This window comes from Bos indicus, chromosome 16 (genome assembly GCF_029378745.1).
Source record: "Bos indicus isolate NIAB-ARS_2022 breed Sahiwal x Tharparkar chromosome 16, NIAB-ARS_B.indTharparkar_mat_pri_1.0, whole genome shotgun sequence".
NCBI lineage: Eukaryota > Metazoa > Chordata > Mammalia > Artiodactyla > Bovidae > Bos > Bos indicus.
The window spans coordinates 5450606-5511553 of NC_091775.1; the positions used below are offsets into that span (position 1 = coordinate 5450606).

Below are 60948 nucleotides of genomic sequence, written 5' to 3' on the forward strand. Positions count from 1 at the left end.
TGATCATTGAGGAAGGTTTTTTTTATCTGTTTTTGCTTTTCTGAACTCTGCATTCAGATGGGTATATCTTTCCTTTTCTTTTTTTGCCTTTCACTTCTCTTCTTTTCTTAACTATTTGTAAGGCCTCCTCAGACAACCATTTTGACTTTTTTCATTTCTTTTTCTTGCAGATGGTCTTAATCACTGCCTCCTATACAATGTCATGAACCTCCATCCATAGTTCTTCAGGCACTGTCTATCATATCCCTTGAATCTCTCTGTCACTTCCACTATATAATTGTAAGGGATTTGATTTAGGCCATACCTGAATGATCTAGTGGTTTTCCCTACTTTATTCAATTTAAATATGAATTTGTCAGCTCCTGGTCTTGTGGATATCATAAGAGAATACTACAAAGTTATAGTATTGGCAACAAATTGGACAACCTAGAAGAAACTGACAAATTTCTGGAAATATATAGCCTTTCAAAATTGAATCAGAAACAGACAATGTGAACATACCAATCACTAGTGGTAAAATTGAATTTTTTAATTTAAAAAATTTCCAGCAGATAACAGTCCAGAATCAGACAGATTCACAGGGAAATGCTCTCAAAGATATAAATATCTACACTCCTATTCCAAAAAATTTCAGAGGACTCCTAAGTTCATTCTATGAAGACACTATGATCCTGATACCAAAACTAGACAAAGATACCACAAAAAGAAAATTGCAGGCAATATCTTTGATGAATATGGATGCAAAAATCTTAGCAAACAAAATTTAACAATATATAAAAAAATGATCATATACAAAAATCAAGTGGAATTTATTTCAGAGATGCAAATCAGTCAGTATGATACATTACATTAACAGAAGAAAGAATAAAAATCACACTATCATCTCAATAGATGCAGAAAAAGCATTTGACAAAATTTAACATCTCTTCATGATAAAAAGTCTTATCAAAGCTGATATAGAGGTAAATATCCTGTATATGTTGGCATATATTCTAACATAATAAAGGCCACTTATGGCAAACCCACAACCAGCATCATACTCAGTGGTGAAATTGAAAGCCTTTCTTCTAAAACCAGAGACAAGAAAAGGGTGCCCACTTTTGCTACTTTTTAACATAGTATATGAAGTCCTAGCTATAGTAATCAGACAAGAGAAAATTAAAAGGCATCCAAATTGGAAGGGGAAAAAGTAAAGCTTCCACTGTTTGCTTTGCAGATGGCATGATACTTTATATAGAATGCTTTAGCATCTCTACCAAAACTATTAGCACTAATAAATTAATTTGGTTAAGATGTAGAATATAATATTTATATATAGAAACTTGTTACTTGTCTATATACTAATAATGAATTACCAGAAAAAGTAAGGAAATAACCCCATTTACAATTGCATCAAAAAGAATAAAATACCTAGGAATAAACTCAACCAAGGAGGAGGAATATCCATACTCTAAGAAATATAAAACATTAATTAAGGAATCTGAAAATGATACAAAGAGGTGGAAGGATGTTCCATGTTCTTTGATTAAAGGATTTAACATTGTTAAAATGTCCATACTATCCGAAATAATTTACATATTGAATGCAATCCCTATCAAAATACCCATAATATTTTTCACAGAACTAGAAAAAATCTTTAAAAATTATATGGAATCACCCTGAATTGCCAAGTTGAGAAAAAAGAACAAAACTGGAGGTATCAATTCTCTGAATTCAAACTATAATAAAAAGCTACAGTGATCAAAACTGCACTGTTTGACATTAAAATGGACACATAAGTCAGTGGAACTGAATACAGAGGCCAGAACCCAAGGCAAAACATTCAATACACAGTAATCCAAGTCTATGCCCCAAACACTAATGCTGAAGAAGCTGAAGTTGAATAGTTCTCTGAAAACCTACATGACATTCTAGAACTAACACCGAAGAAAAGGATGTGACTTTCATCATAGGGGACTGGAATGCAAAAGTAGGAAGTCAAGAGATTACTGGAGTAAAAGGCAAATTTGGCCTTGGAGTACAAAATGAAGCAGGGCTAAAGGCTAACAGAGTTTTGTCAAGAGAACGATTGATCATAGCAAACACTCTCTTCCAACAACACAAGACTCTACACATGGACATCACCAGATGGTCAATAGTGAAATCAGATTGATAATATTCTCTGTAGCTGAAGATGGACAAACCCTAAACAGTCAGCAAAAACAACACCAGGGGCTGACTGTGGCTCAGATCATGAACCCCTTATTGCAAAATTCAGACTTAAATTGAAGAATGTAGGGAAAACCACTAGGCCATTAAGGTATGACCTAAATCAAATCCCTTATGATTACACAGTGGAAATGACAAATAGATTCAAGGGTCTGGATCTGATAGGCAGTGTGCCTGAAGAACTATGTTGGAGGTTTGTAACAGTGTACAGGAGACTATGATCAAAACCATTCCCAAGACAAAGAAATGCGAAAAGGCAAAATGGTTGCCTGAGGAGGCCTTACAAATAGTTGAGAAAAGAAAAACAGTTAATGAGGTGGATGAAACTGGAGCCTATTATACAGAGTGAAGTAAGCCAGAAAGAAAAATACCAATACAGTATGCTACTGCTGCTGAGTCACTTCAGTCGTGTCCGACTCTGTGTGACCCCATAGATGGCAGCCCACCAGGATGCCCCATCCCTGGGATTCTCCAGGCAAGAACACTGGAGTGGGTTGCCATTTCCTTCTCCAGTGCATGAAAGTGAAAAGTGAAAGTGAAGTCGCTCAGTCATGTCCGACCGTCAGCGACCCCATGGACTGCAGCCTTCCAGGCTCCTGCATCCATGGGATTTTCCAGGTAAGAGTACTGGAGTGGGATGCCATTATACTAATGCATATATATGGAATTTAGAAAGATGGTAACAATAACCCTGTATACGAGACAGCAAAAGAGACACTGATGTATAGAACAGTCTTTTGGACTCTGTAGGAGAGGGAGAGGGTGGGATGATTTGGGAGAATGGCATTGAAACATGTATAATATCATATATGAAATGAGTCACCAGTCCAGGTTCAATGCACGATATTGGATGGTTGGGGCTGGTGCACTGGGACGACCCAGAGGGATGGTATGGGGAGGGAGGAGGGAGGAGGGTTCAGGATGGGGAACACGTGTATACCTGTGGCAGATTCATGTTGGTATATGGTAAAACCAATACAATATTGTAAAGTTAAAAAATAAAAATAAAAAAAAAGAAAAAAGTTAAAAGCAAGGGAGAAAAGGAAAAACATATTCATCTGAATGCAGAGTTCCAAAGAATAGCAAGGAGAGATAAGAAAGCTTCCTTAAGTGATTAATGCAAAGAAATAGAGGAAAACAATAGAATGGGAAGAACCTAGAGATCTCTTCAAGAAAAGTAGAGATACCAAGGGAACATTTCATGCAAAGATGGGCTCAGTAAAGGACAGAGACGGTATGAACCTAACAGAAGCAGAAGATATTAAGAAGAGGTGACAAGAATACCCAGAACTATACAAAAGACATCTTAACGACCCAGCTGACCATTATGATGTGATCACTCACCTCGAGCCAGACATCCTAGGGTGTGAAGTCAAGTGAGCCTTAGGAAACATCACTATGAACAAAGCTAGTGGAGGTGAAGGGATCCCAGCTGAGCTTTTTCAAATCCCAAAAGATGGTTCTGTGAAAGTGCTGCACTCAATACACCAGAAAATTTGGAAAACTTAGCAGTGGCCACAGGACTGGAAAAGGTTAGTTTTCATTCCAATCTCAAAGAAAGGCAAAGCCAAGAATGTTCAAACCTACAAACATATAGTCAATTAATCTACAACAAAGAAGCAAAAATATACAATGGAGGAAAGACATGCCTTTCAATAAATATGCTGGGAAAATCAGACAGCTATCTATAAAACAATGAGAGTAGAACATTTCCTGTATCCATATGCAAAATAAACTAAAAATTGATTAAAGAGCTAAAAGTAAAACCTGTAACCATAATACCAGAAGAAATCATACGTAGAACACTCTTTGACATGTATAGTAGCAATATTTTTCTTTGATCTGACTCTTAAGGCAAAGGAAATAAAAGCAAAAATAAACAAATGGGACCAAATTAAAGTAAAAAAAAACTTTTCAACAGTAAAAGAAACCGTCAACAAAATGAGAGGACAGTCAAATAAATGGAATAAAATATTTGCAATTGATATGACCAGTAAGAGTTTAATATCCAAAATATATAAACAGCTTATACAACACAATATCAAAAAGAAGAAATCAAAAAATGGGCAGATAACTCCAAAAGACATTTTTTCCGAAGAAGATACACAAATGGCCAATAAGCCCATGGTAAGAGGCTCACCACAGGTAATCATCGGAGAAATGCACATCAAAACCTCAGTGAGAAATCACTTCATACTCGTGGCTATCATCAAAAAGTCTACAAATAACAAAAGTTGACAATGATGTGGACAAAATGGAACCACAGTACATAGTTGAGATAAATTAGTGTATCCACTGTGGAAAATAATATATAGATACCTCAAAACAGTAAAAATAGAATTATCATATGATCCAGCAATTTCACTGTTGAATACATATCTGAAGTAAACAAAAAGACACATGCACTCCAATGTTAATAGCAGCATTATTTACAATAGCTATGATATGAAAGTATCCATCAACAGATTCAGTTCAGTTCAGTTCAGTCACTCAGTCGTGTCTGACGCTCTGCGACCCCATGAACTGAAGCACACCAGGCCTCCCTGTCCATCATCAACTTCCGGAGTTCACCCAAACTCTAATCTATTGGGTTGGTGATGCCATCCAACCATCTCATTCTCTGTCATCCCCCTCTCCTTCTGCTCTCAATCTTTCCCAGAATTAGAGTCTTTTCAAATGTCAGCTGTTTGCATCAGGTGGCCAAAGCATTGGAGTTTCAGCTTCAATATCAGTCCTGGATGTCATTTCAAACTTGTAATGCCATACATTTCTATCTATATGTTGTTCTAGTTCCATCCCAGCATTTTTTGTGTACTGTGTCTTTATTATCATTCAGTTTCAAAAAATTTTAATCCCTCAGGATTTTTTTCTTAAGGAGATGGGTTATTTAGAAGTATCATTTATAAGCATTTAAACATTTGGGATTTTCTAAGTATCTAATGTTTATTGATTTCCAATTTAATTTCACTATGACCAGAGAATATATTTCATAAGGTACCAAATATTTGACTTTTTTGAAACCTACTTTGTGGATCACTATGTGGTTTACCTTGGCAAGTGATACATGTGTGCTGAAAAAAATAAAATAGATTCATTGTAGTTGGGTATTTTAGCAGTTGTTTGGTGTTGTGTTCTTTGTTTTTGCCTCTTTAATTTTTGTGATTTTTCATTAAATGTATGTACATTTAGGATTTTTTTTTCCTGGTGATTGTTTCTTTTAATATTATATATTGTCCCTCTTATGCTTTTGTAAAATTCTTTGCCTTCAAATCTTTGTCTGATACTAGCTTAGGCATGCCAGTTTTCTTGTGGTTACTCTTTGCATGTTATAACTTTTCAGTCATTTACTTTTAACCTATCTTTGTCTTTATGATACATTTTTTTGTAGAAAGCATATGGATTGCCAATAAACTGATTTTCTAAGAATAAACAGATGAGTGGATAAAGAAGATATGGCATACACACACGCATGTATACATGAAATATTATTCAACCATAAAAAGAATGAAATTCTGCCATTAGCAGCAATGTGGATAAACCTAGAGGGTGAATAAAGTCAGACAGAGAAACACAATTGTTCAATGGTATCACTTATATGTGGGATCTAAAAAATGAAACAAAAGTATGCAACAAAAATAGAAACAGACTCATACAGAAAAAACCAATGGTTACCAATGGGAAGAGAGTAATGGTCACAATAGGGGTATAGAATTAAGAGACACAAACTATCACATACAAAAATAAATAACCTACAAGGATATGTTATGTAGCACAGGAAAATGTAGCCATTATTTTGTAATAAGCTTAAATGGAATATAATCTATAAAAATATTTAATCTGTATGCCATATATCTGAAACTAATATAATATTGTAAATCAACTATATGTCAATAAAGTAAAATAGAAAAAATAATATGAAAAATGCCTACAAAAGACATAAATACAGTTTAGTCAGTCACGTCTGACTCTTTGCGACTGCATGGACTGCAGCATGCCAGGCTTCCCTGACCATCACCGACTCCCAGAGTTTGCTCAAACTCATGTCCATCCAGTCAGTGATGCCATCCAACCATCTCATCCTCTGTCGTTCCCTTCTCCTGCCTTCAATCTTTCCCAGAATCAGGGTCTTTTCCAGAGTCAGTTCTTTGCATCACGTGGGCAAAGTATTGGAGGTTCAGCCTCAGCATCAGTCCTTCTGATGAATATTCAGGACTGATTTCCTTCAGGATTGACTGGTTTGATGCCCTTGCAGTCCAAGGGACTCTCAAGAGTCTTCTCCAACACCATAGTTCAAAAGCATCAGTTCTTCAGCGCTCAGCTTTCTTTATAGCTCAACATTCATATCCATACATGACTACTGGAAAAAACCCTAATCTGACCCCACAAGAGACTGACCCAGACTTGCCTGTGAGTGTCCAGGAGTCTCTGGCAGAGGTGTGGGTTGGTGGTGGCCTGCTATGGGGTCGGGGACACTGAGTGCAGCAGTGGATGCATGGGACCTTTTGAAGGAGGTTGCCATTATCTTCTTTACCTCCACCACTGTTTAATCTCAGGTCAAACAACAGGGAGGGAACACAGCCCCACCCATCAACAGAAAATTGGATTAAAGATTTACTGAGCATGGCCCCACCCACAGAACAAGACCCAGTTTCCCCCACAGTCAGTCTCCCCCATCAGGAAGCTTCCCTAAACCTCTTATCCTTACCCCTCAGAGGGCAGACAGAATGAAAACCACAATCACAGAAAGCTAATCAAACTGATCACATGGACCACAGCCTTGTCTAACTCAATGAAACTATGAGCCATGCCATGTAGGGCCACCCAAGACAGCCAGGTCATGGTGGAGAGTTCTGACACAACATAGTCCACTGGAGAGGGAAATGACAAAAGGCATACATAAATGGAAAAATATTCTATGCTCATGAATTGAAAGAGTTCATATTGTTACAATACCCATATTACCCAAAATGATTCACAGATTCAATGCAATCCCAATTAAAATTTCAATGGTAGTTTCAACATAAACAGAAAAAAAAAATCCTAAAATTTGTGTGAAGCCACAAGATACCCCTAATAGCCAAAGCAATCTTGGGAAAGAAACAAAACTGGAGGCATCACACTTCCTAATTTCAAACTATAAAGAAAAAAAGAAAAAAACTCAGCTTTTTTTTTTTCCCCCTATGTAGGGAAAAACCCAATTGTTCCCCACTGTGTGTTTCTTTCTTGTGTGTCTCCTTTACCATTAGTAGAACATTCCTTTTTACACTTCTGGTGACCAAATGCCTGGAGAAATTTACCCACCTCAAGCAATTCTCTGCAACATCACCTGAGTGTCCTGAACTACAATTATGACACTTTATACCCAGAGATTGCATCACATCCCACATGTTAAGGGCTCAGCCCTACAAGACTACTCTCATCCCAACTCAGTTGCCGTTCAGAAACCCAGTTTATCTCCTGTGGCCATGACCAACTGGCTATAGATTGGAGGTTAAAAAAACCTCCTTCTTGAGTCTGATCAATTTGCTAGAGAAGCTCATAAAACTCAGGGCCACACTGTCTCACATTTATCAGTTTATTAAAGGATATAATAAAGGATGAACTTCCCTGGTGGCTCAGTGGTAAAGAATCTGCCTGCCATTGAAGGAGATGCTAAGAAAAGCATGCTCAATCCCTGGGTTGGGAAGATGCCCTAGAGAAGGAAATGGCAACCCACTCCACTAGTTCTAGCCTGGAAAATTCCATGGACAGAGGAGCCTCGTGGGCTACAACCCATGGGATCACAAAGAGTCAGACATGACTGAGCACACCTTCACCTCACCACCATAATAAAGGTTACAGATGGACAACCAGATGAAGAGATACTTAGGGCAAGCTCTAGGAGGGACCCAAATGTAGGAACTTCTGTACACGTGGACTGGGAGTATGTCACCTTCCTGGTGCGAATGTCTTCACCAGCCAGGAAGCTCTCTATGGCTGCACTATTGGGATTTTATAGAGGTTTCTTCATGTAGGGGTGGTCAATTATTAACTCCATGTCTAGCCTCTCCCCTCTCTGGAGGATGGGAAAGGGAGGGGGCAAAACTTGCAAGCTTCTAATGATGACTTTGTCTTTCTAGTGACAAGCCTCCATCCAGAAGTCCTGCAAGAGTCACCTCAACAGAACAAAAGATGTTCCTAGTGCTCATATCATGAAAATTTACTACGGTTTTATGAGCTGTGTTAGGGTAGAATCAAAGACATATGTTAGAACAAGATATTCTCCTGGTAAACACCTAGAAAATATCAAGGATTTTAGGAGCTCTGTGCCAGGAACAAGGAGCAGAGATCAACACATATATTTTACATTATCTCATGTAAACTATATTACAAAGCTATAAAAATCAAAAGAGTATGGTATTTGTATAAAAACAGACACACAGATCAATGGAAAACAATAGAGCACTCAAAAATTAACCCATATATATAAGATTAATTATTTTACAACAAAGGAGCCAAGAATAAACAATGAATAGAGGATGCTCTCTTCTGTAAATGGTTAGTAAAACTCTACAACCATAAGCAAAAGAAAGAAACTGAACCATCTCACACCATACACAAAAATCAACTGAAAATGCATTGAAGACTTGAATGTAAGGCCTGAAACATTAAATACCTGGAAGAACACATGGGGGTAAGCTCTTTGACATTGGTCTTGACAATTTTTTCTTTGATTTGACACCCAAAGACAACATATGCAAAAAACAAACAACTATTACTACATCAAACTAAAAAGCTTCTACATATCACACATAAAAAGATGCTCAACATGATCAATCATCAAGGAAATGCAAACCAAAACCAAAATGGGGTATCACTTCACACATGTTAGAATGGCTACCATGATAAGGGATAACAAGTGTTGAATAGGATGTGTATAAAAAGGATTCATATGAATTGATGGAGCTACTATGGAAAAAGAGTAGTTCCTCAAAAAAATAAAATACAGAACTGCTATATTATCCAGCAGTTCCACTTCTGTGTATACATCAGGAGAGGAAAATAAAAATGTGCATATATATATATATATTCAACCATAAAAAGAATGAATCTTGCCATTTTTTATAACATGGATGAACTTCGGAAGCATTATACTAAGTGAAACAAGTTGAACAGGGGAAGACAAATACTGTATGATCTTATTTACATGTGAAATCTAAAAAGAATGAACTTATAATTACAGAACAGATTGATGGCTGCCAGAGATAGGGGCAGGTGGGAAGTGGGGAAAATGAGTGAAGGTGGTCAGAAGACACAACCTTCCAGTTATAAGATAAATAAGTTCTGGGTATATAATGCATAGCAGGATGACTATAGTCAACAATACTGTACTGCATATTTGAAAGTTGCTGAGAGAGTAGATCTTAAAAATTATTATAAGAAAACTCTGTAACTATGTGAGGCGATGGATGTTAACTAAACTTACCATTCTAATCATTTTTCAATATGTACATATATCAAATCATTATGATGTACACCTTAAACTAATACAATATTATATATCAACAAAACTGGAAATAGTTAAAATAAATATATATTACCAAAAAAGTTAATATCATCTGAGAACACCCATACAGAAACTCTCAGAATAATTTTTGACCATATATCTGGGCATCTCATAGACCAGTCAAGCTGACCCATAAAATTAACCATCACAAGTATCCAACAGGATACTATGGAAGTAATATAGTATGAGTTCTGAGAATAAATTTTAAATGACATTGTGACTTCTGCTTTTTTCTCTTGTTCTATAAGAAGCCAGCTGGCATATCACAAGGACACTCAAATAGTCCTAGGGCACGGTCCTCCTCGTGAGGATTTCTGACCTCCAACCTACAGCCATGTGGTTGAGTCATCTTAGACTTAGATCCTCCAGTCTCAGTCCAACTTTCAGATGATTGCAGTTCTGGCCAATGTCTGGACTGCAACCTCATGAAAGTGCTCGAGCCAGAACCACCTTGCTTATCACGCTCTCAAATTCCTGACACACAGCAATTGTGTGAGATAATGTGTGTTTATTCTTGCTTTAAATTAATAAGGGTAATTTACTACTAGAAATAGGTAACTAATTTAAAAGTCATTAAACAAAAATAATTGCTGTGTGCTTTCAAAAATTTCAAGGTCAGGAAAACAGAAAAACAAAAAGACTTTATCGGAATAAATGAAAAAAAAAATAACAACAACAATCTAATGCAATGAATGATCCTAGAATGACTCAGCACCAGAAAAGAGTGGGTGTGTGTTCCTTTGTGCATGAATTGGCACTGGCCTTCCCCCACATTTTTTGCCATAATAACGACTATTAGATGATTGGAGAAATCTGTATGGTCTGTCCCTTAGGTAATACGTTAATTTCCTGTTTTTGCTCATTGTACTGAAATTATGTAAGACTATATTCTCGTTTTTAGGAAATACATATTGAAGTATTTAGAAGAGGGGCATCATGCCTGTAACTTATCTCAGAGAGTTCTAAAGTAAAAATTTATATAATTGTAATCATATACACTTATAAACCTATATGTGTATATATCTAAATCTCTATATAACTATATCATAGTTATTTATCTAGAAAGAGGGAGAGCTGGAGAATGAAAAAGAAAATATAGTGAAATGTTAACATTTGGGTAATCTGAGTGATGAATGTGTGGGGATCCTTTGTATTATTTTTGCAACTTTTCTGCCTTAGTTATTGCAAAATAAAAAGAAAAGGACATCAGAGGTGGTTGCTATTCCTTAGTTTCCTTTGTAAGTAAACGGTTTTCAAACGGAAGGTTGGAAACATGAATAACTTTTGAAATGAATTTAGCGGATCCAAACCAGAATTTTCAAGAGAGAGAAAGTGAGGGAAGCGGAAAGGGAAAGGGGAGAGGAGGGGAAGGGAGAGTGAGCAGAGGGAGGAAGGGTTGGACGGGGGAGGAGAGGAGATGATAGAATAGGACAGGACAGGAGAGCCTCATAGATCGGTCAGGGTAGTGCTATTTTGCTTCAGAGCCCCAGCGGCAAAAGTAGATGCCCTGGGCTGCGCGGTCCAAAAAGTTGGAAAGCGAGTGCACTAAAGATTGGCGTCTGGGCCAAACAGTGAATCAGAGTTTCTCCGCCCGCCGGCCCCGGGCCAACCCGCAGCTCCTTCTGCCACCCTCACGGTGCGGTCCCGCCCCCAGCAGCCTGCAGGTGTGCACTCAGGCTAGCACGTGGTGCCAGATACTACTTAAGGGCCCACCTTCCCCTGCTTGCAGCTGCCAGCTTCTCTAGCCCTGTCTTCTCGGAGCTGCTGGAGGCTCGCGGGTCTCAGAACGCATCCCGCCGCTGGGGCTGCAGCCGTGGCATGGGCGCCGCGGGCCCGATCTGGGTTTTCCTGACTCTTCTCGCGCCGGGGGTCCTCGGTGAGCTGGGAATGGGATCATGGAGGTAGGGAAGCTTCTGGGACCGGGATGGCCTCTGTGCCACGATGCAAAGGAAGCAGTCAAAAGTGAGAAGGTGGGACAACCTTGCCTGCTTCTCGCTCGTTTGGGGCACCTCTCTTGGTCCTGAAGGTCTTCGCTCGCTGCTCCCGTGCTGGGGCCACCAGTATCGCTGGATGCATGACGGAATGGCACTATGTGATCTGTCCAGTGTATCCTGTGGCGTGACGTGCCCGCCCCGTGCTCGCCGGGCTCCGAGCGGCCGGGACTCAGCATGTGCTCAGCGCTCTGGGTCCCTCAGGTCTGCGAGCGCTAATGCCGAGACCCTTATCCGAAACCTAGTTGTGCTGAGTGCAGTTGCATGCTCCGCTAGGCGCGGGAGTTTCTGCACACACTGAACGCCCCCCTGCCAATAAAAACAGCACAGCCTCCCGCTAGCTTCCCAAAAAGGAACAATGTCTGATTCCCAGGCGTGATTCTCATATATATATATATATTTTAAATTTTGATGTGATATTGGTAGAGAGATCCTAAATGCTAAACATCTGGAGCTACTTAGAAAAGCTGATATATGAATAAAATACTGCAGTTCTTTGTGTTATTTATTGTCAAGGGCACCAGAAAGTGTCATTCAACGTTTATTATAATTTTCTTCCTCCAGATTGGTTTAATTTTAAATTGTAATTTAAATTGTAAATTAAGATTGGAGTCTGTTGGTAATAGGCTAGGTATAACTGTCTAATAATTTTCAGAGGACAGTGGATAAGAAATTTACTGTATACAGACCTCAATACCTACGTGACTTTTAGCAAGTCATTTAGTTCCCAAGCCTCAGTTTCTTCACCTTTAAAAGGAAGCTATTGATAAGCAGCCCTACCCTTACTGGACTGCCCTGAATAGCAGATGAAATTAAGCAAATGAAAGCTGGATGTTTGGTGTTATTACTAAATGCCAGTAATAAGATGACTATCTGGATCTGTTTTGATGGAGTCAGCATTTAAGCTTGACCACTGCCAGCTTGCTAGGGGATATTGCATACTTCGGTTCTATTACAGTTTACTTTGTCAACTTCCTAACATTCAGCTTTTTCCTGACCCTTAATTGAACATTTCCCCAAACCACTATCTCTCTCTCCTACCTATTAACTCTCTTTGAACAAATGTACTTTCACAACTTTCTCTAACACATCTTTGTGGCATTGTTCCTGACCAGACTTCTTGCCAGCGTTCCATTCGTTTTTCTAAATTTCAGAGAGGATGTTATCAATTGAAAATCAACTTCTTTAGCAACCCTGCCAATTCATTGTTCCCCCAAGGATGCCAGAGCATCCCCTTCCAGTACCAGAGCAGAACTATCCTCTCAGTCACTTAACTCCAGACACACGAAAGAGCAGGTTTACTGAACTGCCAGCTGTCATAACTAGTGTGCTTCTGTTGTTTGTCTTATCATTCTCACACCAGTATTCTGATCATTCTCATTATGATTACCTTTGTAACAACCTCCTCTCTTACAGGTTATTCTGATACTTGTCCAACCTTTCCAATCATGAAAACTAAAAATATCTTTTTCATTATTTCACTCCCTTGCTCAAAAATCTAAAAGGGCTTCCTACTGACTGTGGAATTAAGACTTTGGATCTCACTTAAGCATACCCCTCCTGATTCCCTACCACTTCCTGCTCGTCTTGACTGACTGTCACCCTATGATCTCTTGCTCATGCTCTGCTCATACCCTCCTCCTACTATGTACCCTCCCCTGTCCATCCCTTGGCTCTTGGCCAGTTCCTGCCTCTGAGGATGCTTAAGAAACTCTTGACATTCCTTTTACAAAAAGTATGCATACATATATTTTTCCAGTTTTATTGAAAAATAACTGATATACATCACTAAGTTTAAGGTGTACAGCATGATGGTTTGATTTGCACATACTGTAGAATGATTACCACAGTAAGTTTAGTTAACATCCATTTAGTTAACACAAGATAAAAAGAAAAGAAAAAAAATTTCTCCTTGTGATGAGAACTTAGTGAAGTGAAGTAGCTCAGTCGTGTTCAACTCTTTGCAACCCTGTGGACTGTAGCCCACGAGGCTCCTCTGTCCATGGGATTCTCCAGGCAAGAATACTGGAGTGGGTTGCCATTTCCTTCTCCAGGGGATCTTCCCAACCCAGGGTTCGAAACCAGGTCTCCCGCATTGCAGGCAGATGCTTTAACCTCTGAGCCATGAGTGAAGCCCAATGAGAACTTAGGACATACTCTATTAACAATTTTCCCACACATCATAAAACCATGTTAATTATAGTTATCATGTTGTACATTACATTGCTATACTTATTTTTCATATAACTGGAAATTTAAAACTTTTGATCATCTTCCTCCAATGCTCCTCCCATGCTCTGTCTTCAGTAATGGTAAATCAGATCTCTTTTTTTCTTGGAGTTTGGTATTTTTGTTTTTAGATTCCACATATAAGTGAAATGATACATTATTTGTATGTCTCTGACTTATTCACTCAGTATGCCTTCAAATATCCACGTTGTTGTGAATGGTAGGATTTCCTTGCTTTTTAATGGCTGAATAATATTTCATTGTATATATTCATCCACAACTTCTTCGTTCATTCATCTGTTGATGGACAACTAGGTTATTTCCATGTGCTGGCTATGTTTACGTGTATAAATAATGCTGCTATGAACATGGGGGTACAGATATCTTTTCAAGTTAATGTTTTCATTTTCTTTGTATATATCCCTAGAAATGTAATTGTTGAATCATATGATAGTTCTATTGTTAATTTTTTGAGGAATTATGGTGACTTTTGGTTTCTAGGTTCCATCTTACCTTCCAGAGATATGTCTGGGAGTTGGCTTAGAAATCCAAGATTTAACAAGCATTCTGAAAAATTCTGAAGCAATTTTTAAAGTTTTAAAGACCAAATTTCCTTCTCAGAGTGGTTTTGTTTTTCCCCTTTTGCCTATTTGCATAAACCAATTCAAATTTCTTATACTCTTAAATTTCACTCTTACCTTGACTGACAGCCTCACCTCACTCAACACTAAGGAAACAAAATCATTAAAAGAAATTCCCCTATTTTCCAATCATTTACCTCTGTCTGAAATCAGATCCTTTTCTCTCCTTTGCTTAAAACCTGCCAAGGGTTTCCCATCACACTGAGACAAAATCCATGCTCCTTAAACTCAATGCCAAGCCTCTGCCTCTCTCTGAAATTCTCTATATTCCTCACTCACCACCTCTGTTCCAGCCATGCTGACCTTCTTTCTGTTCCTTAATTGGAGTCACACTTGTTTAGCTATTGCACTAGTTTTCCTCTGATAAATACTTGTCTACAGGTCACCCCTTACCTGTCTCCTCAACATTCAGGTCTCAGACCCACTGTTATTCTTCTCTGACTCTTTGACTCTTACCTGAAGTAGCTCCTGCCCCAGGTCACTGTATCACATAACCATGTTCTTTTTTCCACAGAGCACCTATCATCATATAAAACCTTTTAATTTATTTACTTGTTTGTTCCCTTACCAGGCCATGAGAACAAGGCCTTTGTCTTATTGCCTGATGAATCCCCAGCATTTGCATATATCTAGGAGTTCAGTAAGAAATTTCTATTTTCTTCTATAACAATGGAAGAAGTATCCTTCCTCCTGACAAAAGTCAACTCCTCTTTCTGTGTTCATGATCACAATCCATCCTCTGTTTCCTGTGCAAAGACTTTACCTCTGCAGATATCCCCTGTCTCGTATCATCCATTTGTATCTCTCCCTTGGATGATCCCCACCAGCAGTTAAATATGCCCCAGGGCATACTTTCTTTGGTTGCAGGAAGAAGCTTTTCATGATCCAGTGGCATTCCATTTTTTTGTCCTTTTTCTCATCTTTCTCAGCAAAAATTCTCATTGACTACTTTCTCACACTTATTTTTCTCATTAATCCTTCCCAGACAGGCTTCTTTCCACACTATTGTCTTGAAGCTATTCTCATCAAGGTCAGTACTGACCTTCTGCTAACAAATCCAATGGTCATTTTTCTATCTTTACCTTTCTCAGTCTTTCGGCAAAAGCTGATTGACTTCTGCCTCTTGAAACAGTTTTCATTATCATCTTCCAAAACAAGACACTCTTATCTATTTTTTCCTATTTTTACCTATCCTATTTTCTCTGGTTACCTTTAGTCTCTTTTGCCCTATCTCTAATATTTTTAGAGGGTCTTAGGGTTCAGTCCTGGGCCTCTTCTGTTTTCCTCCATACTTTATTCCTAAGAGAGCTATCCAGTCTCATGACTTTAAATACTATTTATATGTTGATGACTCATACGTATTATCTGTAGCCCTGAGCTCTCTCCTGAGACTCAAATTTGTGCATGCAATTGCATTTGCATCTTAATGTCCACTGAGTATGTTAAATATACCAAGTCTAAAGTGGAACCAATTCTGTACATTCCCCACAACACACACATGTGCACACGTGCACACACACACGTGCACGTGTGCACACACACGCACACAGACACAGGTCCATTCCAATCTCAATACATTGTATTACCATCAACCAAGTAGCTCAAATCAAAAGCTTAAAAGCCATTTATTAGGTTTTTCCTGGTGGTCCAGTGGTTAAAACTCTGTGTTCCCAATGCAGGGGGCTTTGGTTTGATCCTTGGTCAGGGACCTAGATCCCACATGCATCAAATAAGTCCCAGTGCAGTCAAATAAATGAATAAATAAAATAAATTTTGTTTAAAAAAGCCTGAAGCCATTACTGAATATTCCCATTCCCTTAGCCCCACATCTAGTACAATGGAGTCCTACCAATTTTATTTCTATAGTATATTCCTAGTTTATCTGTTTCTGTCTCCTTGTATCCAAGCTTTATTTTATTTGGGCTAATCTACTTTAATAGCCCCCAGATTGTACTTCCTACTTCTGAAAGTAAAAGTCCAGTCCATTCTCCATCCAATTACCAGATTATTCTTTTTAAAAGTTAAACTAGATCACATGACTCTCTTGCTTGAACTCTCCAATGACATCCACCCAAAAGAACATGGTGACATCCTACTGTAGACTAAGAAGCCCTGTGCAATTCTTTCTGCTGGGCTTTCTAGCTTCATCCCATTTCACTCTGATCACCAAATTCCAGCCACACTTGCCTTTTGTCTTTGTGACCCCATGGACTATAGCCCACCAGTCTCCGCTGTCCATTGGAATTCTCCAGGCAAGAATACTGGAATGGGTAGCCATGCCCTGGGATCTTATCAACCCTAGGATTGAACCCAGGTCTCCCACATTGCAGGCAGATTCTTTACCATCTGAGCCACCAGGGAAGCCCTAGTCTATTCCTAAGGCATAGCAAATCCATTGCTTTTACCCAGCACCTTACCTTGCTGACACCTTCTTATCCTTCAGTCATAACTCAAATGTCTATTCTTCATAGGTTTTCCTTAATCATCATAACTGAAGTTGTATGCCATCCTGTCTCCTCTTTTCCTAGTCCATTACATTTTGATACATAATTCTGTTTATTTCCTTTATATATCATCTATTTATTTATAGTCTACCTCCCTCTATTTTAATATAAATTCCATGAAGGTGAGAACCTTGTGTCTAATGTTCACTGATGCATATTCTGTATTTAAGACAGTATCTTGGTTAATACCTGCACTGGTCATTCAAAAATTATCAAATAGTAAGGAAACCAGTGTTTTGATATTTGATCATAATAATTCTCATTATCTATAATATTTTCTCCTTCTATCTGCTATCTGTCTTAAATTTCAGGTTTATTTTTATTATCCTATATATTTGTTCTTTATTCATTTCAAATGGACTTCTAAGCCAGTTCAGGTAAATCTCCTTAAACACAAATAAAGAATTAAATATATTTTTGTTTCTAGAAACTCCTTTGCATACTTAGTTTTAACATGGTTTATGTGATGTGTATGTCAATATTTTGTCACTATCTTCTATTTTAGATCCTATCATTATTTATACTGATGTTTAGTCCTGATTTTATTTTATTTATTTATTTTTTTAATGAGAAAACAGATGAGTTTATTTTTAATTCCATATAGTCACACAAGGGCTTCCCAGGTGGCATAGTGGTAAAGAATCCACTTGCCAAGCAGGAGATGTGGGTCCCATCCCTGGGTCAGGAATACCCTCTGGAGAAGTACATGGCAACCCAACTTCAGCGTTCTGTCCTGGGAAATCCCATGGACAGAAGAGCCAGGTGTGCTCCAGCCCACAGTGTCACAAAGAGTCGGATACCACTTAGCGACTAAACAGCAGCAGCAACACAGTCACGTATATCTTTGTGAAAAGCTGTTTCAATATTGGACTCAGCACTGCTTTTGGAGTCCTTGAATTTGGTCCCTTATAGAGTGGAAGGATCAGTCTTTTCTTTTTTTTTTCCCCTCTCCCACAGAGTCCATAAGCCTGTTCTATACATCAGTGTCTCTTTTGCTGTCTCGTATACAGGGTTATCGTTACCATCTTTCTAAATTCCATATATATGCGTTAGTATACTGTATTGGTGTTTGTCCTTCTGGCTTACTTCACTCTGTATAATAGGCTCCAGTTTCATCCACCTCATCAGAACTGATTCAAATGTATTCTTTTTAATGGCTGAGTAATACTCCATTGTGTATATGTACCACAGCTTTCTTATCCATTCATCTGCTGATGGACATCTAGGTTGTTTCCATGTCCTGGCTATTATAAACAGTGCTGCGATGAACATTGGGGTACACGTGTCTCTTTCCCTTCTGGTTTCCTCAGTGTGTATGCCCAGCAGTGGGATTGCTGGATCATAAGGCAGTTCTATTTCCAGTTTTTTAAGGAATCTCCACACTGTTCTCCATAGTGGTTGTACTAGTTTGCATTCCCACCAACAGTGTAAGAGGGTTCCCTTTTCTCCACACCCTCTCCAGCATTTATTATTTGTAGACTTTTGGATCGCAGCCATTCTGACTGGTGTGAAATGGTATCTCATAGTGGTTTTGATTTGCATTTCTCTGATAATGAGTGATGTTGAGCATCTTTTCATGTGTTTGTTAGCCATCTGTATGTCTTCTTTGGAGAAATGTCTATTTAGATCTTTGGCCCATTTTTTGATTGGGTCATTTATTTTTCTAGAGTTGAGCTGTAGGAGTTGCTTGTATATTTACAACCTTAGGATCAACCTTAGGTCTCCTGCATTGCAGGCAGATTCTTTACCATTTGAGCCACAAGGGAAGCCCTACTAATAAGAGTTGATGTCCCCGCAAAGAGAGAAAGTTCCTAAGTCTCTTTGAAGATAAGAATTTCCTAATATTTCTCATCCAGAAAGTGTGATTCTTACTTAATTTCACCCCCAAATGTCATGTTATAAATTAACTTCTACATTTTGCTTCTCCAAGATCTTGGTTGCATCTTAGTCCATGTCATCACTACTGAAAAAATCTTGTAAATTCAGACAGGTTTTCAGCTTATGGAATTATTTAGGGTTGTTCTTATTCACATTGGATATGTATAGGTTAAATCATTTGATTAGGGTGAATTGATACAAATAATGACAGGGTCGTGAAGTTGGTCTTCATTGAGGTCAAACCCTGACTTTCCCCATAGAGTCTTGCTGTTTTGCAAAAGTATATGCTTGAAGACATTTGTAGTTGTTAATGGAGGAAAACAGAGGAGTTGAGAAAAGAAACAGGAGACCTACAGTGTGACATGGGTCCCAACAGTAAAGGCTATTCTTAGATCCTGTCGACCAGTTCAGTCACTCAGTTGTGTCTAACTCTTTGTGACCCCATGGACTCCAGCACGTGAAGCTGCCTTGTCCATCACCAACTCCCAGGTCTTGCTCAAACTCATGTCTACTGAGTTGGTGATGCCATGCAACCATCTCATCCTCTGTTATCCGCTTCTCTTCCTGTCTTCAATCTTCCTCAGCACCAGGGTCTTTTCCAAAGAGTTGGTTCTTCCTATCAAGTAGCCAAAGTATTGGAGCTTCAGCTTCAGCATCAGTCCATCCAATGAATATTCAGGACTCATTTCCTTTAGGATGGACTGGTTGGATCTCCTTGCAGTCCAAGGAGTTCTCAAGTGTTTTATCCAGCACCACAGTTCAAAAGCATCAATTCTTCGGTGCTCAGCTTTCTTTATAGTCCAACTTTCACATCCTAACATAACTACTGGAAAAACCATAGCTTTGACTATACAGAACTTTGTCGGCAAAGTAATGTCTCTGGTTTTTAATATTCTGTCTAGGATAGTCATAGCTTTTCTTATAAGGAGCAAGCATCTTTTAATTTCATGGCTGCAGTCACCATCTGCAGTGATTTTGGAGCCCAAGAAAATAAAGTCTCTCACTTTTTCCATTGTTTCTGCATCAATTTGCCATGAAGTTATGGGACCAGATGCCATGATCTTCATTTTTTGAATATTGAGCTTTAAGCCAGCTTTTTTACTCTTTTATTTCACTTTCATCAAGAGGCTCTTCACTTCCTCTTCACTTTCTGCCATAATGGTGTTGTCATCTTCATACCTGAGGTTATTGATATTTCTCCCAGCATTCTTGATTCCAGCCCAGCATTTTCATGATGAACTCTGAATATAAGTTAAATATGCAGGGTAACATTATACAGCATTGACATACACCTTTCCCAGTTTGGAACCAGTTTGTTGTTCCATGTCCTGTTCTAACTGCTGCTTCTTGACCTGCATACAGATTTCTCAGGAGACAGGTAAGGTGGTCTGGGATTCCAATTTCTTTAAGAATTTTCCAAAGTTTGTTGTGATCCACACAGTCAAAGGCTTTGGCATAGTCAATAAAGAAAAAGTAGATGTTTTTCTGGAACTCTTGCTTTTTCTATGTTCCAATGGATGTTGGCAATTTGATCTCTTGTTCCGTTGCCTTATAAATCCAGCTTGAATATTTGGAAATTCTTGGTTCAGGTACTGTTGAAGCCTGGCTTGGAGAATTTTGAGCATTACATCGCTAGGGTGTGAGATGAATGCAACTGTGCGGTAGTTTGAGGCTACTTTGGCATTGCCTTTTTTTGAGATTGGAATGAAAACTGACTTTTCCCAGTCCCGTGGTCACTGCTGAGTTTTCCAAATTTGCTGGCATATTGAGTGCAGCACTTTCACAGATTCATCTTTTAGGACTCGAGACAGCTCATCTGGAATTCCATCACCTCCACTAGCTTTGTTTGTCATGATGCTGCCTAAGGCCCACTTAACTTCCGAATCCAGGATATCTGTCTCTAGGTGAGTGATCACACCATTGTGGTTATCTGGGTCATTAACATATTTTTTGTGTAGTTCTTCTGTGTTTTCTTGCCACCTCTTCTTAATATCTTCTGCTTCTGTTAGGTCGATACCATTTCTGATCTTTATTTTGCCCAATCTTGCATGAAATTTTCCCTCGGTATCTCATTTTCTTGAAGCAATATCTAGTCTTCCCATTCTTTTATTTTCCTCTATTTCTTTGCATCGATTGCTGAGGAAGGCTTTTGTATCTCTCCTTGGTATTCTTTGAAACTCTGCATTCAGATGAGTATATCATTCCTTTTCTCCCTTGCTTTTCACTTTTTTTCTTTTCTCAGCTATTTGTAAGGCCTCCTCAGGCAATCATTTTGCCTTTTTGCATTTCTTTTTCTTGGGGATGGTCTCGATCACTGCCTCCTGTACAACGTCATGAACCTCCGTCCATAGTTCTTCAGGGATTCTATCACATCTAATTCTTTGAGTATATTTGTCACCTCCACTGTGTAATCATAAGGGATTTGATTTAGGTCATACCTGAATGGTCTAGTGGTTTTCCCTACTTTCTTCAATTTAAGTCTGATTGTTGCAATAAGGAATTCATGATCTGAGCCATAATCAGCCACAATCAGTCTTGTTTTTGCTAAGGGTATAGAACTTCTCCATCTTCAGCTGCAAAGAGTGTAATCAATCTGATTTCAGTATTGACCATCTGGTGATGTCCCTGTGTAGTATCATCACTTGTATTGTTGGAAAAGGGTGTTTGCTATGACCAATGCATTCTCTTGGCAAAACTCTGTTAGCCTTTGCCCTTTCATTTTGTACTCCAAGGCCAAATTTGCCTGTCACTCCAGGTATCTCTTGACTTCCTACTTTTGCATTCCAGTGCCCTATGATGAAAAGGACATCTTTTTTTTTGGTACTAGTTCTGGAAGGTCTTGTAGGTCATCACAGAACTGTTCCACTTCAGCTTCTTTGGCATTAGTGGTTGGGGATTACTTGAATTACTGTGATACTGAATGGTTTGCCTTGGAAATGAACAGAAACCATTCTGTCATTTTTAAGAACGCACCCAAGTACTGCATTTCAGACTGTTCTGTTGACTATGAGGGAGACTCCATGTCTTCTAAGGGATTCTTGCCCACAGTAATAAATATAATGGTTATCTGAATTAAGTTCTCCCATTCCAGGCCATTTTATTTCACTGATTTCTAAAATGTCGATGTTCACTCTTGCCACCTCCTGTTTGATAACTTCCAATTTTCCTTAATTCATGGACCTAACATTCCAGGTTCCTGTGCAATACCATTCTTTACAGCATCAGACTTTATTTCCATCACTAGTCACATCCTCAACTAGGTGGTCCTTTCACTTTGACTCAGTTTCTTTATTCTTTTTGGAGTTATTTCTCCACTCTTCTCCAGTAGCATATTGGGCACCTACTGACCTGGGGATTTCAGCTTTCAGTGTCTTATCTTTTTGCCTTTTCATAGTCTTTATGGAATTCTCAAGGCAAGAATACTGAAGTGGTTTGCCATTCCCTTTTCCAGTGGACAATGTTTTGTAAGAACTCTCCCCATGCCCTACACAGCATGGCTCACAGTTTCCTTGAGTTAGACAAGGCTGTGGTCCATGTGAACAGCTTGGTTAGTTTTCTGTGATTGTGGTTTTCATTCTCTGCCCTCTGAGGGATAAGGATAAGAGGCTTATGGAAGCTTCCTGATCGGGGAGACTGACTGTGGGGGAAACTGGGTCTTGTTCTGATGGATGGGGCCATGCTCAGTAAATCTTTAATCCAATTATCTGTGCACGGGCGGGGCTGTGTTCCCTCCCTGTTGTTTGGCCTATGCCTCCACCAGAGACTCCTGTCTGTATGACTCCACCAATAGAAGTGTTGGCTACAAAAACACTGGATTCAGCTATAATCTTGGGAGGTCTGTGTTTTCCTTTGTGTCAGTTAGTCCATGTTTGTTCTTTGACTTGCACCTGTAACTGTTTCAGATTTGTTTGAAAAAGGAGATTTATAGATTTGATATTCAAATATACCATCATTGTGGAGATGAAACTTGAACTGTCTTTCATATCTAGAAAAATTCTTTTCAAGGTACACTGTAAAGCATCAGGTCATTACAGTTTTTTTTTTTTTTCCTCACCTCCTAGAATAAGATTTGTTTCTTTTTAATCATCATAATCACAATTACTTTAAGTCACAGAGACATATCTTGAAACAACTATCTCCTTTTATCTGGTACCCATCAGAAAGTATTTACTAAATGTTTTTGGGGGCATATTACTCCATTAGGTTAATGGAAAAAATAATGAAGAATAAAAAACAATTCTATTTTCTCCTTCAGTTCAGTTCAGTTCAGTCGCTCAGTTGTGTCCGACTCTTTGCGACCCCATGAATCGCAGCATGCCAAGCCTCCCTGTCCATCACCAACTCCCAGAGTTCACTCAGACTCACATCCATCGAGTCAGTGATGCCATCCAGCCATCTCATCCTCGGTCGTCCCCTTCTGCTCCTGCCCCCTATCCCTCCCAGCATCAGAGTCTTTACCAATGAGTCAACTCTTTGCATGAGGTGGCCAAAGTACTGGAGTTTCAGCTTTAGCATCATTCCTTCCAAAGAAATCCCAGGGCTGATCTCCTTCAGAATGGACCAGTTGGATCTCCTTGCAGTCCAAGGGACTCTCAAGAGTCTTCTCCAACACCACAGTTCAAAAGCATCAATTCTTCGGCGCTCAGCCTTCTTCACAGTCCAACTCTCACATCCATACTTGACCACTGGAAAAACCATAGCCTTGACTAGACGAACCTTTGTTGGCAAAGTAATGTCTCTGCTTTTGAATATACTATCTAGGTTGGTCATAACTTTCCTTCCAAGGAGTAAGCGTCTATTAATTTCATGGCTGCAGTCACCATCTGCAGTGATTTTGGAGCCCAGAAAAATAAAGTCTGACACTGTTTCCACTGTTTCCCCATCTATCTGCCATGAAGTGATGGGACCAGATGCCATGATTTTCGTTTTCTGAATGTTGAGTTTTAAGCCAACTTTTTCACTCTCCTCTTTCACCTTCATCAAGAGGCTTTTGAGTTCCTCTTCACTTTCTGCCATAAGGGTGGTGTCATCTGCATATCTGAGGTTATTGATATTTCTCCCAGCAACCTTGATTCCAGCTTGTGCTTCTTCCAGCCCAGCATTTTCTCCTTACTAGGGCCTAAAGTTTTAAAGACTAAAATAGGAATGCTAATTCATAAAAGTAATTTTGGAGGTTCTTACATGAGATGAGGTCACAAAATCTGATATACTTGTTTCCTGTGATATTGAAGAAAAGTTTTTATACCATTTTAGTTTGTTTTTATGAGATTTTATAAAGGTGGAACTCCAGAGTCTTTGTGGCATTTTATTAAAAAATTATTTTCTCCAGCTCTTCTTCTGAAGTCTGTCATAAAAAGTCTTTGAACTCCTGAGCTTGTTTCTCTGTATATGCGTTCATACTGTAAGATACATTTTCTTTGACTCCCCCAAATATCTACATATTAGATTTAATTTCTAAAGATCAAATTTGTCATTGTAACTTGTGACCATACAGAAGCACAGTAGAGATTTTAGCCTCTCAGTTTTGATATTCCTGTGATCTTTGTCTCTAGGTCAGTGTAAATTCCTGCCAAGATATCCTTTTGCTAAGCCTAAAATTCAGAGTGATCAGTCTGAGTTTGCTGTTGGCAAAACTTGGGAATATGAGTGCCTTCCTGGGTATTTCAAGAAGTCATTCTTTGTCACCTGCCTAAAGACCTCCAACTGGTCAAATGCTCAGCAATTCTGTAAACGTGAGTAATCTGTAATAGAAGAATCTTTGAGTCTATAGCATGTCTCTATGGGCTAACCTGTAATTTTCAAGATAAAAGATAAGAAGATTAGTCAGTAATCTCAAATGAATGAGTTCCTAGATTCTCCATGTTTTCTTTTACTCCTAAGGGTATTAGATATTGGGTATTGGAGTTAAATCATCACAGCTGGCCAACTCTGTTTATCCTATAATTTTCATGACTTTGTTCTATGGTCTCTGTACTGTGTTATAGTGATCTTAAAAGTTATATATATCTTAATATATATAACTTTAAGTATATATATCTTTATATATATATATATATATATATATATATATATATATATATATATTAAAGTGAAATTGCTCAGTCGTGTCCAACTCTTTGCGACCCCATGGACTGTAGCCTACCAGTCTCCCCAGTCTATGGAATTTTCCAGGCAAGAATACTGGAGTGGGTTGCCATGTCCTTCTCCAGGGGATCTTCCCCACCCAGGAATCAAACCCGGGTTTCCCTCATTGCAGGCAGATGCTTTACCGTCTGAGCCAATTAGTACAAACTAATTCTAATATTAGTTTCACCTCAATCTTACCCAATTCAATTCAAGAAATATATTTGAATAATCACTAGGTATAAAGCATGAAGCTAGATGGTGGGGTTGGGGAGAGATATATAAATTAATATGCTAGTCTCTGAGGAACTCCTATACTATTCGTAGAGACTGGCTTTTAAGCAAACACTGTGCTATGGTATAATTTTTTAATCTATAGAGATAAAATTATATGACATCACAGAGAATAAATAATAAGTGCTATCTAGGAGAACCGGGACATCTGGGCATTACAGACAGAAAATAATAGCATATGTCAACATATAAAGATATGGAAGAACATGATGTCTTTGAAAAATACAAAATAGAAAAAAAAATTGTGGTTGGAACACAAGGTTCATGGTGAGAAATAGTAAATGATGAGGACTGGAACTTAACTGTCGTGGGCCATACATTTTTTTTCCAATGAACATTGGTAAGTGATTGTAATTTTTTGAATGTGGGGAGTAGCATGACTGCATTTGTGATTCTAAATGATAATGTGTGCAGTGGCATGAAACATTTACTGGACCAGTGGCAACCGGCATTAGAAAGGTACATTTTATTACTCAGTGATTTAATGAGAGATTTTAGTAGTAGCAAAATAATTGGTTTGGAGAGAGATTTCTGAAATCTAGTCATGAAAACTTGATGATCAATTGAATTAAGGACAGGTGGTAAATAATGAGCTATAGAAAGGAAATGATATATATTTTTTTTTTTTTTAAGCCACAAGACTTGCTAGATGTTGCCATCAACTGACAGAGTATAAAAGGGAGGAGAGACTATAAATTACAGTACCTGGTGGCTCAGAGGGTAAAGCATCTGCCTGCAATGCAGGAGACCTGGTTTAATCCCTGGGTCAGGAAGATCCCCTGGAGAAGGAAATGGCAACCCACTCCAGTACTCTTGGCCTGGAAAATCCCAAGGACAGAGAAGCCTGGTAGACTACAGTCCATGGGATTGCAAAGAGTTGGGACTTTGATGCTGGGAGGGATTGGGGGCAGGAGGAGAAGGGGACGACAGAAGATGAGATGGCTGGATGGCATCACTGACTCGATGGACATGAGTTTGAGTGAACTCTGAGAGTTGGTGATGGACAGGGAGGCCTGGCATGCTGCAATTCATGGGGTCGCAAAGAATCGGACATGACTGAGTGACTGAACTGAACTGAGAGACTATAAATTATGGTTGACCACAAATAATATTTTCATCCACACTTAGAAATATAGACTACAGGTTTTAAACAAATAGTGTTATGGAGTTGAAAGATAAAAATTTTCTAAATGTCCAAAAGTTCTTTGCATAAGCATGGGTAGGCTACTCAGCCAGTCCAGTCATATTGGAATTTAATAAAAGCAGAAAAAAATCCCTAAAATCCCAATCCCGATTTTTTTTTTTTTTCTGTTTTGTTCTCCCTTGTAGGTAAATCATGTACGGTTCCTAGAGAACTCCTCCATGGCTCTGTCCACACACCTCAGGGTATCATGTTTGGGGCAACAATTACATTTTCTTGTGACAGAGGGTGAGTTGGCAGGAGACATCTCCAGAGTACGTGGATATTAGAACAGTAGTTTCAATGGAAATCATCTGTCTTCCAAAAAAAAAAGATATGAGTAATTGCCACCCACCCTTAAAAATGGATAAATAAAAAGAATCACCTCTCTGATATGCTCCAGGGAGAACTGTTTAGGATGACCCACTAGAGTGGATCCCTAGAAGAGAAAAAATTTGCGCTACTCCTCTTCCAATTTTAAATCTTCAGTGTTAGTGACCAGGAGGTCAAATTTCATTTGTCTTTACATTGTTGAATCTTATGTATATGTCCATAGTCCTTCACCATTACTTTCACCATGATATTCTATTCTTTGCCATTCTTTCAGTGGAAAAAGTTCTAAGCTTTTCTAAAATGTCCAGCTGGGAGATGATCACTCATCTCTTTATCTTTAGATATCGACTCATTGGTGACACATCTGCTACATGTCTTATCTCAGACAATACAGTAACCTGGGATAAGGACCTACCCCTTTGTGAATGTGAGTAGAATTTTTGTTCTTGTCCCCCTCTAGAGGGAAAGTGGGCATCTACACATCAAAATAAGTACCCAGGAAGGTTACACTTGTTCTGAGCAGATCTGGACACAAATCTGTGATTTATTTTCTTCCATGCCCCCAATCCCACTACCCTTTCTTTCACTTACTGTACCTTGATGGTAAGTTAGTTCACAGTGAATAATTGCTCAAGTCTAAAATATGCTACAAGACTCCACTCTGCCAGCTTAAATCCAAGCAGAATTTATGGCACTCTAAGTACCTTTTGTAAGAGTTTATCTGTACTCTGGGGGTGAGGACTGGTGACTAAGTCATATTTAGGGGGTTTTATTAGGCCAGTTCCATGTACCTTGCTACCTTGATACTTTCCATTTAGAACCATCTTTGAGATGAGCTTACAGAATCTCAGCAATATGGGTTAATTGTAGGTGAAGTGGAAGTTTGGTTTGCAAGAGTTGAGACAAAATTCCCAGAAGATATTACATTTATTTTTAAATTTCTTTTCTTTTTATTTTATTGGAGGCTAATTACTTTACAATATTGTGGTGGTTTTTGCCATACATTGACATAAATCAGCCATGGGTGTACATGTGTTCCCTATCCTGAACCCTCATCCCACTCCCTCCCCATCCCATCCCTCAGGGTCATCCCAGTGCACCAGCCCTGAGCACCCTGTCTCATGCATTTAACATGGACTGGCAATCTGTTTCACATATGATAATATACATGTTTCATGCTATTCTCTCAGATCATCCTACCCTCGCCTTCTTCCACAGATTCCAAAAGACTGTTCTATAGATCTGTGTCTCTTTTGCTGTCTCGCATATAGGGTCATTGTTACCATCTTTCTAAATTCCATATATATGCATTAGTATACTGTATTGGTGTTTTTCTTTCTGGCTTACTTCACTCTGTATAATAGGCTCCAGTTCATCCACCTCATTAGAACTGATTCAAATGTATTCTTTTTAATGGCTGAGTAATACTCCATTGTGTATATGTACCACTGCTTTCTTATCCATTCATCTGCTGATGGACATCTAGGTTGCTTCCATGTCCTGGCTATTATAAACAGTGCTGTGATGAACATTGGGGTACACGTGTCTCTTTCCCTTCTGGTTTCCTCAGTGTGTATGCCCAGCAGTGGGATTGCTGGGTCATATGGCAGTTCTATTTCCAGTGTTTTAAGGAATCTCCACACTGTTCTCCATAGTGGCTGTACTAGTTTGCATTCCCACCAACAGTGTAAGAGGGTTCCCTTTTCTCCACACCCTCTCCAGCATTTATTGTTTGTAGACTGTTTGATAGCAGCCATTCTGACTGGCGTGAGATGGTACCTCATTGTGGTTTTGATTTGCATTTCTCTGATAATAAGTGATGTTGAGCATCTTTTCATGTGTTTGTTACAGAAGATATAATATTTAAATACCTTCTCTCTTTTCCTATCTACCACACTGCCAAAGCTATTCCTTGTGAGCCACCCCCAGCCATCTCTAATGGAGACTTTCAGAGCAGCAATAGAGACTACTTTTACTATGGAACAGTGGTTACTTATCAGTGCCATGTTGGACAGAATGGGAAAAAGCTGTTTGACCTCTTGGGTGAGAAGTCAATATATTGCACCAGCAAAGACAATCAAGTTGGCATCTGGAACAGCCCTCCCCCTCAGTGTATTCCGGTAGTCAAATGCCCAATTCCAGAAGTTGAAAATGGAGCTATGGAATCTGGATTTAGGCGTTCATTTTCTTTAAATGACTCTGTGATGTTTAAGTGTAAGCCTGGCTTTACCATGAAAGGCAGCAACACAGTATGGTGCCAACCAAACAGCAAATGGAATCCTCCACTGCCAAAGTGCTTCAAGGGTGAGTTGGGCTGCAACTTTGGGGATCTAGAAATAAAATGAGATTTTGGGAGAGATATATGTAGGATACCTATGAGAAGAGGATGATAAAGACAGTGTGTGTTGTTGGATATCCTGGTTAAAGAATTTAAAAGTAGCTAGGCAAAGATTCATAAATTTTCTAAAATATTTTTATTATAATACTACATACATATAGGTGTACAAAAGCTTTTCTACTATGCTTGATAAAGGCTTGAGAAAGAACAGCAGCAATAACAACAAAAAAGAGACAGAGAAATTGGAAAACATAAACTAAGTGAAATGGGAGCACTGAATATGAAATAGAAAAGGTGCAACAAACTAGATAAAAGTAAGAGATCATTATATAGTCCAGTTGCTTTTAAACATATCTGCTCATTAGAAACACACCTGGAGCTCTGGAGAGAAAAGTAGCAATACCTGGACATTTTTATTTTTCAAAAAAGAATCCAAAATAATTCTGCTATGTATCTGGATTTTAAAAAGTAAATTCAAGTTTTTCTATTAAATAGTAGTTTTAGTGATATAGAATTCTGTTATTTTCTGTTGACCAATCATGATACAGTGGTATTATGTGAATAATAGTTGCATAATCACAATAGTAAAATATGTTTATCAGTTTTCACAATCAATAGATAGACACAAATTAAAAGATATTTATAATTTTATAATGGAAACATGATCAACCTAACAATATAAAATAATTACATATTATTTGGGGGGTTAAATAGGGTGATGTGGTAAGTGGGAAAAAAAATTTTAAAGTAAACTTTGAAAGTAGTATCTAAATGTTGAAGAGATGAGAAATTTACTATATTCTGGGACAGAGCTAGATATACATTAATTTAGGGGAAATCAGAAGACACTAAAAAAAAAAAAAAAAAAGCAGATAGTACCAGAGCCAATGATCAAAGATTTTTATATGATTAAAATTGTATGTAGTTAGATTTTATTTAAATGAGGATAAAATTAACTCTTAATCCCATTAGCCAGGCCAGTAGGGAAAATTGATCAGAATTAGATTTAAATTACTATACGCTTTATACATTCTTCTATTGAAAAATGTAGCCTTTATGGAATAAGGTTAGAATTAAGACTGAGTCACTTCCCCCATTTCCCCTCTTTCTCCTACTTTTATTGAGAAATGCCCGACTTCCTAAAAACCTGGCACCATTTGGAGTTCCTTCCCCAAGACTTAAACACTTCATCATTGGTGTGGGGACCAGGAAGAAAGGGGATATTTTGGTGGTTAAAAAAAAAAAAAAAAAAGGCATTATAATAGTTTGGTTCCCTTGGCTACAGTATTAGTGAGAGGATATCCATTTAAATAAAACAGGAAAATGATGAGGAGGGGTCATATTTCCTGGCACAGATCAAGATAGAGAGGAGATAGATGCAAAGTTCATCATGTCTAAAATATGTAACATATAGTAGCGTCATTCTGTCTCACCCAAAAGAGTGTTTGCCTTAAACTTAGGAGGGCTGACATGACCACCTTTATCCAACTCCTGCCAACCCTAAATTGGCTTAGGTTGTAGAGAAGAAAGTTCTTATTTTAGAAATAACAGGCCTCCGGTCCTGTTTTCTTCTCAGGGTGTCTACCACCTCCACATACCCACCATGGTAATTATAACCAATTGGATGAGGAATTCTTTGCAGTTGGACAGGAAGTGTCCTACAGCTGTGAGCCTGGCTACACTCTCATTGGAACTAATCCTATACAATGTACATCCTTGGGAACCTGGAGCCATCTAGTACCCAAATGTGAAGGTGCATAAAGGTCTATTTCATCTCAAGGAAACTCAGTTGTTTCCTGACTCTTCATGTGCCAGCCTTGTTTCTTTTTTCCTAGTGAAATCATGTGATGACATTCCAAACCAACTTCTCAATGGTCGTGTGGTAGCTCCTCCTAATCTCCAGCTTGGGGCAGAGGTTTCATTTGTTTGTGATAAAGGGTGAGTGCAAAGTGACCCATAGCTAGTCATTGCTAAGTGTGATCTTTAAAGACAGTTACATTTCTTTGCCTCTGATTTTCTCTCTCCTTTTCTTTACCTTTTATGATTAAGAATTCTGTTGTTAAAAGAATCCCATTTATTTTCTCCAAATGTGTGCATGGTCAGCCAAAGTTGGGAACTGTCCTCTCATCATTTGCAAAAGCAAAGATTAGGCTCAGAAGTTAAGATTTCTTTTATGGAGACTGAATGGACGTTGAGGGTTCAGTAAGAGGGGCTCTTTGAAGTGAGCTTAAGAAACAAAGTCTTTGATGTTTTCCTGACTAGGGACTAAGGTTGTTTCCTTCTAATGGTCAAGAAAATCTTAACATTTGGATGCTGAAGATTAAAGCAAGAACTCAAGGAAAGAGCAGACCATCAGGACTGTTTGCTCTGTGTTTTTAGCTGGTCTGAAGTCTTCATATAACTTAGCTAATTCTCAATCTTGGACTTTTTCCTTAGGGAAAATTCTTATGAAGATAGACCCCATTAATCCCACACTCTTGAAAGAAGTGTTTAGTTTCCATGTAACGGAGAATTGGTTTGTTCTGGTGATAATTTGCTGCCCCTTATTGTTTAAGGTACCGGTTAAATGGCCAGTCTTCTAGTCAGTGTGTCTCAGAAGGAATGAGAGTTTTCTGGAGTAATAAATTTCCTGTCTGTGAACGTGAGTAGAAAGCAAAAGTAATCAAGTATGGATTGTGCCTCTTGATTTTTGGTCTGTTCTTATGCATTTATCAATTATAAAATCTATCAACATGTATGCTTTGAACATATACATGCCACTCTTCTGTATGTTTTAGAATGCAGGCCAAAACTAACTTTATTCAATTGACTACAAATGGTGTTGAGTATTCTATGTGTATAAGGATAAAGGCTCTCAAAAGTTACTCCAGCTGAAAATGAATAGCACTGATGCACTGACATGGTAATGCCACTTCCTCATCTGATGAGCAAATCTTGGAGCTAAATGGAAATCAACCAGAAGTTTCAGAGGTTGGCAGTTTTTTCTTTATTCTGAGACTCACTCAGGAAAAGTGTACATATACTAACACAGCTATAAACAATTAATATTCTTCATGCCCAATAGGACAAGTAAATAAAAGATATTATTTGAAACCATTTCCTGTGGCTTCTTCAAAGGAGACAAGCATTAAAAGAAGACAATTGACTTGCAGTGAGGATGCAGTATCTTTTGTAACAGGACAGAATGTGGTCTCTATACTTAATAGCCCCAGTTGTGCTTGAAATAGGTGTTGCATAATTAGCATGTTCCAGGTATTGTACTTGTCATTTTCAGCTACCTTCTTACTAGATTAGGAAACTGAGGCTTAAAAAGGGTGAGACTTGCCTAAGGTCACGCAGCTATTGAATGACTGTGGGGATTTGAAACCAGGCCTATTGAGCCCAAATTGTACACATGTAATTAGTACGTCATTAACATTATTTTCATGTACTATTTACCTTTTGTTTCATTATTAAAGTTGATTAGACACAGAACTATTCAATAAATTCTGTTTCATTGTTATTGTTTGGTCCTAATTGCTTTTTTTGCTGAAGATCAAGAGAAAGGTAAGAATTTAGCAGCTTAGGGACAGCTCTTACTGAGCTGTCAGAGTGAGTATGAATAAGAGAGAAATTATATGAATTTCTAATCTATTTCTGAAACAGTGACATGACCTATATTTGGATCTTTTATCTAAATTTGAATCTTATTTTCATGATCAGTGTGACCACATATTTTCTTTCCTACTTTGCAGGGATTTTTTGTGACCCCCCTCCTTCTATCAAAAATGGACGCAGTAGTTATTATTCTGGTCCTGTAGCTCATAATGCTGTGGTGACCTATACATGTCAGAGTGCCTTCCGCCTCATTGGAGAAAGACGTCTTTTTTGTATAAGTAAAGACAATGTGAATGGAATCTGGGATAAAGCTCCTCCTATCTGTGAATATTACGATAGAAATTCTGTTTGCTCTGAACCCATAGTACCAGGGGGATACCGAAGTAAAACATCTAGACCACCATTCAGACACGGTGATGCTGTGACATTTTCCTGTAATGCCAATTTCACCATGAAAGGAAACAAAACTGTTTGGTGCCGAGCAAATAGAAGGTGGGGTCCGACACCATTACCAACCTGTGAGAGTGGTGAGTAGAATGAAAGTAAAATTGAACCAGAAGCTTGGTCCCTTCCATTTCTGTGCAGGTTAAGTTTGGGATCATTCTGAAGGAAGAACAGTGTGAATGTGTAAATGGTAAGGGTGGAGGGAGGAAGCAAGGGAAAGGGTGAAAATGACAGTTTCCTATTTTTTTTTACCTTAGTTGTAGAGGGATATAAATGTTCATTCATCAATAGAGCAAATAATTTTAAAATATAATGGGAAAATCTAACTGAACACACCTAATATTTGAATGGAATATCTCACAATGATAGAGGCCAGAGTTAGTCTGGACTGTGGAAAGTGGATAGTTTAAACTGTCTATCTAAGGTATTGTCAAATGAAAAGAAATGTGGGCTCCTAAAGCAAAAACATACTAAATGGATTTAAAATTTATCTATAAGAGCTGTTAATGTAGTACGGCAGAAATGGTTTGCCATTCCCTTTGACCTCTATAAATACTTTCTGAGTGATCCACACTATATTCCAAACTCATCTCCTAAGCCATAACATTTCAAATCAAGTTACTTTGAAAATGGACATGAGTTTTTGCGAACTCCAGGAGATAGTGAAGGACAGGGAAGTCTGGTATGCTGCAGTCCATTGGGTTGCAAAGAGTTGGACATGACTTAGTGACTGAACAACAACTTTGAGAACAGGAACTACTGTAAGTTCCTTTTCTTTGTATTTTGTTTGACTTACGTTGCTTGAACTCTAAATCTGAATTTCAGTTATGTAATTATGGGATCTGGCAATATTTGACAAAAATTGTACTATCAAAATAATCAAAATACGATTCTATCTATAAAATCTTGGGGGCATTCTGAAGATAGTCACAAATGAGGTGACCATGGAAAACAATTGTGTGTGTGTTTGATAGTCACTCAATCATGTCTGACTCTTTGAGACTCACAGATTGGAGTCTGCCAGGCTCTTTTGTCCATGGAATTCTCCAGGCAAGAATACTAGAATGAGTTGCCATTCCCTTCTCCATGGGGTATTCCTGACCTAGGGATGGAACCCAAGTCTCCTGCATTGCAGGCAGATTCTTTACCATCTGAGCCATCAGGGAAGCCTGAAAAACAATTAAGTCTTTATAAAGACTTAGATAGGCCTCTATGTATTGACATGGAAAGACATAGATTATTAAACAAATAAAGCAAGGCATTGAACAATATGTATTGAGCATCACACAAAGGAAAAATGTGTGTGTATATATCACATATAGGATAAAAACAAACTATATTACTGATATCTGGCAGGATAATCTTATAAATAACAGCATGCTACTTTTGGAGCATAGAATAGGCTTAAGGGTAGAATGGGAGTATGAGTGAAAAATGGACTTTATTTTTTGGTAATTGAAGGTTTTCACATGGTAAATATAATTCATAAAGTATAACTAAAATATAATGTACTATTTGTAGTATAAAATGGATATAATTAAACCACACCTGTTTAATCTTTAAAAGACTGAGTTGACTATTAATAATGACTGTTTGCCATACATCATGTATCATTTATTTGGATGTATGTACTAAATCAAAATATAGACTGTGAAGGAACTGTTATCTGATGACCTTTTTCCTAATGTGTCTGTAAAGATATCCCCCTGGAGTGTCCTTCACTTCCCACAATTGCCAATGGGCATCACACAGGGGAGAGTGTTGGCTCCTTTGCTCCAGGATTGACTGTGACCTACAGTTGTGAACCTGGTTATTTACTTCTTGGAGAAAACACCATTCACTGTTTGTCTTCGGGAGACTGGAGTGCTGTTGCTCCCACATGTAAAGGTACTCTAAATTGACAATCATCTGGGTTAAGAATTTGGGCTATTATGTTACTTGCCATATTTTGCTCATCTTTGGATTGCTTTCTTAGAGGCAGAGTGTGAAGCTCCAGGACCATTTCTCAATGGGCAGATAAAGAGGCCCACTAGTTTTGGGGTTGGTGCAACTGTGAACTTTTCCTGTAATGAAGGGTGAGTGTCTAGAGGCCCAATGGGGTTTCATTCATTTGACTTATGTGTGCATGGTGTGAACTGTGAAACTATGAGGGTCGATGGACAGCTTGAGGTTGTGAGATAATGCTGATAAAAAGAAGTTAGTGCCCACAAATTAAGTGAATTTATCTTGGATTTTTAATAGAGGCTTTCATTCTGCCTAATCATTCTGAATGACCTCCCTTTGTCTCCAGGTATCGGTTACAAGGACCACTTTCTAGTCAGTGTGTAATTTTTGGACAGCGTACTTTTTGGACCAGGATGCCAGCATGTGAAGGTAAGTTAGGCAACTGTAGTTTGTAACTTGCTCCTTGGCCAGAGGTTCAGCAAGACACTGCCTCCTCAGCTTAACTGAAAGTTTTTTTGTCTAGTTGTTACTACACAGATCTTATAGAACAAAGATCTCCTCTAGAGATCTTTGTCTTTTCATACTGTTCACGGGGTTCTCAAGGTAGGAGTACTGAAGTAGTTTGCCATTTCCTTCTCCAGTGGATCACATTTTTTCAGAACTCTCCACCATGACCATTCATCTTGGGTGGCCCTGCAGAGCATGGCTCAAAGTTTCACTGACTTGCACAGGCTGTGAAGAAATCTTTAGATTTTAAGGGATATATTCTTCACTGAAGCATCCTTGTATTATCTCTTTATCCTTTGCTTACTCAGGTAAAACAGGGTTCCTGAGCATTTCTTTCTCTGAAAGCTATGTACAATTGCCATCCAGGCCATGCACATAATGGAGATTATATACTTGGTAAAAGAAATAAAAGGATCAGTAAAGTAGATATATTCAGGAACAAAATTTTAGATCATACTTTCTGAATTATTTTGCTATAGCTGCTTTGACAGATTCATCACAGATTCAAACACTATTGTCCCTGAACCGAGGATATGAGAGTGGCATCTAGAAACACCGGAGACATTCTTTGTTGATAGTACAGCTGTAATCTTGTCAACTATCTCTCTAATTTTCTAGAAATTCTTTGCCCATCACCTCCTCCTATACTCAATGGAAGACATACAGGCACCTCTTCAGTGATCTTTCGATATGGAAGCACAGTCAGTTACACTTGTGACCCAGGCCCAGAGAAAGGAGTGAACTTCATCCTCGTTGGGGAGAGAACTATCCGTTGTACCACCGATAGTCAGAAGACTGGGACCTGGAGCGGACCTGCCCCACGCTGTGAACTTTCTGTTTCTGAGCTTTTGTGTCCACCTCCTCAGATCCCAAGAGGCCAAATATCATCTGGGCAGAGAGATCAATATTCCTATAATGACACTGTGGTATTTGCTTGCATGTTTGGCTTTACCATGAAGGGTAGCAGGGCAGTCCGATGTAATGCCCAAGGCACATGGGAACCGTCAGTACCAGTCTGTGAAAAGGGTGGGTATTCCAATGTTCAGAATAAATGCTACTGATTTCTTCTTTAGAAACATTAGAGAAGGTGTTATGGACTTCAGCAGGACCTTTTCCAGCTTCCAGTCCCCTCAATTATACCAAGTATCAGTTTAGTTCAGTCACTCAGTCATGTCCGACTCTTTGTGACCCCCATGGACTGCATCACATCAGGCCTCCCTGTCCATCACCAACTCCCAGAGCTTGCTCAAACTCAGGTCCATTGAGTCAGTGATGACATCCATCCATCTCATCCTCTGTCATCCCCTTCTCCTGTCTTCAATCTTTCTCAGCATCAGGGTCTTTTCCAATGAGTTAGCTGTTCACATCAGGTGGCCAAAGTATTGGAGCTTCAGCATCAGTCCTTCCAATGAACATTCAGGGCTGATTTCCTTTAGGATTGACTGGTTGGATCTCCTTGCAGTCCAATGGATTCTCAAGAATCTTCTCTAACACCACAGTCCAAAAGCATCAATTCTTTGGTGCTCAGCTTTATTTATGGTCTGACTCTTACATCCATATGTGACTACTGGAAAAACCATAGCTTTGACTATACAGACCTTTGTCGGCAAAGTAATGTCTCTGCTTTTTAATATGCTGTTTAGGTTGGTCATACGTTTTCTTTCAAGGAGCAAGTGTCTATTAATTACATGGCTGCAGTCACCATGCGCAGCAATTTTGGAGTCCAAGAAAATAAAGTCTGCCACTGTTTCCATTGTTTCCCCATCCTTGGGTTGGAATCTTCCCACCTTGCAGGCAGATTCTTTACCATCTGAACCACCAGGGAAGCCCAAGAATACTGAAATGGGTAGCCCATCCCTTCTCCAGGGAATCTTCCCAACCCAGAGATCGAACCGGGTTCTCCTGCATTGCAGGTGGATTCTTTACCAGCTGAGCTTTCAGGGAAGCCCACCCTCATCAAATATAGTGAATATCAGTTATACAGAAGCCTTTTAAAACACTACCATTCATTTTGTGGAAGTATCCTTGGAGGAAAAACATTAGGGATCACTAAATTGTCCCTTTCTTTAAAGTGAAAAAAAAAAAAAAAAAACTGGAGAAAATGTTTGCTTGTCTTAACAGTGATTTCTTAAAAGAGACTTCAGCAAAATCCCACCCTATAGATAGATCAGAATCTCCCATTAGAAGCATACAAGAGGGTTCCTTAAAACAGGAAGAGACAGCAAACGAGTTGGAGCACTCAGTTGGAATGGAAAACAATCTACAGCAGCCTAAATGCAGAAAAAAAAAGAAAAAGAAAAAGATAACCACTGACCTAAAATTACCCAAAACTGGGCTGCAAGATTACGGCTGTACTGTACAACTGCCACCAGAATGGCATTGTAGCATTGATATCAAAATCTTTGGCTCAGTTTTTTCTGTTGTTTACATAAGAAAAATTATCTGCCTTTCTTTTAGATTGTCAAGCCCCTCCTAAAATCCTCAATGGGCAGAAGGAAGACAGACACAGGGTTCGCTTTGTCCCTGGGACATCCATAAAATACAGCTGTGACCTTGGCTATGAGCTGGTGGGAGAAGAATCCATACATTGTACCCCTGATGGAGTGTGGATGCCCACTGCTCCCACATGCAAAGGTGCCAGGCTCTGAATTTTGATTTTTTTTTTTTTTTGGTTTTGAAATGGCCTTCAGTTGATTTCTCATTCTCCTTTTTTTTTTTCTTAGTGGCAGAATGTGAACCTGTCGGAAAGCAAGTCTTTAAAAAACCCAAGAACCAATTTATTAGACCAGATGTTAACTCTTCTTGTGATGAAGGGTAAGTGAGGACTATCTCAGACTACAGTAGGTACACTGCAAGCCCTGTGTTAAGAGTTTATCTCAAAGACCTTCTTCATGGGTTTGTGGACATGTTGATCACTCTGTTTTTCCATTAATGGAGACTATGCTGTTCAGTGGATGGGTTGTGCTCCTGGTGGCTACATTTTTGTTCCTATAGTTGCCTGTCCTGAAAGTAATATGTGCTATTGAGCCAATAGCTTTTGCTTAGGCTAATGGTCCACAGATAACAAAATGTCTTGACTCTTTGTCCCTAGGTACCGACTGGGTGAAAGTGTCTATCAGCAGTGTCAAGGCACAATTCCTTGGTTTATGGAAATTCGTCTTTGTAAAGGTAAGTAGAAAAATAACAGGGGATCTAGAATAATGTGAGATCAGTGAATATGAATAACAGAGGATCTAGCTTCCTGTGGCGGCTCAGATGGTAAAGCGTCTGTCTACAATGCAGGAGACCCGGGTTTGATCCCTGGGTTGGGAAGATCCCCTGGAGAAGGAAATGGCAATCCACTCTAGTACTATTGCCTGGAAAATCCCATGGACAGAGGAGCTTGGTAGGCTACTGTCTATGAGGTCTCAAAGAGTCGGACACGACTGAGCAACTTCACTTTCACTTTCACTTTAGCTTCCTATGAGATTTCTGTTTTAGACATGTTATGGGATTATGAATATTAGATTCCATTCTTTTCTCTCTGTCAATAGTTATAGTTGCACAGTTTTGCTTTCTGTTGCCTCCTCTTTTACTCGAAGCATAGCAATCACTTAATGTGAACTCATTTAACTACTGATTCTCTTATGTGATTTGGGAGAATAAGAGTAATGAAGTCAGTAAGTATATGAACCATCATCCTTAAGTCTGGGTATACTAGCTTAGTGGTAAGAAAGAGGACTGAGATGGGATCTGAACTCAGATTCTATTTCTACTTATTGACTTGGGGCAATTTATGTAATTCCTCTGAACTCAGGCCTCTTATCTGTAATGTTGCCATAAGATTTCAGACCTCAAAGTTGTTATAATTAAATGCTACTATCCCTACATTAAGGATGAGAACATTGTCTATCAAAAAGTAGATGTTCAGTAAACAATAAAAATTCTTGGCTAACCTACCATACCATCACAACACAAAGATAAACCATCTCAAAAAACCTTAATTCTATTCCTCTGTGCTGTTTATTGACCTATTCATATCAGTTCAGTACTAAGTCATATCCGACTCTTTGCAACTCCATGGACTACAGCATGCCAAGCTGCCCTGTCCATCTCCAACTCCCAGAGCTTGCTCAACACATGTCCAACACGTAGGTGATGCCAACCAGCCATCTCATCCTCTGGTGTCCCCTTCTTCTCCTGACTTCAGTCCTTCCAGCATCAGGGTCTTTTGCATCAGGTGCCCAAAGTATTGGAGTTTCAGCTTCAGAAGTCCTTCCAATGAATATTCAAGACTGATTTCCTTTAGGATTGACTGATGTGATCTCCTTGCAGTCCAAAGGACTTGAAAGAGTCTTCTCCAACACCACAGTTCAAAAGCATCAATTCTTGGTTGCTCAGCTTTCTTTATGCTCCAACTCTCACATCCACACATGACTACTGGAAAAACTATAGCTTTGACTCTCTCTCTCTCTTTAGTTGCTCTGTCATGTCCGACTCTTGTGATCGCATGGACTGCAGCCTGCCAGGCTCCTCTGTCCATGGGATTCTCCAGGCAAGAATACTGGAGTGGGTTGCCATTTCATTCTCCAGGGTATCTTCCTGACCCAGGTATTGAACCCGGGTCTTCTGCATTGCAGACAGATACTTTACCAACTGAGCTATAAGGGAAGCCCTCATAGCCCTCTAGCTTTGACTAGAAGGACCTTTTTTGGCAAAGTAATGTTTCTGCTTTTTAATATGCTGTCTAGGTTTTCTTCCAAGGAACAAGCATATTTTAATTTCATGGCTGTTGTCACCATCTTCAGTGATTTTGGAGCCCAAGAAAATAAAGTCTCTCACTGCATTGTTTCTCCATTTGTTTGCCATGAAGTGATGGGACTGGATGCCATGATTTTCATTTTTTGAATGTTGAGTTTTAGGCCAGCATTTTCACTCTCTTCTTTCACTTTCTTCAAGAGGCCCTTTACTTCCTCTTCACTTTCTGCCTTAGGGTGATGTCATCTGCTTATTTTAGGTTATTAATATTTCTCCTGGCAATCTTTATTCCAGCTTGTGCTTCATCCAGCCCAGCATTTTGTATGATGTACTCTGCATATAAGTTAAACAAGCAGGGTGACAATATACAGCCTTTATGTACTCCTTTCCCAATTTGGAACCAGTCTGTAGTTCCATATCTGGTTCTAACTGTCACTTCTTGACCTGCATACAAATTTCTCAGGAGACAGGTAAGGTTGTCTGGGGTTCCCATCTCTTTAAGAATCTTCCACAATTTGTTGTGATGTTGTGATCCACAGTCAAAGGCTTTGGCATAGTCAATAAAGCAGAAGTAGATGTTCTTCTGGAACTCTTGTTTTTCTACAATCCAATGGATGTTGGCAATTTGATCTCTGGTTCCTCTGCCTTTGCTAAATCCAGCTTGAACATCTGGAAGTTCTTGGTTCAGTACTGTTGAAGCTTAGCTTGGAAAATTTTGAGCATTACTTTACTAGTGGGTGAACATTTGTGTGGTAGTGTGAAGCTACTTTGGCATTGCCTTTCTTTGGGATTGGAATGAAAAGTGACTTTTTCCATTCTTGTGGTCACTGATGAGTTTTCCAAATTTTCTGGAATATTGAGTGCCACACTTTCATAGCACCATCTTTTAGGATTTGAAATAGCTCAGCTGGAATTCCATCATCTCCACTAGCTTTGTTTGCAGTGATGTTTCCTAATGCCCACTTGAATTCGCACTCTAGGATGTCTGACTATAGGTGAGTGATCACAGGATCATCATTATCTGAGTCTTGAAGATCTTTTTTGTATAACTCTTCTGTGTATTCTTGCCACCTCTTCTTAATATCTTCTGCTTCTGTTAGGTCTATACCATTTCTGTCCTTTATTGTGCCCATCTTTGTATGAAATGTTCCCTTGGTATCTTAAATGTTCTTGAAGAGATCTCTAGTTTCTTCCCATTCTATTGTTTTCCTCTATTTCTTTGCATTGATCACTTGAAAAAGGCTTTCTTATCTCTTCTTGCTATTCTTTGGAACTCTGTATTCAGATGGGTTTATCTTTCCTTATCTCCTTTGCCTTTCACTTCTCTTCTTTTCTGAGCTATTTGTAAGGCCTCCTCAGGAAACCATTTTGACTCTTTGCATTTTTTTTTTTTCTTTCAGATGGTCTTAATCACTACCTCCTGTACAATGTCATGAACTTCTATCTATAGTTTTTCAGGCATTTTGTCTATCAGATCTAATCCCTTGAATCTATTTGTCACCTCCACTGTATAATCAGAAGAGATTTGATTTAGGTCTTACCTGAAGGTCTAGTGGTTTTCTCTACTTTCTTCAATTTAAGTCTGAATTTTGCAATAAGGAGTTCATGATCTGAGCCACAGTCAGCTCCCAGTCATGTTTTTGCTAATTGTATAGAGCTTCTCCATCTTCTCCTGAAAAGAATATAATCAATATGATTTTGGTATTAACCATCTGGTGACGTCCATGTGTAGAGTCATCTCTTGTGTTGTTGGAAAAGGATATTTGCTATGACCAGTTCATTCTCTTGGCAAAACTCTGTTAGCTTTTGCCTTGCTTCATTTTGTACTCCAGGGCAAACTTGCCCGTTGTTCCAGGTATCTCTTGACTTCCTACTTTTGCATTCCAGTCCCCTGTGATGAAAAGAATATCTTTTTTGGGTGTTAGTTCTAGAGTGTCTTGTAGGTCATCCTAGAACCTTTCAGCTTCAGCTTCTTCAGCATTAGTGGTTGGTGTACAGACTTGGATTACTGTGATATTGAATTGTTTGCCTTGGAAATGAACAGAGATCATTCTGTCATTTTTGAGATTGCACCCAAGTACTGCATTTCAGACTATTTTGTAGACTTTGAGGGCAACTCCATTTATTCTAAGGGATTCTTGTCCACAGTAATAGATATATTGGTCATCTGAACTAAATTATCCCATTCCAGTCCATTTTAGTTCACTGATTCCTAAACAGTTGATGTTCACTCTTGTCATCTCGTTTGACCATTTCCAATTTACCTTGATTTGTGGACCTAACATTCCAGGTTCCTATGCAATATTGTTCTTTACAGCATCAGACTTTACTTCCATCATCAGTCACATCCCCAGCTGGGGATTGTTTTCACTTTGGCTCTGTCTCTTCATTCTTTCTGGAGTTATTTTTCCACTCTTCTCCAGTAGCATATTGGGCACCTACCAACTTGAGGAGGTCATCATTCAGTGTCATATCTTTTTGCCTTTTCATACAGTTCATGGGGTTCTCAAAGAAAGAATACTGAAGTGGTTTGCCATTTCCTTCTCAAGTGGACCACATTATGTCATAAGTCGCCACCATGACCCATCTATCCTGGTGGCTCATAGTTTTGTTGAGTTAGACAGGTTGTGGTCCCTGTGATCAGTTTGGTTAGTTTTCTGTGATTGTGATTTTCATTCTGTCTGCCTATTGACGTATTGGTTGTTATAAAAAGAATTCTTTTCTTAATAATTTGCTATCAGACTTTAGTCACAATATGATATTTATATACATCTTTTAACACATTGCAAAGATTTTTTCAATGAAATCTTTTAAATTGAATTTTACATACATGATGAGTTTTGACACAAAACATAATCATATCTCACCCATATTCTCTAGGAAACCTGATAAAAGATTTATAATCAGCTTCATTTCTTTTCTTTGGTGTTTAATACTGAAACAGAATTGTAGAGTAAGTTTTCCTCCCTCCAGATATCACCTGCCCACCACCTCCTGTTATCTACAATGGAGTACACACAGGCAGTTCTTCAGAAGATGTCCTGTATGGAACTACAGTCACTTACACATGTAACCCTGGGCCAGAAAGAGGAGTGAAGTACAACCTCATTGGGGAGAGCACAATTCGTTGTATAAGCAATGATCAAGAGACAGGCATCTGGAGTGGCCCTGCTCCTCTCTGTAAACTCTCCCTCCCTGCTGTTCAATGCTCGCATGTCCATGTTGCAAATGGATACAAGATATCTGGAAAGGAAGCTCCATATTTCTACAATGACAGTGTGATATTCAAGTGTGATGATGGATTTATTTTGAAGGGCAGCAGTCAGGTTCGTTGCAAAGCCAATAACACCTGGGATCCTGAAATACCAGTTTGTGAAAAAGGTAAAAATCAAGTGGAGAAAAAATGGAGGTATTTATTTGTTTATTCTTGTTTGTTACCTCCCACTCAAAGCTAGAGTTGTGGGAAAAAGCAAAGGGGCATAGATTACCATCCCATTCTGTATTAAAACAGTCTATTCGTGTTGTATATGTTCTTTATCCAAATGCTCCCTTGGATATGGGATAAAGTCAAGGTAGATAATTCAGAAGATCTGTTTTTAAGGTGGCAGTTTCCTTCAAAAGAGCAGAAAGCACTCAGTAATGAATAAGGGCTTGCTGTTTTGCTTAAAAGTTTCAGATTGTCTATTGTCAAATGTTGTGTATTTAGTGTTCTTGAGTTTTTGTTGGTATTTATGTGGGAAGTTTTCTCTCCAGGCTGTCAGCCACCCTCTGGGCTCCACCATGGTCGGCATACAGGTGGAAATAGGGTCCTCTTTGTCTCTGGGATGACTGTAGACTACACCTGTGACCTTGGTTACTTGCTTGTGGGAAACAGATCCATTCATTGTATGCCTTCAGGAAATTGGAGTCCGTCTGTCCCTCGGTGTGAAGGTATTTTCAGTTCCTGAGTTGTCTTTCTCTTTTATATCAAGCATATATAAGTAATTTCAACTTTGCTCCTCTAGAAGCACAATGCCAACCTTTGGAAGAAGATGTTCGAGAACCTCCAGTTGATTCACTCGTGGTACCAGCTAATACATCTTGCCAAGAAGGGTTAGTAAGACTCATTCTCATAAAGGGTCTCCATCTTGCTTTATGCATTAATTCTAGCCTCAATTTGTCCTGGTGACTCCCTTTTAAGGTTCTTCATTGTCACTTTAACAGAGGATGCGAGGTTATAAAGGTCTAACTAGCATCTCTAACTTTTCAGTCCTTTATTGACATGAAAATGCCTTTGCTGGGAGCACCCTAAGTCTAAAGCAGTTTTCTTACTTGAAGGGCCAAGACTTTTGACTCTTTTGTGCCAAATTTCTTATTTAGAAGTGCCTCTATATTACTGGTTTGAGGAGGCTAGGTTTCAGAGATGTGATTTTTAAGAAGAGAAAATGTATTATAATCTCTCTCTAGGTACCGGATGATGAAATATGCTTTTCAAAAATGTCAAGATGATGAAAATAGGGTTTGGTTCCAAAGGATTCCAGTTTGTGAAAGTAAGTTAAAAAAAAAAAAAAAGTCCATGGGGTTGTAGAGAGGTAAAGAGGATAGGTCACTGCAGAGCTATTCTATGCCTCAGCAGTGTATGTGTTCTAGCTTAGTTTATATAAAACATGTTTTGGTATTTAGATAGTACTGGCAGTGGGAAACAAAACTGTCAAGTAGGAAATGAATACCGTTGACCCTCTGTATTTGCAGGCTTCATAACTTTGTGTCAACCAACTGTAAATAATATATATATATTATATATTATTTACATTTACATTATTTATATTTATATTATTTATATTATATATATTTTTAAATCCTGAAAGTTTCCAAAAGCTAAACTTGAATTTGCTATGCACTGCGTACTATTTACTTAGCATTTACATTGTATTTGTAAATATTTAGATAGCATTTATGTTGTATTCAGTATTATAAGTCATCTAGAGGTGATTTAAAATATATAGGAGTCTGTGCATAAGTTAAATGCAAACACTATGCCATTTTATATAAGAAGCTTAAGCCTCCTTGGAATTTGGTACTGATGGGGGACCCTGGAATCAGTCCCTTGTGGGTACTGAGGAATGACTGTATTTGCAGTAAGCCTGCTAATTGCTAAAAATTAAAAAAATAACAATATAAACTATTTATTTCATGGGAACATAGCTGTATTTATTCCTTTGTCTATATTTATACTCTATTTTCTGAATTATTTTGGAATGAGTATGTATTATTCATAGAGTCAAAAAATTCAATGAAGTTTTTTAAAGAAATTATGATTCAGCATCTAAAATTTAAATAACTTTATGTGTGCTCAGTTACTCAGCCATGTCCAACTCTTTGCAACCTCATGGACTGTAGTCTGCCAGGCTCCTCTGTCTATGGAGTTTTCCAGGCAAGAACTAAGTGGATTGACATTTCCTCCTCCAAGAAACAACTTTATAGCTATGTGCAGTACACACAAGGTGATGGCACCCCACTCCAGTACTCTTGCCTGGAAAATCCCATGGACAGAGGAGCCTGGTCGGCTGCAGTCCATGGGGTCGCTGAGGGTCGGACACGACTGAGAGACCTCACTTTCACTTTTCCTTTCATGCATTGGAGAAGGAAATGGCAACCCGCTCCAGTGTTCTTGCCTGGAGAATCCCAGGGACAGGGGAGTCTGGTGGGCTGCTGTCTATGGGGTTGCACAGAGTCAGACATGACTGAAGCAACGCAGCAGCAGCAGTACACACAGTTGCATAGTGGCATTTGTATCTGAATGAAGACTGTCTACTATGGTGTACCAGCTGAAGCAGAATTTCCTGTTCTCTTCTGCAGTTATCCACTGTCAGGACCCACCGGTGATTAACAATGGGAGGTACAGAGATGTGCTGCCAGGAGGCTTTCCATATGGAAGCGAAGTCTCTTATGAATGTGATCAAGGATTTGATCTCCTGGGAGAGAAAAGTATACGGTGCATAAGTGATTCTAAAGGACTTGTATCTTGGAGTGGACGTGCCCCGCAGTGCTTAAAATCTCCTCCTGTGACTCACTGCCCTAACCCAGAAGTCATGCATGGACACAAGCTAAATAAAACCTATTCTTCATATTCCCACAATGACATATTACATATTGCTTGCAATCCCGGCTTCATCATGAATGGCAGTCACTTGATTAGATGCCATACCAACAACAAATGGGTGCCAGGTGTACCAACTTGCATCAAAAAGGGTAAGATATTTTAAGGAACAAAATATGGGGTGTTACATAGAATTTTTAAAAAGGGGTTTTGAATGTGCACTTGTCATTTCACCTATAGAAAGGCAAGTTAAAAGCTTAGGTAATCATATTATTTTACAAAACACTTGCTTGTCTTATTTTCTCAGCTCATTTTTTGTTTTCCTTTTTCTTTCCAAGCATGTTGACAAAAGGTACATGAAAGGATAACAGTTAACTTCTAAATTGATAGGATCTTCCAAATTTATTATTTTTATTAGTTTAGAATAGCAAAAATGCACATACCTTTTTCAGCAAATGTTTGGCAGTAACATTGCTTGATAATTTCATATTTAAGGCTGTGCTATCAGCCAGAAAGATATATTTGAGTATTCTGGAGAATGGAACTAGCCTTAAAACCCACTTAATTGTCTTGTAATTTTAGTTGTCATTGGTGGTTTTATCCCTGTCAGTGGCTATCTGCAACAGAGAATGCCAACTGGCAACCAAGAACTGAATTCAGAACTGTTTATTTTTGTCTAGCACAGCAGTCTTATTTTAAGTGAGACCCATCCCTACTGCCCAAGATAAACTGTGAATCTGTGATACAGTGAGGATCCCCTTTGCTTTCCTGCAAGGTACCAGTAGCTTGAATTAGGCAGTGGCTGCCATTTTTAGAAAGATAGGTGCTCTATAACTTGGCATCACTTCCTGGTGCCTGTAGATATTTGAAGGCGTGACACTTGACTATAGCCTTTCTATCATATAAAGAGAAAAGATTACTATTCTTTGATAGATTACAATTGTAGGCTGCAACCACTGATGTTTCATTATCTTACTTTTGACATTTGCTTTCAGATCATATATGGTGTAGGTAGGGAATGCAAATATCTGTCCTATACTGCTTGGTTTGGGTGGAATGAGTATTTTTGGATACTGATCAGTTGGCTTGTTGCCTGCCTTCTTTATGTATTGTTATCAACTACAGAGAGTATTGGCTATGTGTTCCTCTGTACTAAATTAAAAATCCTTTCATATTGATGTCTAAGCTTTCTTTGGCTGTCAACGTCCACTTACAATCTCCCATGGAAATCATACTGGTGGAGACATAACTCGATTTTCTCCTGGAATGTCAATCCTGTACAGCTGCAACCAAGGCTATCTGCTTGTGGGAGAGGCACTCCTTCTTTGCACACATGAAGGAACCTGGAACCAACCTGCTCCATATTGTAAAGGTGTGTTCTCTATTTGTTTTCTTATTTTTTAAATAAAATTTGTCCCAAGTAGATATTTTCAGTTAAGTACTTTCAACTTGCTTCTAAGTCACTTCAGTTGTGCCCGACTCTGTGAGACCCCATAGATGGCAGCTTACCAGGCTCCGCCGTCCCTGGGATTCTCCAGGCAAGAACACTGGAGTGGGTTGCCATTTCCTTCTCCAATGCATGAAAGTGAAAAGTGAAAGTGAAGTCGCTCAGTTGTGTCTGACTCTTAGTGACCCCATGGACTGCAGCCTACCAGGCTCCTCCGTCCATGGGATTTTCCAGGCAAGAGTACTGGAGTGGGGTGCCATTGCCTTCTCCTAAGTACTTTCAACTTAAAATAGCCAAATAGATGCATTGATTGGATCATTTAATTAATGTATTTAATCCAATTAAATATATTTAATTGGATTAATAGATGAAGTAATCTAAATATTGCAAAATAAAGAAAATGACTGAAGGCCTTAGTCTATATGAGCTATCATATATGTAGTCACTTAAATATGGAAAGATGAAGTCTTTATGTAGATTAAACAACTAATACAGATCGAATGTGCACTGTGGTTAGTTATGATAAGTGTACATTTGACAAAATACTCCTAAAAATACTTTTTTGAGCATATTTCCCTGTAAGTGGTGGTAGAATTATGGGTATACTTATAAAAGTTTTTCAGAATGTCATTTTTACTACCATAAATAGTGCATATGAAATATGAGTGGTGAGTTACTACTAAATATTAGTTGAGCACTTAGGGCACACAGCACTTTGCATGCCTTCTGTCATTTAATCCTCATGAGAACCGTATGAGATTGGTGTCATTATTCCTGTATTATCGATGAGGTCCTCGAAGAATGGAGAGATTTATAACTTATACAGAGTCAAACAACTTGAAAGCCCTAGAGTTAGTTCAAATCCAAAATCTCACACTATTGGCCACTACACTGCAAAGACTAAAGAAGAAAAGAGGAAGCATTCACATCTAAGAAGAGTTAGAGAACAAGAGTAGAAGTTGAGGAAATAATTCAGAAGTCTTAACATTACTCATTCATCCTGCATCATTTCTCTAAGAAGCCACAAAAATTATTCATTATTGGTTTAGAGACTAAAGCACAAGAAAGAAAGTTATTTGATAACCAGGGTGTTATTGAGGTAGATGGCTGACACTAAAAGTCTATGCCTAGGATATAATTTTGTGTTATTTCAGTGAAGTTTTACTAACTGAGAATAGAATAAATTGGTTTCATAAATCTTTCCATTAAGGGCAGTATCTACATTCTTAGTTAAAGGTCAAAATATGACACAGATTCAATTAGATTCCTTTAATTTCAGAGGTGAACTGTAGCTTCCCAGAACATATAAATGGAATCCAGAATGGGCTGGAGCCTGGAAGAATGTATCAATATGGAGCTGTTGTCACTTTAATGTGTGAAGACGGGTATACCCTAGAAGGCAGTCCCCAGAGCCAGTGTCAGGAAGATCACCGATGGAACCCTCCCTTGGCTGTTTGCAAATCACCCAGTAAGTGCAAAGAGCTTCTCTGCAGCTTCTACTTGTTTCACTGGAAAGAAGAGACAGAGGGTTATCCAATTTCAGGGACTCCTGGGTTTCAAAGTGACGTAGGTTTGTGATCAGTGGTATAGTAACAGAAGAATTTGAAGTCAGTGGTCTATTGTAGTAAAAGTGAGACTTTCTGAAGATTGGGAAAGTAAAGAAAGAATATAAAGAGAGATGAGCACTGATTTAAAAGGTGCAAAGCTCACAGCCTTATACAGTGGTCCTTTGGTATCTTCAGGGGAATTGGTTCTAGGACCCCCTCAGATACAAAAATCTGCAGATTCTCAAGTCCCTTATGTAAAATGGCATAGTATTTGCATATAATCTGTGCACATCCTCCCATATACTTGAAGTCATTTCTATATTATTTATAATACCCAATGCAATGTAAATGCTATGTAAATAGATGCTGGGCTAACAGCGTGAGCTTTGCTTTTTGGAACTTCCTGGAATATTTTACTTTTTCAAATATTTTTTAATTAGTGGTTGGTTGAATCCACAGATACAAAAGACAGACTGTATTTTGAAAGAAGTTGCTCCCGAGACTTCTGCTATTGCTGAATCTTGATTTATAAGTGCTTACTGATATGACAGGGACCTCCAAAAATATGCTAACTAAACTGTTGTAATCGTTGTTTCCATTCTGACCTGAGAAATCCCTGATTATAAAGTTGAGCTTATTATTTTTTTTTTTCATGAGTGAACTACCTCACCTTAAAGTGGAAAAAAATTTAAAGGCCAATGAAGTTGTTACATAAAGAATGAAGAAAGATTGGGTATAATTCAGTGTTCTGATACATCTTTTTAAGTAGACTTAAAGAAGAGGGATCTGAGTGTTAATTTCTGGGACATCCATGGTATTTGGAGCTATGTGGAGCCATGCAACTAAACTAATGTTTTCATGATTTTGTATTTTCCTTAGGTTCACTTGCTCCTCTTATTGCTGGTAAGTTTTCTTAAATTCTTCAATAAAACTTCTAAGGTAATTTATACAAATATATGTAAATTTTGAGGCACTGGAGAAATATCAATAAACTCAGATATGCAGATGACACCACCCTTATGGCAGAAAGTGAAGAACTAAAGAGCCTCTTGATGAAAGTGAAAGAGGAGAGTGAAAAGCTGCTTAAAACTCAACATTCAGAAAACTAAGATCATGGCATCTGATCCCATCAGTTCATGGCAAACAGATGGGGAAACAATGGAAACAGTGACAGACTTTATTTTTGGGGGCTCAGAAGTCACTGCAGATGGTGACTGCAGCCATGAAATTAAAACATGCTTGCTCTTTGGAAGAAAAATTATGACCAACCTAGACAGCATATTGAAAAACAGAGGCATTACTTTGCCAACAAAGGTACGTCTAGCCAAAGCTTTGGTTTTTCCAGTAGTCATGTATGAATGTGAGAGTTGGACTATAAGGAAAGCTGAGGGCCAAAAAACTGATGCTTTTGAACTGTGGTGTTGGAGAAGACTCTTGAGTCCCTTGGACAGCAAGGGGACCCAACCAGTCCATGCTAAAGGAAATCAGTCTTGAATATTCATTGAAAGGACTGACACTGAAGCTGAAACTCCAATACTTTGGCCACCTGATGTGAAGAACTGACTCATTTGAAAAGACTTTGATGCTGGGAATGACTGATGGCAGGAGGAGAAGGGGACGACTGATGATGAGATGGTTGGATGGCATCACCAACTCAATGGATATGACTTTGAGTAAGCTCCGGGAGTTGGTGATGGACAGGGAAGCCTGGAGTGCTGCAGTTCATGGGGTCGCAAAAAGTCAGACGAGCAACTGAACAGAACTGATATGTGCTGTGCTTAGTCACTCAGTCGTGTCAAACTCTTTGTGATCCTATGGACCGTGGTACACCAGGCTCCTCTGTCCATGGAATTCTCCAGGCAAGAATACTAGAGTGAGTTGCCATTCCCTTCTCCAGGGGATCTTCCCAACCCAGGGATCCAACCCAGGTTTCTCGCATTGCAGGCAGATTCTTTACCATCTGAGCCACCAGGGAAGCCCTGTATCCTGCCTGTTAAGTTTTTCATTTGAACTCATGAGAAATTGTACTTTTTTTTTTTTTTTTTAAAGTGTTCTAAGGCTCTTTTAATGTGCACTTCACATCACAAACTGTCACTTTTGGATGGGATGAAATGAATGACTTGATCAGCTACTCCCAGTTTTTAGTTCAAAAGTTTAGGTTTACTAAAAGTTTGGGCTTCCCATATGGTGCAGAGGTAAAGAATTCACTTGTCAGTGCAGAAGATGCAAAAGATGTGAGGTCAATCTCTCAGTTGGGAAGATACCCTGAAGGAAATGACAACCTACTTCAGTATTCTTGCTTGGAGAATTCTATGACAGAGGTGCCTCACAGGCTATAGTCCATGGGGTCATAAAAAGTACGGCATGACTGAGCTAGTGAGTGCCACACACAAAACTTTCGTTTAACTATTGGTCTTTTGCATAATTTGGTTGCTATCAAAACAGATTCATTTATTCTGCAGTGGCAAAATATATTTCACAACTGAGAGTTAAATATTGTATGAAAAGTCACGGAATCCTGGTGTCCTGAGCTTCTAATTTCACTCCAGTGACAAGAATATTACTAATAAAACTGAAAAGAACAGAAAAGCTGAACCTAAACTTGACTGGAACCTTGTGATCAAATGCTTGGTGCTTTAGAATAAATATGAACTGGATTAAATCCAAAACGTAAGCCCACATACAACTATTTTGGAATTTAGTATCTGTATGGCTGAAGAAGAATAAGCAAAAAAGTCACATAACATTTTCCCCACCACTAGGAACAGGCCCCACAATCACTTCAAAACAATGTAGGTTACATTTTTCTATCGTTTAATACTCTGTTTTGTATTTTAGGTTTTTCTGCTGGGGTAATAGCTCTTTTCTGCTTGGGTGCTGTCGCCTTATACATGATATCAAAACACAGAGAACGGTAAGTTTGAGGCCTGCTTGACAAAAATACACAAAAGATTTTGACTTCTTTCCTGAAACTAAACACAGAAGCACAAGTTAAATGAAATAAATACTGCAATGTGATAACTGGAATAAGGCATCTTGTGTTAAATAGAATATCCTTTCTGCAAGAACTTAAAAGATAACGAGCATTCATTTTATTTGAATGGTATTTATACAGATAAGATAATATTTATTTATACATAATAAAAAATCTAAAAAATAGGAAAAAGTCCCAGTCATAAAAACTGCTGATATTTGGCATTTGCCTATATGATTATTTTATTTCTTTTTTTTTAAACTGCAATATTGGCCTTATTTTTTTTTAATCCTGCCTTAATTTTTTTTTCATTTAGCCTATTTTTATATTTAAATCACATTTTCTTTTTACCAATTTGATTGCATATTTTTCTATAATATGTATCCATATTGTGTAGGTTTTAAGCTGCTTCTGCATTTATTTTCATAATAAATAAAAACAAGAAAAACCTAAAGAAACTTTTTCTACATCTCCATATTTCCTTAGCTTAGATCCTTAGAATTCTAGGAATAAGTGTATGAACATTTAGATGCTTAGTTAATATTGCCAAATGGTTTTCCAGAAAGTTAGCTCCAATTTGATCATATATCAAATAATATATCTGGATATATTGTATTTCTGGATTCTTTTTTTATTGTTTCATTGATGTGTCTATTTTTCTATCACAAACACTTTGCATTCAAATAGTATAGTTTTCTGATATTATAACTTCTAACAAGACAAGAATCCCCTCATTATAGTTTTTAAAGATTTTCCTCTTTCTTCTGTTTGTTCTTATAGGAGTTTTAGATGATCTGTCATTTTCTAAAGACATATATGTTGTGATTACATTTATGTCTATAGGTTAACCTTTGAGAATTGGCACATTTTCTGTAAATGCTTTCTCATACAGAAACATACTAGGCCTTTCTATTTGTTTAAGCAATCTTTAAACAACTCAATTGTTGTTTTCATGACTCTTTAAATATACTACTAGTTTCTACATTTTGCTATATTATGTTTTATCACACATAAATTAGACATACTTTTTCATTTTATTTTAAATTTATTATTAAAAAAAATTTGTATCCATAAAGTATTATTGCCAGAGTAGATTAAGTAATGTTTGGTGGGGATGCAATCAAATGGTCAGTACTTAGGAATTTTGATCAGAAAAGCTTTCATAGTGGAGAAGATGTTGCAGGTATGCCTCACAGAGTGTAGACAAGTAGAGAAAAGTATTCCAAGTAGAAGGTGCAGTTTGGGACTTGTTTTTCCATCATATATTATAAGAACTACGTAAGCAATTGACATGCCTGAGAAACATTGAAGTTAGCATAGGTTTAAGTGACATAAAAGATCCCCTCTGATACATAAAATCTTATGGAAATTGCAGAATATTCTGGTAGGTACAAAGGATACACTTTTAGCAAATGATATCGTCAATTATCAGCCAGGGAATGTTCTGTGTGCCCAGGTTCTTAAGGATCAATAAATGCTAGTGATAGGGAGGATAATCAGGTAAAGTCTTACCAAATCTCATATAACTTCCAGTGGGGGATGACCAAATCATGTCACCATAAACATGTCACCCACAAATTCCAGCAAAATTACTTTAACAAGCCACATCATTTGGATCTATCTAAGTGATCTGATTGCACTGTTCACAGTTCTGTAATGCCTAGAGTAGGCATCAGACATGAAGGGGGTAACACTGAAATTATGTAATAATGGCATATTTGAACCTGAATAGTTTGTTCTAATCCTGGAAGGGCCTAAATGCAGTAGGTCTGGCAAGGGTCTACAGTCGGAGGTACTTTAGGCAGTAGTGTTTATCAGAGTTTATCACATAACCTTTGTTTTGTGAATGATTTCAGGGGAAATGATGTTCTATGAACAAATAATATTGGGATATACTTCAAGCTACATTTTTCTCATGGGGATTCACAATGACCATGAGACTATTTAAGGTCCTACATGAAAGAAGCCCATTTAATTTTTCAAAAACGAGTCTTGCAGACGAGTTGGGCTGCTGAACTTTTTTCTCATAAAATGCCTTTAACATCTCATGGGACTGATGTTTAACAGTCTTGGGGAAAGATGGTCTGAAAGTTAGATCATCAAAAGCCTTGTATGCCACGACAAGGAGTTGGTGTTTACCCTGTAGAATCTTAAGCAAAGAAACAATATGTTCAGATTTTCGGTTTTTTAAAAAGGGGCAGTACTGAGTTGTCAACCAAAGCAGCAGTGGTGAGGATCAAGAGGATGCAATAGATGTAGGAAATATCTTCAAGGGCTTCCCCGGTGGTCCAGTGGTTAAAACTTCACCTTCCAACGCAGGGGTATACGTTCAATACCTGATTAGGAACTAATATTCCACATGCCTGCTGACCAAAAAATCAAAACATAAAACAGAAGCAATATTGTAATAAACTCAATAAAGACTTTTAAAATGGTCCACGTCCAAAAAAATCTTAAAAGGAAATATTTTCACTATGAAGACAATAGGCTTTTCAGGATTTCAGTGTAGTCAGTTCAGTTGCTCGGTCGTGTCTGACCCTTTGTGACCCCATGGACTGCAGCACACCAGGCCTCCCTGTTCATCACCAACTCCTGGAGCTTAGTCAAACTCATGTCCATTGAGTTGGTGATACCATCCAACCATCTCATCCTCTGCTGTCCCCTTCTCCTCCCGCCTTCAATCAGTATTTCAAGGTTTAGTGAATTGTTAAATGTGGGAAGAAGGGGACACAAAGTATGAATCAAGTGGGTGCCACTGGATGGATCCAATGGTTCACAAAAAATGGAGAGGGATAGGTTTGTGGGGGAAAATGGTGCAGTTCTGATCTGCTACTTCTAGGTACTCTCTTCCAGGACTCAAGAGAGAGGCCTGGACTCAGGTAGATGATGCTTAAATCACAATTGAAGCCTTGGTACCAAACAAAATAGAAGATTAGAACAAGGATGAAAACAGATCTAAGAATAACAGTAATACTTAAAAGGCAAGAGGGGGAAGGAACTGTCAGAAGTAAGAGGAAAGAAAGTTGGGAGAAAATGGCTTCATAGAATTCAGGAGAGTTAAAGGTCTTAAGAAAACAAACATAGAGATGTCATTTGCATGGCTTTTCTCACAGGAAGTTAGAACATAATTTTAGTCAAGAGTAATTTAAAAAGACATTTAAGTAAATAGAAAAGGTGGTCTCTATCTCCTACCTTCCTTTTACAAAGTTTGCTATCAGAGCATTACATGTGTAGGAAAATTTGTAAACTTTGGGAACACCTATAAGCATAAATAATTTGTAATATTCCTATCTGATTATTAAAGTTATTAACAAAGTTATTAACATGTTTATATCAAACACTATACATAAGAACCTCAGTTGATTATGAACTAAACATATATGTTAATTAAACTCCTAAGCATCACTTGTTTTATTTCCATTTTCTAACTGACTTCAGTTTAGTTTCTTATACTTAATACAGACATTTGAACTGCCTTAAATACTTTTTGTAAGTAAGATGAGTAATGGATCATTTAAAAATCAATGTCTACTAACAAAATTAAATATTTTGAAGTTATTCAAACATGTGAAGAAGAGACTTCTAAGATGTTTCAGTAAAACCTAAATCACACATTAACCTAAAAATTATCTTCTGTAATAATTTTAATGTCTCTTCCTGCTAAATATGTAAATTGACCTCTTAAATGTGATAGAGAGTGGCAAGTTGTAAGTACCCTTAGTGGTAAACTTTCTTTCCTAGTAATTTTGTATTATTTTATCTCAGAGTTCTACACGATAGTGCAATCACCTTTTATTGTCTTTTGCTAATTTTGACAAAATGTTTTAGAAGCACAGCAAAGTACATGTGCTTTGAAAGAAAAAAAGTAAAAATGTCTTAAAAGTCATTTAAAATTTTTAGTGCTGCATGATTATATAAGTATTTTGAATTAAATATCAAATATAAAAATTTCTTTTTAAGTTAGTTTGGAAGACTGGCCCTCCAAAGGTAAGTTTATAATCATATTATAAAGTGAAAGCTTCTTTATAAATTTTTTCAATCTGGGAGTCCTAATTATTAGTCATTAAAAGGCCTGGATAAAGCTGCCCAATGTAAACTTCTTTTTTTAATATAAATTTATTTATCTTAATTGGAGGTTAATTACTTTACAATATTGTATTGGTTTTGCCAACTTCTGATTTGGACACTTAGTAGCTTAGCAAATTATTTTTATGGGTCTTTTCAAAAAATGAGAATTATAGTGATTACTTCATAAGATAGTTAAGACAATAAAATGAAATCATCCATAAAAAGTACTTACTATGTGTTGGGAATTGCAAAAAAGAAAACAACTGTTACACCTTTATATAGTAATCTTGGCCAGTGAATAAAGAATTTATTTTTTCTTTTCTTTTTTTTTTCCATTTAGCAATTACTACACAAATACAAACTATAAAGAAGATGTTCATTTAGAAACACTAGACATATACTCTGTTGACCCATACAGCCCAGCAAACTAATCAGAAGACAAACTGGTATCTAATGAAGTTTTAAATATTTTATTAATTTCTATGTCAAAATTTCTTTCAATTTATATTTATCAATAAGTATAGTACTAAATATATATGGCTCTGTTGCATAGGTCTTTAATAATTATGCACAAAATCTGTTTACTTGCTTCACATTACCAACTCATGTCCCTGTTTTTTAAAATTTATTCATCTATTCAACAAATATTTAAATACGTAACAAAATAAGAATCAATCAATCAATAAATATTGTGAGAAAAAATAAACCAGAAAAGGGGCTAGATAGGGAAGAAGAGTTAGAAGGGAAGTCCTCACTAAGAAAATGACAGTTCAGCAAAGACTAGTGTGAAGCAAGGACAGCCTTGTAGAGGAAGAAAGAACAGTGAGCACAAACACCGTATCAGGTGGTATGTTCCTGCTGCGTTGGAGGCACACACAAGGAGGAGGGTGAAGATTGATGGCCCTATAGGGTATGGTAGGTCATTGTAATGAACTTGGTGTTTGCTCTGAGATGAGAATCATTGAAGGATTTTAAACAGGGAAGCAAATGATCACTTTAACTTCTTCATCAAGAAGAGAGTGTAAGTGCCAGAGGTGAAAGATGGGGCCTCCATGTGGACGCTATCACAAAACTCTACTTAAAGTTGTGAATTGCTATTACCAGCCTGGTGAGGAGAGGTCAGATTCTTCATACATTTTTGAGATAGTGACAGTAGAATTTGCTGACAGTTTGTGTCAGGGTATGAGAGAAAGGGAGAAGTCAGTGATGATGCCTGGAGTTTTTGGCCTGAGCAGCCCGAAGTATAGAATTGCTGTTAATTAAGACAACTGAGAATGAAATCAAGACCGGAGAGAAACATGAGCAGTTCACTTTGGAGATGTTAAATGTAAGATATCTAATAGATATCCACATACAGGTGCTAAAAAGATAGCTGGATGTACAACTCAGCATTTTAGGAATAGGACCAGACTTGGGATACAAAGTTGGGTCTTGTCAGTGTATGGATATACAGAATAATGAAACCGAGTAAGGTCAATAAAGGGAGTGAGATAGGCAAGGGAAGAAAATGGGTCTGAATGCTGAGCCCTGGATCCTCCAACATTAGGAGTCATGGAGTGGGAAGGAGCTGACACAAGAGCATAGAAGCTGCTCTGATACAGGAGGGAACCCCAGAGTGTGGTGTTCCAGGAGTCATGCAAAGAGAGAACGTTAAGGAGGAGGGAGTGATAGATCCTGTCAAATGTGCTGATAGATCAAGGAACATCAATGTGAAAACTGACCTGGGTTTGGCATAAGATTTGCTGGTAATCTTGATAAGAACAGTTTTGGTGTAGGGGAAAAGAAGCAAACTGGAGTTGACAGAAGTGTTTAAGAGAGAATGAAAGGGGAGAAATTGGAGATTTCTCTTTCAAGGATCTTTTCTACAGGGAGGAGCAGATAAATAGAGTAATGGCAAGGATAAGAAGCAAAGGGACATGTTTGTAAGAATGGAGAAATAGCTGCTATTCCTATAAGCTGAAGAGAATGATCTAGGGGGAAGGAAGGAAATGACAGGGAAAGAAAAGGAAAAATTGTGGGAGCAATGTCCTAAGCTAGGAGGAATGGGATCTAGTGTTCAAGCAGGAGGTAGACCTTAGCCAGGAGCCTGGCCTTAGTAACAGGAAAGGCAGAACACATGGGAGCAGATGAAGGCAGGTGGGGAGATGTGATTGGGAAAACACATGTAGAAGCTCTCTTCTGATGCCTCTGTGTTCTCAGTGAATAAAAAGCAAAATGACCAGCTGACAAGGAGATTAGAAAAGGAGATGTTAAAGACTTGAGGAGAAGGAGAAGGTATTAATTTGTCACCATGATAGGTGAAGCCTGAATGATAGGGAGTACAGAAAGGTTGACAGGCAACATGAAGAGCCCCCCTGAGGTTTGCTAAGGCTCTTTCATGCCTTATCTCATTTAGCCTTCACTGCAACTTTAAAAGGTGTGTATTATTCCAAGGTAATACCTTAGTCAGAGAAGGCAATGGCACCCCACTCCAGTACTCTTGCCTGGAAAATCCCATGGATGGAGGAGCCTGGTGGGCCGCAGTCCATGGGGTCGCTAAGAGTCAGACTAGACTCAGTGACTTCAGTTTCACTTTTCACTTTCATGCATTGGAGAAGGAAATGGCAACCCACTCCAGTATTCTTGCCTGGAGAATCCCAGGGACGGGGGAGCCTGGTGGGCTGCCGTCTATGGGGTCACACAGAGTCGGACATGGCTGAAGCGACTTAGCAGCAGAAGCAGCAATACCTGAATGGGCATATAATATCCTCGGTGAAAAAACCAGGAAGAAAAAATTCTCTTGACCAAAGACTCGGGGTCAGTAGTTGACAAAGATAGAATTCAAGCTCAAATATGACTTCAAGCTGCTTTCTCCTATATGAGTTATAAAATATAAAATGAAGATACCACCTCTACCCTCTTGGAACTTATTTTAGTCAGAGAAATAAGACATATACATATCATAGTGTAACATTAAGTGCCATAAACTAGACAGAGAAAAACTGCTGTGGCAGTTGAGGAAGAAAAAGATGCCTTGTTGCCGATGAGTTGCAGAAAAAGAGAAGAAGAGGATGGGAGAGACTATGCCAGAGTGATCTCTAAAACCAAAGCCCTGGGGGCCCAAAGTAAAGCTATCATGTAAATGTTTGTTGAATGAATATATGAGTAAGTTAGTAGGAGACCATTGTTTTAATTTCTTCCTCATTTATTTTTATTCATATCTATCAATGCAAAATTTAATTATTATTTATTTGCTTCTTGTAATATGATGGACCATTTAATTGAATGATACTTCATTGTTTATAGCACTTGTAATTGGTATATATAAAGATAAGGTTAACACTCATATTTAAACTTTGAGTTGCATCACTGCTTTTCATGCCACCTCCTAAATAGAAATTAATCTATTTCAGTATGCCTCACCGCTTGGAACCCTACTGATGGTTGGAAAGAAACCATTCTACTATCAATAGGTGGATTAGTATGGTCTCAACATCAGTGAGACTGTTTCATAAGATTTAACTCCTATATGCAATCGGTCTCAAGCAGAACAAAGAAAAGTTGCTTGATGATGGTAAAGATGGGAGCCCAGTTTTACTGCCATGTGCATTTCAAGGACTTTTTGAAGCCTCACCTGTGATGTACCTGGAGACAGGCTATGGCTATAAACAGTTACATATCTCTGAAGTGTTACATTTTTAAGGAAGGCACTAAAAAGAGCTTTCCTTGTGTCTAGAAAGAATCTAGACATATATACTGCAATCAACATACTTATGTTACCATATACTTTTAATTATAGTGTGGTTTTAATTATTTAAGCAAAGTATGAGGCATATCCTGTGGTTATGATAGGCATACATTTGTTGGGAAACCTGTTTTTATTTTAATAAGAGCATCTTTCTCTGATTTAGTTAAACATCTCACTTTTATTTCCACTTGATTTGAGTTTTTCTCATCGAATATATTTTTGCCTTTCTATAATCACTCAGTAATTCCAGTTTGCACATCTTTTTTAAAATTATAGGAGTCAAGTTGTAATTCTGAAGCTTTAACTCAGAAGTAACTATAGTTGTTTGTAAAATGTCATTTGATAATGTGTACATTAGTCATTCAAGTAAATTTTATCTTAAAGAAAAATCTTGCCTTTTGTGATCTTTTTTCTGGAGTTAATGAACTCTTGAATAGCAGACATAGTTTTAGGGTTTTTAGAATTTTTGATTTAACAATTATGCATCCTGGAGCCCACCATTTTGTCACATTAGTCAAACTCAACCCACAAACTGAATTCCCTCATCCTCAACACTTATCCAGCAACACCTTCCCCCAGTGCACTCATTCTCTCCTACCACACTCTAAATCT

General features: G+C 38.2%; 1 protein-coding gene across 4 annotated transcripts; it reads left to right on the forward strand.

The window, feature by feature from the left end:
* Positions 1 to 11462: 11462 nt before the first annotated feature.
* CR2 (complement C3d receptor 2) lies at positions 11463 to 60725 on the forward strand. Of its 4 annotated transcripts, XM_070767879.1 has the most exons (27): positions 11464 to 11630; positions 24550 to 24729; positions 26744 to 26843; positions 27269 to 27354; positions 28833 to 29231; positions 30842 to 31018; positions 31101 to 31203; positions 31821 to 31906; positions 33000 to 33389; positions 35005 to 35193; positions 35282 to 35381; positions 35597 to 35679; positions 36376 to 36783; positions 38215 to 38391; positions 38481 to 38571; positions 38849 to 38925; positions 43468 to 43875; positions 44248 to 44424; positions 44499 to 44586; positions 44941 to 45023; positions 46333 to 46725; positions 47760 to 47945; positions 49300 to 49488; positions 50447 to 50470; positions 52406 to 52481; positions 56950 to 57055; positions 60002 to 60725. In XM_070767879.1, exons 1-26 carry the CDS (start codon positions 11573 to 11575, stop codon positions 57038 to 57040), a joined length of 4419 nt encoding a protein of 1472 aa, XP_070623980.1. In that variant the 5' UTR covers positions 11464 to 11572; the 3' UTR covers positions 57041 to 57055; positions 60002 to 60725. The 4 variants fall into 4 exon arrangements, with proteins under 4 accessions (XP_070623979.1, XP_070623980.1, XP_070623981.1 ...); XM_070767878.1 differs by lacking the exon at positions 44248 to 44424 and having other exon boundaries at positions 11463 to 11630; XM_070767880.1 differs by lacking the exons at positions 24550 to 24729; positions 26744 to 26843; positions 27269 to 27354; ... (2 more) ...; positions 31101 to 31203; positions 31821 to 31906 and having other exon boundaries at positions 11470 to 11630.
* The last annotated feature ends 223 nt before the right edge of the window (positions 60726 to 60948 follow it).

Excerpts from the sequence above, each read along its gene's own strand:
- CR2 (XM_070767879.1), top strand. The coding sequence starts at position 11,573 with ATGGGCGCCGCGGGCCCGATCTGGGTTTTCCTGACTCTTCTCGCGCCG. Across the intron at positions 29,232-30,841 it reads ACTGCCAAAGTGCTTCAAGG|GGTGTCTACCACCTCCACAT; the intron begins GTGAGTTGGGCT and ends TTTTCTTCTCAG. Across the intron at positions 38,926-43,467 it reads GGAAATTCGTCTTTGTAAAG|ATATCACCTGCCCACCACCT; the intron begins GTAAGTAGAAAA and ends TCCTCCCTCCAG.